Source organism: Dermacentor variabilis, chromosome 10, assembly GCF_050947875.1.
Source record: "Dermacentor variabilis isolate Ectoservices chromosome 10, ASM5094787v1, whole genome shotgun sequence".
Taxonomy (NCBI): domain Eukaryota; kingdom Metazoa; phylum Arthropoda; class Arachnida; order Ixodida; family Ixodidae; genus Dermacentor; species Dermacentor variabilis.
This window is the reverse complement of record NC_134577.1, coordinates 67,953,611-68,025,699: the sequence shown is the minus strand read 5'-3', so window position 1 is coordinate 68,025,699 and position 72,089 is coordinate 67,953,611. Positions and strand designations below refer to the sequence as shown.

At 47.2% G+C, this 72,089-nt stretch overlaps 2 long non-coding RNA genes across 2 annotated transcripts; both read left to right on the top strand.

Moving 5' to 3' along the window:
• The first annotated feature begins 18,984 nt into the window (after window positions 1-18,984).
• On the top strand, window positions 18,985-28,075 carry LOC142559605 (uncharacterized). The gene is made up of 3 exons (XR_012823172.1): window positions 18,985-19,071; window positions 25,470-25,580; window positions 27,816-28,075. It is a non-coding gene; the product is annotated as an uncharacterized LOC142559605 (long non-coding RNA).
• An 18,156-nt stretch (window positions 28,076-46,231) lies between these two features.
• Window positions 46,232-53,261, top strand: LOC142559604 (uncharacterized). Its single transcript, XR_012823171.1, has 5 exons — window positions 46,232-46,320; window positions 46,860-46,916; window positions 49,507-49,608; window positions 50,100-50,183; window positions 52,991-53,261. It is a non-coding gene; the product is annotated as an uncharacterized LOC142559604 (long non-coding RNA).
• Window positions 53,262-72,089: the final 18,828 nt, after the last annotated feature.

The window sequence follows — 72,089 nt, the reverse complement described above, 5'->3', positions numbered from 1 at the left end:
AGTATAGGGAAAGCTACTAGTATAAGAGGTCGAACAGGCGAGACATCGTTGCCTACCCTGCGCGGAAAAAGAAAAAAAAGGATACAAGATGAAGAAGGCCAGACGAAAAGTGAATAAGCCCGCGTACGCCAATAACACGCACGCACACACGCGTACAATCTAGCGTTCATTTCGTCTGTCAACTGCACTACAACTTCACTGCAAATCAAGATTTCTGGCCGTCAGCGTAGCTCGGTGCAAATGAAAACCTGTCAGACGTGAGCGTGATATGTAGGTAGCATCTTAACGGAACTACGGCCTGCGCGAGAAATTCTTTCCTTCTTGGTAAATACGATGAAGAATCCACGAAATGATAGGGAGGTTCCAGTATATATTCTGGCAGTAATTTCTGTTTTTTTTTTTTGCACTTTGAGTGAAAGCGTCCGCAGTTCTATACTTTCTTTCTCCATGAAGTACACCGATGCATGAAGACAAACACGCCTGAGACGATAGACACATTCTAAAACATGATTTCTTTCCTGTTTTGCTTTCTAAATCACACGAATCGAAACGCCGTGCACCAGCCTCGGTAGTACAATTGTGCACATGCTATACACGCGGAAATGCGGAAGACAGCATTCGGTGATGAACTATAACAGAAGACAACTCGAAGAAGCTGATTAAAGCGTAGCGGTGAGAATACGCCGATTCACGTGCAAGCCGTTCCTCGAGTTTATGGATTCATTTCAATTATAATGCAGAACTGTCACACTTTGTGCAATAGGAGCGGTCTGTCTTGCACTGATGGCTTGCACAAGCGTTCAGCGGATGCTGTAGGCAGCTTCGAAAGAGTGTCGCTGCGCCCTATAGATATATCTGCTCCCTGTGTCCGCGTCTTGCCACGGTCTTTCGTCCCTATTCGTGCTCTAAAAAACCTCAGTTATGAAATACCAACACGACCTAACCTACGCTCTTTCAAGATATATCGGCGTCACAATATTCTCAAGCTGCATGACAGACGTACGGCAATGAAGGGCGCCTCTGCAGCATTTATCTTTATTTGTATGTTATTAACATATATCGTAACTTTTTACAGGACACCGCGTGAGCAGTTAGATAATTAGAAAATTGTGTATACGTGGTGGCGAAAGTACAACAATAGCGTTGGCGACGAAGCCAGCGCTTAGACGGTAATTGCTGCGTGATCCACGTGCATTGTGAGACGTGCATTTTGTAATTACGGCTGGATTTCCTGCGGTAAGTTAAGAATCGTTTCTTAAAAGCATCTGCGTACTGGATTCTTTTCCCAAGGAAAGGATGTCAACTCCAATTTGGTCATTGCAAAGAATGCGGAGGACAGTGGGCAGCGCCGGCTTCTTGATCATCCGATGCAAGGGGCCGGGAGAAAAGGTAAGCATGACATATATGTGTGCCTACCAGAGGTGCACACATCCTGTCGCCCAACTTCCACCAGTTCATTTCTCTCCACTGATGAGCAAGTTCCAGCGATTTTACCCACGACAGGATTGAGTTTAGTGATTTGTTTTATTCCAAAAGTGGGTCTTCAACTCGACGCGAAGCACACAAAGTTGTACTTCAATTCGTTTAAACTACGGAAATAGAGTTTCATCTCCAGTTCTATGTGTAGGTCACGATGTCTTGTGGCTTTGTATTTCTGTTCAATGTCCTCGCCGTCCTTCTCCTCCTTTTACTTCCTCCTCCCATTGCCCCCACCGCACTTTTTTTTTCTTCTCTTCAAGCGGACGGACATGATTCGTCTTGAGCAAACTGTTCCTAACCTACCTCTGTTTCGGCTCAACTTGTGTTCATATATGTTTAAATGATATATGACATTCATAAACAATAGAAGCAACGTCTGCCTATATTGAGACAACTTCACCCTGTAATCTTGCCTTCTCTTCGATCGGTTCGGGATGCCATGCGATAGACAGCATCAATATAATACCTATGGAAGATCTTCACGAACAGGTACGCTTCAATGATGGTGTCACTGTAAAGTCAGGCTACGTCTTTGTGGCTTGAGTCGAATGCATAGGAGGCATGCAGCAATACGAGAATAGATAATATTGCGGTGGGAAATGCAGGTTCGTGATAATACTAGCAGGGTTATCAATACTGGCTAAGGCCGCAGTGAACGGCGATTCCGTGACTGCTGGAGTAAAATAAAGAGTATAAGGATGAATATGACTTCAATAGACGCGCGCATTAATTCATGACCGCAAAGTGGTGCAGGCATGTCCATGCAGATTCTTCATGCAACGCGCGGCCAGCAGCATGCATTAGGAATGCATCATGTAACTGCGCAACCAACAAAGGACAAAGAAGGAAACTTACAGGACAGGTGCGAACACACATAAGACACACTGAACACACTGAATAATAAAGAGTTCAAATATTTACATGCAAATTTATGCCACTCACGCCCGCATGCCAACGTCAAGTGATGGTGATCTCATGATTAGCAAGTGTCATTATGATACATGTATAAATGTGGGACTTCCCGGAGTAAATCTCAGTTGAAGTTCAGCGCCTGTCCTGTGTGTTCCCTTCTTTGTCCTTTCTTGGTTGCGTGGTTACATGATGCATCCTGATATCGACCATCAGCTAGCCCGCCTATCCCTGTTAAGCATGCATTTGCACCGTCATGCGATAATAGCCGCATGCCCAGATACCTACACCAGGCATAACGCCCTGTCGATGGTCAGTCTCGTTGCAACCAACCTTCTTCATCCATCGCACGCTTGAGAGCAACAGAATAAAAATGCGCAAGCGCCCCATCACGTGGTATTTTTTTTTTCATATTTCGCAGGCTTTCTTTGGAACGCGGAAAAAATGACCACGCGAGATATATCGTGTTGCAAAGAGTTTATTGAGAGGTTTCTCAAGGTGTTCTACAACTCTGCGTATCCCACTTTGGGTCTGCAGCCAATACATAAAAAGTTGATTTATTAACCTTAACTACTACTTTAGTTAATAGCAAAATAAAATATAGCCTGAGTAACTCTAGGTCACCGCCAGCATTATGCCGTTGCTTCGATTGGCGTCCGGAGTGCCTTCCATTTTTAAAACTTTGGCTCAAGTTATGTGGGACAACCTGTGTATATATGAGACAGTGATACAAGAGCGCTTGCGGGAAGATCGTTTATTTTTCCTTCTTCTTGTGTGTTTGCGGAATTGTTCAGGGGGAGTACGACCCTGCTGGACAGACTGTCAATAACCAATTTTACTTGGAATTATGAAGGCGATTAAGAAATAGTGTGCGAAATAACACGCAATATTGTGCAACGTGGCAAGCTGGTTTCTCCATTTCGACAGCGGTCCAACTCCAGCTGCTTTGGTCGCGCAGTGGTATTTAGCCTCTCAGGGATGGGCCGGTGCTTCCCGCGCACACTATTCATCAAACCGAGCTCCCGGTGGATTATAGTTTATTTTCAAAGCAAATTCAAAGAAATGAAGATAATTTATCACTGCTCGCGAGATGAGGACGACATCGCAAGGGGCCCTCAACAGCGTCAAGAGGAGCTCGAGAGTTTCTTCTAAAAGGGATGAAAGGAAATTTGAGGACACAAGTTGGAAACAGTTGACTCAGGCCAGAGGTAATTGGAGATCGCAGGGAGAGGCCTTCGTCCTGCAGTGGACCTAAAATAGGATAGTGATGATGATGGTGATGACATCACATGGAATAACTTGGACACCAAATAAGGACAGTTTCTAAACTTCCTCGAGCTTGTGAGTGGAAACCTTAATGTAGATATCATCTCGAACTGGGGGGAATGCGAAGTACCAGTGACTGCCTTACAATTATGCACTACAGCGTTAATTTCAGCTTCGGCGTTGACGGCACTTCCGCAGGAAGCGCGAGTTTGTGTGTCCTGCGAAAAACAATGTTCACCTGCGCTTGTTCCATTGACGTTTCTTTTTTGTTTTTTTTTCTTTGTCTTCGCAGTGCTACAATTCATTCGAGTGCTGTAAGGAGTCCTGTGAGAACCGCAAGTGCTCCGATTACTACAGGTGGGGCTAACCACTCGGAGCCTGCGTGGAGGGCAGATGACCACGTGACTTGAGAACGCTGAAACGAGGCCGGATCTCCACCGCACAAAGCAGGGTTGACTGACGACTCGCTTCATGCGAAACTACAATTTTCCTGGGGCTCAATGCGAATCGGCAACAGCATGCGCGTTCGAATAATCAAATTGATCTCTAGACTTCTTCGTCAGTCATGGCAAGAATTAACTGTTAACTTGTTGCCTTTCGCAACCGAGTGCTTACTTAACCTCCTCCATCCCACGCACCATGTACAGAATGTAACCACCCTTTTATCTCCGTCGCTGCTATCACCGTCAATACTAACTTTAGGTGTGTTAAAAGGATATGTAAAACCGCTCCTCTCTGTAATGTGTTATGGACTTGAGAGAGTTGACCATGACATCAACAAAAGGTGGGGCAGACGACGGGGCCACAGAAAAGAACCCTCATTCTTTCGTTTTCTCCGTGCTCGTCCTTTGCTCGCCTCGATTAATTTGTTACCATCCCCGTAAAGCAATCGCCAATAGTCGGCTGGATGCAGTGACCTCGATAGTACGGCTGTGTTGCTGCACGCTTTAGCCGTCAAGTAGGCGCTGTAGTTTGCGCCTGCTTGCTGCCTCTCGTTCCTTACTCTGTTGAGGTGGTAGCTCTGCTACGGTGTTAGCTGCAGCGCAACGTCCATTCTGTCTCCATGGGCATGGACCTATACGTGTTCTGGTTTTCATGACTAGCGGTGGTCGCGGGTTGGGCATCCCTGCTTCTTCGGTGGCCGCATTTCGCGAGGTTTAGTGCTCCGAAAACGGTAGGGTACCTACAGATTCAGGTGCAAGCCTTATAGTTCCCGCAACTCCAGTATCGACTGAAGTCATGCGACACAGGAACAGTGCTTAGCGAGCCAAACATGGTACTCGGAGAGCAAGCAGCTGCCGGCGTATCTCATTCTTTCTTTCTTCCTTTCTTTCTTTCTTTCTTTCTTTCTTTCTTTCTTTCTTTCTTTCTTTCTTTCTTTTTGCGGCGATTGGTGTATGAGGAAAGCGAGAGCATTCCCTCGCATACACCACTATGGATTCCACATGAACAAAGAAGTATGCGTATATCTTTCTTTATAATAGGGGCGTTAAGAACGCCTGGTGAACAATACTCGCACCCCTCCCCCCTCCCGTCCTTCCTTTAGTGCGTTTGTCATAGGCCCAGTATCCGTTTTAAAGCGACGGCTTTCTTTGACTCTTCGTCCCTTGCCTGTTCGCTTCGCGTGCGTAACAGTACTGTTTTAATGGTTTGCTGTTTGATATTGCACGATAGTGGTGCGCTTACTGGCATTATTTTGTAGGCGCACATGCAGGGCTATAATTAGGCAGTCCGGTGGAACCACGCTCACGTGCCCACGAGGCGAGAGACGAACGACTGACCAGCAACCAACGTCATTGTGGTAGGCAAATAAAGTTTTGTTTGGAGCATAATGCTAAACAAGAAATATTTCACTGAATTATAGGCGGGTTGTCTGATGCAAATATTTGCTTCAATTTATGAGCCTTTACTTATGCATGCACGCGACGGACATGAATGCGGATAAATCAGTCCCCTGACGACGTGCTGCGGATAACTTGGCAGTCAGTATCTAGACGGCAGCTGAGAAAAGCAGACAACAACGCGTGCAACCTAACCCTAATGTAACAGAAGTATACTGACAGCTGGGCAAGTTGGTACAGATTCATATGAGCTGCGGAGCAGTTTTTAGTCGCCGTATTCGTTGTGCAGTTAATATGAATGTAACCCTAACATAGCTTAACTAAATATATGGGCGACAGCATAAACACGTCCGAACACTGTACGCGCGTTATATCGAGGTCAGCGAGCTAACAGCGCGTCTGCTGCGCTCGCTGAAATTTATGGAACTTCGACTGGATTGAAAATGGTCGCTGCCAGACTTTTAACCATCAGTATACAACTCCCGCCGAAAATTGCTACGGTTGTTTGACTTTTTGTTGCCGCATCATGAATAGCTTCATCACATCATTTTCGACAGGAGAAACGAGTGGTGTTTGCGGTGACTCACGCGACGGCACATAAACTTTCTCGGGTAGCTGGCCTTCGTTTTGCTTCGACAGGAGCTGTGCGTAACTCATTCAATTGTTACTGCATAATAGCTCGCTGGATAACGTAATGCACCAAGTGTTACTGCGTGGAAACACATCGGAGACATAACAAAGAAACGATTCAATAGAAAGTGAAAGGAGCCGGGACCATATAGTGCGCAGAAGATGCAACCCACACACGTTCTGTTGTTCCCTGTCATGCATGTGTTCCACTACAATGGATGTTTTAGAGAATCTCTTCCGTAGTTAGAACTTGGCTTCAACTCTGCAACCATATTTACAGGTCTTGCCTCCGAAGGCCTCTTCTATGCCGTGTAGGAAATTAGATATACGAAAATGCAGTGTCATGAGCGTTCTATGTCAAAGTATGGTGATGTGCGTCACTTACCCGTTGGAACAAACAGGACGCAATCTTTGAAGCAGAGTTTGGCAAGAACGGCGATGGGCGGCGCCTTCTAGAGCAGCTATAGAAAACTACTGCTGTTCGCTGAGAGAGAGAGAGAGAGAGAGAGAGAGAGAGAGAGAGAGCAAATGATAAATGAAAGGCGGGGAGGTTAACCAGGACTGAGCCCGGTTGGCTACCCTACACTGGGGGAAAGGGGAGCATAGAGTCCACTGAAGTTGACACTATGCACAATAGCCTCTCGGAAGCACTAACTTTACTGCAAACATCGCTGAAATTTGTACACTCTAGTGGACAGCATGCGACGTAGGATTAAATCTCATTTTGTCGTAGCTAAGCAGCCACCACCAGAAATTGTTTCATAATACGGCCACAAAAAATTTTCTGTCAGTTATTACGTATCAAAACTAACAAAATTTTTTTTCATTTCGAAGCCTTCTTCAGCACCTCAATTATGAGGATAAGGCAGTTATTCAGTGAGTGGCCAGACTCAGAAAGATTAACACTGGGGAGAAACTAAGTCAGCGCTGTACGTCTCGTCGAAAAGTCCGACCATGTGATGTTAAAAGCATCGCGATATCATGGTGAGCTAACAGACTAATATATAAGTGCTTTCCTAGGCTATATGTACTGGCTTTCGATTCATACGGTGGGATTCCCTACGGTGGCAATCGCTTTCAGAAAAGAGCTTATATGAAAAACGCTTGCATACATTTACGTGAACGCATGAGAAGCCCAGGTGGTAAAACCTGCACTTATATATTATTACGGAGTAACAATAACCTTGGGCTGGCGCTGGCCCTCCTTGATAATGACATCGACTGTGGCGCAGTTAATGCACATCAACAGGTTGAATGCATCGCCCGCTATTCCTTCGAGCCCGTGGCTCCCCATACCCCACTCAGCCATGTCACCGTCACCTTTGCGGCACTGTGCCAGCAAATCTTGAATGTAAAATATGTACAATTCCATCGACTTATGCGCGGTGGGGGACGTCAACTGTTTAGCAGCTGGGATTTTTGTTTGGCCGAAGTGCATGGTGAGCAGGTCCCCCCGGGAGCTGCTGCTGCTTACACGTGTCCTAGCTGCAAAGTTCGTGGCTCCTGGTTGTCAGACCAACCATTCGTTCTTCCATTCAGATAGAAGATGACGTTCGCCAATATTGGTGACATATGTTCCCAATGATTATGACCAATCACCCATTCTTACAACGTAAGCCAGCCAATGTCATCGGTCCCACTGAACATTCCGAGGGTAACGGGTGGAACACCACCACCGCTGATGCTTCCGGAGCCACAGAAGGGGCTGGCTGGTCCGTCACGGTAGTCATGCCGCAGCAACGATAACTTCGTAGCTCCATCACTCTATTCCGGGGAGACAATTGGATCACTCTAGATGAACATATTATATATATATATATATATATCACGGCGATATACACGCCGAAGAAGCCAAATGCACGAAGCGCGACATGCCACCTTGAACTTATGGCACGTAGCCACGAGGGCGTCAGTGGCCGTGGTTCGCAATGTAAACGTAATATTAAGTCCTTGCTTCCTGCTAACTTATTAGTCAGTACCATTTATGTTTAAATAATAGTGATTATAAGTTTTGTTTTTCTTGAGAAGTGGTCATGCCAATTTTGACGAAGATTCTAGATTCTAGACGACAATGAAAAGTGTCCTCCGTTTACCGTACTCGCTAATGAGAAATTAGAGCACAGGTGCGTGTTCCCATGTTGCAATACATTTAGGCTAAGAATATGAGACCGAGATGACCGCGCCGACTGGCAGTGGGCCAGTGACGTCAGCACCGTCGCAGAGGGAGGGGAAGTGCGGGAACGCCGGCATATGAGCGGCACCGTAGCCAGCTGTGGAAGAAGACGACGAACGCACCAGCAGAGGCACGAGAGCGTTCGCGCGGTTACGCCGAGGGACACCGACGAGCCAGCTCAGCGTTGTGGAAAGGAGTCGACGATGCCGCAAAGCGAAATGGCCGCGATGAACGTGCAGATTCATGGCCGATCTCCCGTAGTTGGTTGAGCCATATCCGTGGGCACCAAACCAAACCAAACAAAACTATGCAGAACGGTGGCGCTGGAACAGCGTCAGCAACAAGCGGAAGTGGGCTGTCAATTTTCGTCTCCTCGTCGGCGAATGTGGGAAGCGGTGTCGGGTTCAGGGTTGAAGCCGTAGCAGGTAGCATATGGAATCGGGCTGGAAGGCGTTGGAAGAGCAGCTGACGTATACATGAGGGCGTTGTCGGTGGTGCGTGAGTGCGTGTGCCAAGAAGGTTGAGCATTCGGCCATAGCAAGTGGCTTCGAACGAAGGTTGCCCAGCTGCTCAGATGAGAGTGCAGCTGCTGCATCCTTGAGCGTTGCGACGCGGTTGTGCGTTCCAGAACGGCCGCCTCGATTTCGGCGCAAGGCGACACCTGGGTGGGTGTGCGCAAACAAGACTAGACAAGTTAAGCCATCTCGTTGACGACTGCCGCCGGAAGCGCGTCGACCGCTAAGAGGTATTATACATGCTTGCGGTTCAGCGATGTTATCCGCGAAAGTTCAAAGATGGCATCAACTTACAGAAACCAGACAGCGGAGTTCCAGACCCAGAAATATGGCTGGCAGATGTTGGAAGCAACTGCGGCGGTGGAACCGGACCAAGCTGCGTCCGAGGTCGGGGCTTGCTGGCGTTCGGTCTCGGTGTTCGGCTTCCACTTTTCGTCTTCGCCCTTCGCGTAGACGTCAAGCACGAGAGGAGGCTCGATCCAGGCGCCCTTGCGGTCGCCCAGCTGTGGAGCTCAGGCGGGACAGAGACGCGACAAGGCGTCCGTTCGGAACACGCAATAGATAAGTTTTAAAAAATTAGTTTACTTGTATTTTTCACTTCGTGGGCTTGTGCCGGCCCTCCAAGCTCGAGAGCTTCTCGCGCTCGCGGCTTTGCCCGGACGGCCCCGGTGGCCCGCAGACTAAAGAACACCATTTGTAGCTGATAAATTCTGTACTAAATGCCTAACGGCATTGTACCTACCAGTTGTAGCCGGTGAGTACAGGCATCCAGTTTGAATGAATTATAAGGACGGTGCCAGGTTCGAGATATTGACCGCCAAAGTGTGCGAGGAAATGCGCTGGCGTTCCAGTCATTTATTCTGCTGAAGTGCGTAAAACGTCATTGTTATTAGAAAGAAAGAAGAACAACCGCAAATATGACGGCGCATATCTCAAAACTGGCTTCGTCTTTGGAATTTGGTCCACTGAAATATGCCAGGCAAACTCACGTGCTGCATGGGGGGGGGGGGGGTGCGCTGCGAGCTGTCAAGTATATAGAGTGGACGCATTTCACGTCGGCTCCACCGAATCGATGTCCTGCCGCCAAAAAATTTGTTCTGCACCGCCCGAAACCAGCTGGACCACATCCGTGAAGTTGCCAGGAACCAGCGAACACCATTATTATCCAGGTGGGCCAACTTTTGACAGTTCTGCGGGACTATATTCTTCAACCACGCGAACGCCGTAGGCACGGTAGCTGCGGACGCGGCACCAGACGCGGCCTCCATGGCTCTCGTACTGGGCTATGACCCAGACAGCATGCGAGAAATGGAGCTTTCGACCGCGGAGACGCCAGTCTTTGATGAAACTACGGAGTATACCATCCAGAAAAAGTTGGGGCGAGCAACCTCGACGCGCGACCGTTCCGAACATCAAGGCAGCCACGGTGGCGGCAGTGACGGCCACGTCACCACTCTGGCTCTTGGCAAGCAAGCTCAAAGTAAACGCTGGAAGCCAAAAGTCATGCCCAAATTCGGAGCGGAAGACGCTGTGGTCATCATCAAGCCACAGGGAACTCTGGACCTCGCACAATTTTAGGGCAGCAACCTGATCGAGGAAGCAACGTACGCTGCCACCGGCATACCGCGGGCGTCGCAGGCGCTCACTATTTGACCGGCCTGGGACCAGATTATAATTATTATTGGCATCAAGAACGCCCAACTTATTCGTCAGGTCCTTGCGATCAGACAGCTCCAACTCGGAGGACGGGCCCGAGCGGTTCAAGCCTACCTCAAGTCATCGGACAACACAAGCCGTGGTGTTATTCAAGTGGATCCCCACTGAAGCGGATATTACTCAAGCCATTTATTCGCCAGAGGCTCCAGTAGTAGGAGTCCGAAAATTAGGAGAGACCAACGTAGCAGCGATCACGTTTGAGGGCCGGAAGGTGCCTTTCAACGTTTATTATTGGGAAGAAGCTATGCCGGTTCGCCTCTACCGCAAGACGACGCCTGCCTGTCCCCACTGCGGCACGATCGGACATCGCGCCGATGTTTGCCCTAATCCACAGGCCGGTCGATGCCAGGCTTGCGGTGAGACGGATCTAGAAGAGGGCCACGAGTGTCAACCCAGCTGCCTAATTTGCACTCATGCCACGGGATCAATTCAGTGCACGCAAAAGTACAGGAGAGGCGGTGCTGGAAATGGGGCCAGGCGGAAGCCCGTCAATAGAAAAGCCAGTCAGCAACATAACTCCAGGAACGCTGGAGGGAGCGAAGCCCCCGACCTGCAAGCTCGGACGCAGGGGGAGACCCCTTCGCCTCGACCTCATGCGGGAGCCTTCACAGGGGGCCCTAAAGGAGGCGGTCGTCCAGCAGACAAGCACGATGGGCCAGAGCCACAACACAGTCCCGGAAACAAAACGAGCAGCAACAAGGTGAGATGGGCGAGTGTGGTTGCCTCCCCTCCCCACACGTTGTCTAATGACATACTTAGCGCTGAGAACGAAAGGCTCAAACTAGAAATACAACAACTTAGAGAGAAGACGGCAGCGAACGATCCAGGAAACTCTAGAGCACTTCAGGTACCCTCAGCTCAGGCGATGGAGGAGGACAACCCTCCCCCGCTGCCGTCAGGTAGTGCAACTAAGTCACCCCCTCGTATGTCAGAATTCGGTCGAGGAGCATCGATCGGCAGCGTAGCGTTGGTGGCTGCACCCTCGACAGAGGGGCGTACGACACGCGCAGATGTGGACGCAATTACAAAGAAATTCAGAGCATGGATGGAAAGCATGGAAAAGCGCATGCGAGAGGAAATCGAGAAAATGGAATGTCGCATGCTACCAAGCCTACAGGCTAGCGTAGAAAAAATTGAAGAGACGCTAAGCAAAAGAATTGAGCAGATTTACAAGGAATGACAGAGCAGACAATTCATAAAACGTTAGAGCCGCATCTCTCAAAATTCCATGCTTACGAGATTAGGATTGACCGTAAGTTACAAGAATTCGCTGAATGCTCGCGCACTAAGACACCCAGATTGACAGGAAAAATGGGCACCAGGCCGACTGCGTCTGATAATGCGCTTGACCTGAGTAAAGAACAAGGACTGACCTCTTCCAGTTTGCAATATGGCTAGTCAAACTATGTTAACAATATTACAATCGAACTGCAGGGGTTTTAAACGTAAGCGGGAATCCCTGCAACAGTACGTGGACTGTCTAGATGAGAGGCCGGATGTAATCGCGTTACAGGACGTTAATGTGGCAGTTAAACTCAGGTGATACAGTACAAATCAAACTAACACTTCGACTTGCATACTTGTACATTAGGACAGTACGGCTTCAACTATAGACCTCGAACTTAATGCTGAAATAGAACATGTGTTTATTCGTACTCTCCCCAATACTCGTTCCAATAAAGGGGCGGACGTACTTAACACATACAGCCGCCCTGAACACAGGGCAGCAGTCTTCGACGAAATTTTTCGGAAAGCAGTCCAGGCTGCAAAAACTACGCCTCTCATTATAGTGGGGGATTTTAACGCGCACAGCTTTCTTTGGGGTTACAACAACGAGTACGTAAAAGGCGGGAAATTGGCAGCAGCAATATCGGATATGGCTCTTACTATTCTGACGAACCCGCAGCATGCTACAAGAATAGGCAATAGCGTTTAAAGGGACACATGCCCCGATTTAACGCTAGTCAAAAATGTTAAACATTGCGTGTGGCAAAATACGCACGAAACCTTAGGCAGTGATCATTATATACTCCGAATTCGCCTAGACCACAAGAAGCATCGTAAACACAGGGAGCAAGCCCAGCTTACGGATTGGTCGCTTTTTCGAGAGTCCAAGGGTCCTCAACTCGACTCGCCTATTGAAGATTATGAGCAATGGGCTGAGTCACTGCTAGCTTCTAGAGAGGAAGTCACGAGAACGCTGCACACCTCAGAGGATGTCCCGGCAGTCGACAACCACCTGCTCCACCTCTGCAAGGCCAGGAGAGGCCTCACCAGAAGGTGGAAAAAGCAAAAACACAATCGCAAGCTTAAAATCAAGATCGCTGAAATTACCCGACAAGCAGAGGAATACGCGTGGACCTTCACCAAGAACAACTGGCTAGTCAAGTGTGACTCATTGAGAGGCGGGCTTGGCGTCAAGTTGACTTGGAGCCTCCTGCGATGCCTCATCAAACCCAGCAAGACGAGCGGAGAGCAGCAGCGGAACCTCAAGAGAGCCCTCCACGGCTATGAGGGTACGGATGAGCAGCTGGTGGCAGCCCTGACGAGAAAAGTCCTCTGTACGACCAATGATGACGAGCCTGTGTTGCAGTATCAAGGCAAAGATAATCCAGAACTCGACAGAGACTTCGAAGTAGAAGAAATACAGGTGGCGCTACTTACCATGAGAAGAGGCACGACGCCAGGACATGACAAAATTACGGTCGGCTTGCTCGCCAACATAAAGAAGAAGGTGCTATGGGCCAGCTGACGGATTATATCAATGAGTGCTGGAGAGCTGGCAAGCTGCCCCTGGCGTGGAAATCGGCAGATGTCAGCTTTATCCCTAAGCTGGGCAAAGAGGTAAATATTAACAACCTCCGTCCGATTTCGCTCACTTCGTGTGCCGGCAAGCTGATGGAGAAAGCAGTGCATGCCAGACTTTCAGCGTATTTGGAGGAAAACGATTACATGCCCCACACCATGCTTGGCTTCAGGGAGCGCCTATCCGCGCAAGACGCACTGCTGCAGCTCAAGATGGAAGTGATTGACCCACCCAACAAACGCAGTAGCAGAGCCATCTTAGCTCTAGATCTCAAGGGCGCCTTCGATAATGTGAAGCACTCGAAGATCCTGGAGAACCTGCGGAAGACACAGTGTGGAAGAAGGACTTCTGAATACATCAGAGACTTCGTACTAGACAGACAGGCGCATGTAAAAGTTGAAGATTTTAGGTCCCAGCCAATACCTATGGGCACCAGGGGTACGCCACAAGGAGCCGTCCTCTCCCCTCTGCTCTTCAATATTGCCCTTATAAATTTGCCGGAACAACTCGATCGCATAGAAGGAATTCGGCACGCCCTCTATGCAGATGACATCACGGTCTGGGTGACGAAGGGCAGTCTGGGGCAGATGGAGGAGGCGCTCCAAGAGGCTGCTTCCACAGTCCAAAAATATGCCGAGGAGTGCGGACTGCGCTGCTCTCCGGAAAAATCGGCACTTCTAATCATGCGCAGACGAGTAGATGAAGCCCCGGTCAAAATTAGGGTGCACGACGCTGCGACCCCTGAAGTGTAGACAGTGCGCATCCTGGGACTACTGGTTAACAACAAGGGTGTCAACGCAGCAATGATTACTCAACTCCGTACATCATGCGAACAAGTAACGCGAATGATCACACCTATCACTAATAAAACCAGAGGGATGATGGAGAACGACACTCTTCGGTTGGTCAAAGCCCTTATACTCAGCAGAATTCTGTACGCGGCTCCGTACCTTCGGATGAGGAGGTCCGATTTAAAACATTTCGATGTCCTGCTCAGAACAGCAGATAAGAAGGCACTAGGACTGTCGGTCAAAAGATCTACAGAGCGCTTATTGCAGTTGGGGGTGCACAATACAACAGATGAGATAATTGAGGCCCAGCTGTTAAGTCAATATGCCAGATTGGCAGGAACGAAAACGGGACGCAAGGTACTACAGGACCTAAATATCAGCTGTCCTTACTATACGGCAACAAGACAAGACATTCCGAAAGACTGGAGGGGCAAATTCGAGACACTGCCCCTTCCTAAAAATATGCACCCAGAATATCATCAAGCAAGGAGGAGGGCAAGAGCCAAGAAGATGGACCAGATCTATTCTAAATTAGAGGGAGCCTTCTTTGCGGATGCTGCGGGTCCGGTGGGAGGAGTCTCCTCAATATCGGTGGTGCATCAAGGGCAGACGGTCAATGGACTTTCCGTTCGTCATGGGGAAATTGCAAAATTGGAAGAGGTGGCGATCGCCATGGCGGCTTCGCATCCTAGTTCCGAATACATCATTACAGACTAGCAAACTGCACATAGAAATTTCACGCGGGGCCGAATTGCACCGCTAGCTTGCAGGATTCTCAAACAATCTGGGGTCTTTGCTTCACGCAAAGAGCTGATTTGGGTGCCAGGTCAGGAGGGTGTAGAGGGAAATGAGTGTGCACACGCTGCCGCCCGAGCTTTTCTACCCCGGATTCCCTCCTCCTCCCTCCCAGAAGACTCGGACTTGCCAGTGTCATTATTAACTTATGCAGACGTATTACGACACTTGCGCTTATCGCGAGGAAAATACCCGGGCCCAACTAAGGGATTAGACAAATCAGAAGAATGTCATTTACGAAGATTACAAATGATGTCATTTAATAACCCAGTCAAGCTACATGCTATTGAGCCACAATCCTTTTCGGCCGAGTGTAAATTCTGCGGGCAGAAAGCAGATTTGTACCATATGGTATGGGCCTGCCAGGCTAATAGTGCCTTAGAAACTATAAAACAGCCGAATCAGAAGAATGTCATTTACGAAGATTACAAACGATGTCATTTAATAACCCAGTCAAGCTACAAGTTATTGAGCCACAATCCTTTTCGGCCGAGTGTAAATTCTGGGGGAAGAAATCAGATTTGTACCATATGGGATGGGCCTGCCACGCTAATAGTGCCTTAGAAACTATAAAACAGCCAACGTGGGAAAGATGGGAGGCAGCCCTGTCCAGCTCAACCCTCAAGGACCAGCGAGCCCTCGTGGAAAGAGCTAGGGCGGCGGCCTTAGCCAACGGAATTCCGGAATAAGAATCCAACCACCCTTCTCCTAACTCCCCTCCCTTTTCCCTTAAATAAAAAGTTTTCATCATCATCATCACGTGCTGCATTATTTACATCACATCACGTGCCGTAAAGTAATTAGAAACTTGATTAGTCATATGAGGTCAGTTAGTCGTTGGCACATTTTGATGTGTCGTCAAGGAATGTCCAAGAGAGAGAGAGAGAAAAACATTTATTCGGACCATCGAGGTGGTTGCTCTTGAGGTCGAGTGGGTGGTGTCCTCATTCCACGACTCCACTGGCCATGGCTGCTCGACGTACTTGCTGGACGAGAGCTTCTTGTCCCGCCAGGGTATCGCCGGTCAGCTGTACCTCCCACCGCTCAAATGACGTGCTAGGAGTCTTTAAGTGTTGAGGTTTGCCCTCGCACCCCCACGAGATGTGAAAGAGTGTAGGGCGTGTGTCGCCGCACCAGGGGCAGACTATCCGAGTAAGTTGGTTCAGGGGCTAGGTTTGCGCTGTGCGCCTCAGGCGATCGTTTAATATGTGTGGCAGCCTTCGAAAAAGAAAAAAAACTACAAACACGCGTGTTTTTCGCACAGATATACACAGAAATACAAGTTACCTTAAAAATAATATCGCCAAACAAAGAACGCGCGAGATTTTTTGAAGCGCTCGCTATCCACAAGCTGGTGATACCTGCGCCAGTGAACCCTTCAGTTTTTTACCCGGGAAAGATTTATCGACGCTTATAAACTGAGAAATGTAAACCTGTCGTGCTCTTGTTCACTTGCTCATTACCGCATGCATCGAGCTCTTTACCACACGAATAAGTTGTACGGTTTTCATCAATACCAACCGGGCCAATTTAGCACACTCATCCATCGGCACGCGGCAGGGCATTCTATTGTCAGCGCTATTTAAGCTATTGAAACACGTTTTTGTTCGCTTCCCTCCACTTGCAGACAATCATTTATTAGCAAAGAAAACGCGAACGACGCCACCAAACGCACAAATAATTGCGGCCCATAAACTCTTAACGCAGCTGCTTTCACGCTTCTTTTCGGCGCCAGCAGACCGCAGCTGCAGCGAATTTCTTCAGTCCTGCCTGCGAAGCTCGCTCTACGCAACAGCAGTGCGAAACTTCCTACAAGCTTGTTCTCAACGGTGATGTTCTTTCGTAAACATTCATATCTAGCATCATAGTTGCATTTTATGCCGGTTATATATATATATATATATATATATATATATATATATATATATATATATATATATATATATATATACAGTTCAGGGAGGTATTTTCAATCATGCTATGTTTTTCTAGTTGATTATTGAGAAACTGCGCAGTGTAATGTCCGGGCTACTCAAATAGTGCACCCCGCCTTAGTCCGAGCACACAGAATATTTACGATATCGCAACGAACTGCGAGCTCAATCGTCTTAAGTTGGGCCTGATAAGGGATCAATGAACAAGAGAGCGAAATATGGCGATATTTTATTGAATATTAGGAGCAAGAAGCGGTGGTGGGGTGGTCATGTCCGGCCGACAATATTTTACAGCTAACCTAGATAGCGAGAGCAACCTAACGTGCAGAGAGGCAAAGGAAACGCTGTCGAAGTCCCTGTGGGGAATGCATTTGAGATTAGACAATTTTTCACGCATTGAATTGACAGTAGTCCGATCGATGCAGCACCACCGGAGATCCCTGAAGGAGGCGTGTGCCTTATTGAGGACATGTAGAAGATTACCGCGGCGACAGTTAAAAAGGCAGGCAACCTAGCAGCTGCCACTACACTATAGTTTCCTCATTGAACGAAGTTCTTGGTTTTAAAGTTCAGAAACAGCAACGTGGGTTGTGAGGAAGGCCGTAGTGGATAAGTCCGGGTGAGTGTTCACCTCTTGAGGTTATTCAACGAGCACCCAAAGAAGGTCCTGTTAGCATTTCTTAGGTCGCGGTCGCAGAAGGCGGGGATGGAACTCGCTACCTTGTATTGCACAGCGCTACGCCAGAGCTGTCGTGTAACAACGGTGGGTCTCCACATTCTGCTGGCAAAGCTTCTTTCATATAGGCGACAGAGGCAGGAGCTGGAAAAAAAAAAGAGGCTGTGTGGCTGAGTTGTCAATAGATTGAAAAAATGAAGTTGCAGTTTCGCCCGAAAGGCGAAGCACACATTGCGATAGCAAATTAGTGGATAGCTATACGAAGAAAGGATAGTAGTTTTATCGGCCGTATAAACTTGTAAATATTCGCTTAGAAACTAAATTAACAAGCATGGTGTCATGCGCGCACAGGTAACCATGAACAAACGTCGCTCAATGACCCCTAGAACTCTCTCTCAAAACGCTTGAGTAAGGAATCGCGGCAGCAGCAGCGATCGAATCGACCTTCATGCTGCCTCTCGCTTAAACGCGAACCAAAAGTCGAAAGCGCCGCGCGTATACTAAGCTCCCGGCACAACGCGGACTCTGCAAACATCGCAGATTGCTATCGAGTTACAGCGCCCGCTAGGCCGCGCCGTAAGCAGCAGTCGCCGGAGAAGAACGGCTCCCCCCGTCCCTCGCCTCACCGCAGCGCGTCGCGCGCGACAGAAGAGGGCGCGCTTTCGCCCCGCGTTGCACGCTCGCTCGCGCGCGTAAGATTGAGCCGCGTTCACCGGCACACCGTCGGACGCTTTCACTCGCACGTGCGGCATACGGCGCGCGCCGACGGTTTTATAGCCTTTGGACTTTACGCGGAACCTCACGACGACGACGATGGCGACATCGAAAATGCGCCTAGAGTATCCACATAATTGCTATCGCAATAAAATCCACTGTAGGGAAGTGTATCAATACCGCAGGGGGCTCTACAGCAAATCAATCTCGCATTCGTTACTTATAATAATATTTGGGGTTTTACGTGCCAAAACCACTTTCTGATTATGAGGCACGCCGTAGTGGAGGACTCCGGAAATTTCGACCACCTGGGGTTCTTTAACGTGCACCTAAATCTAAGTACACGGGCGTTTACACATTTCGCCCCCATTGAAATGCGCCCGCCGTGGCCGGGATTCGATCCCGCGACCTCGTGCTCAGCAGCCCAGCACCATAGCCACTGAGCAACCACGGCGCGTCGCATTCGTTACTTGTTTACTAGTTTCGCTCAGTGAGCTTGGACTGTTGAAGCGCTAGCGTAATGCACATGTAATGCAAAATACACACACGCGCACGCACGAAAGCACGTACGCACGCTAATCAATTATTTATACGCGCATTATAGAATCATCTCTTTTTCCCTGCTGGGCTGCATTTAGGTAATCGCCTGGGTCTTTTCTGGAACACATGGGGTAATATTTAAATTTGAGAGACAGATAGCATTGATTCATGCTTCTTTTTCTTCCTTTTTTCAGAAAAGGAAAGTCCAATGAAACTGCCCAAATCCCAGTGCGTCCTTATGGGCTGCCTGCTTTTGGTGTGGATACCCTACGCAACGGGTGCATTGGTATACATACATGCGCTTTCTTTATGGCAGTCATTTTGCGTAGCCCTTCCTTAAACAGTGCCTGTCGAAAGAACAACATTGCGAACTTTATACTATCTCCGATTTATATATAGCACGCAGCGATGCTCGCCATCAAATAATTTTCAGGTATCTTAAATGAAGGAAGGAAGGTACAAGTGGAGAAGGAAAGGTAGCGAGGTTAACCAGTTTAGCTTAACAGGTTTGCTACGCTACACATGGGAGAGGGATGGGGGCGATGAGAGATGGGGAAGGGAGAGAGAGAGAGAGTGAGCACATAGCACAGTACACACACATCGTCCGTTAGAGTCCATCAATCTGGCCTGGTAGGTGAAATCACTATCACAGCCGCTTCTCCAATCCCGTCTCTTTCAGAAGCCGAAGTAGTCCCTTCGTCGCCTTCACCTGCGATGTCTTCTGTCGGCGGCATGTGAAATCGTGTCGAGGGACAATGGTCTAGTGTCAAGGTGCGCTAGAACGGATGCCAGGGACCGTCGCTGAACATTATATTCAGGACAGTAGCAAAGAATGTGTTCCAGCGTCTCCTCGTAAATACAGGCATTGCAGAGAGCGTTGTCGGCCATTCCAATGCGAAATGAGCAAGATTTCGTGAAAGCCACCCCTAGCCACAAGCGATAACGCAGAGTCGCCTCTCTTCGGCGGGGTCCAGTTGGCATATAGAGATGCATCAAAGAGGACAGGTGGTATTGACGGTTGCTCCGGTTGGTCTGGCTGTTTGGTGTGCACCATAAAGAGAGCGTGATCTCCTGTGCAAGCACTCGAAGTCTGCTAGCTGCGTCGGATCGTGAAAGCGGTATGGCGTCTTCTTGTGCGTCTTGAACAGCTGCCCGAGCGGCATTACGGCGTCTTCGTTTCCAGTGACGCCGCAGTGACTTGGCAGCCACTGAAACGTCACGTGGTGTCCTTTCTCCTGTGATGTATGGAGTAGGCATATAATATCGAATACGAGCTGTTCGAATGGCCCGCGACGCAGAGCTGATAGTACAGCTTGTAGGGCTTCCTTCGAGTCGCTGAAGATTGACCATTGTCGATGTGGTTCCCGATTGACGAAACAAAGTGCAGTGCGGAGAGCAGCTAGTTCAGCAGATGTCGATGTTGTTGGGTGGTCAGCACTAAAGCTGATGGTAACAGCTTTTGCTGCGACAACCACAGCACCAGACGAACACTGGATGTTTGTGGAACCATCAGTATAAATGTGTTCACTGTCCGCGTACCTCTCCTGCAGAAGAAGCAGAGACAGTTGTTTCAGCACAGGCGACGACAGTTCAGACTTTTTGCCCTTTCCTGGTACACTGAGATGGACTGTGCGGCTGATAAGATACCAAGGGGGTATCGATGGTTTAGATGCACCTGTGAAGCCCGAGGGAAGTTTGTCCTTGTACTTGATGAAAATTTTAGAGAATAATGCTTGGTGCCTGTCTGAAGGCAGTGCTGCAAGGTGGTGATAGGGGGCACGTGCAAAATGTCTGATGTGCGTTCTCAGGGCTTCTACCGTAATGTGAGTTTGCACTGGATGGTCCCGAGCAATCGCAAGAGTTGCCTCTGTCGACGTGCGTCTGGGCAATCCAAGGCAGACTCTGAGTGCTTGAGTATGCGCTGCCTGCAGAACACGAATATTTGTCTTGCAGGTGTTGTTCAGTACAGGTAGACTATGTCTTAAAAAAAACCGAGAAAGAGAGCCCTGTAGAGTTTAAGCATTTCGTCTACTGACATCCCCCACGTCTTTCCTGTCAAGTATATAAACAACTGAAAAGTTGCTGTCAGGCACCATTTCATGTAGGCCACGTGCGGGCTCCAAAAGAGGTCTCGATCAATAGTTACGCCAAGAAATCTGTGGGTTCCGACACAGGAAATGGTCCGCCCATTGATTGAGATGACATAAGGCGTCATCGGTTTGCGAGTAAATGCTACTAGTGCGCATTTTTCTGGTGATAGGCTGAGACCCTCTTTACACAAGTAGTTCGCTGTCAAAGTGGCCGCTCTTTGAAGCCGCGCACGTATCTGAGGACGTGTGACTGCCGAAGTCCAGACACAGATGTCGTCAGTGTATATTGAAATTTTGATGGTAGTTGGTAAGTATTCAGCAAGTCCAACAAGAGCGAGGTTGAATAGCGTCGGGCTGAGAGTACCGCCTTGAGGAACGCCACTGCTGGTATAGCGTCGCGTAGTTGGGCCATCGTCAGTTAACACATAGAATGATCTTGCAGATAGGTAACTTGCAATCCACAAAAGAACTCGACCACCTAGGCCAACCATCTCAAGAGCGTCGAGAATGGCCTCACGTAATACGTTATCGTATGCCCCTTGCACATCCAAGAATAAACCTGCAGATGAACACTTACGGGACCTTTCGTGCTGGACATATGAAAAGAGATCAACTACATTGTCGATGGAAGAGCGGTCATGTCGGAAACCAGCCATTGAAATCCGATAAATCTTGTAGTATTCAAGGTACCATTCCATGCGGCCAAGGATCATCCGTTCCATCATCTTTCCCACCCAGCTGGCCAGCGCTATTGGGCGGTAAGAAGTGAGTTCTAGTGCGGATTTGCCCTGCTTTAAGAGTGGCACCAGGCGGCTTGCTTTCCATTCGTCAGGAACATTTCCCTCCTGCCATGAGGAGTTGTAAAGGCTCAACAATTCTATCCGTGCGGGCTCTCCGAGATAGCACAAGGCCTGGTATGATATACCATCTGGACCCGGAGATGATGAGCGCCTGCAGAGAGCTAGTGCCGCTTCGAGCTCCTCCATTGTAAAACGAAGGTCCATGCGGCAATCACGGGAATGGGGGACGTCAGCTCGGGCTAGAGGATCTTGGCGAGTCGCTTGGTCTGCGATCTGCGCAAAAAAGTCTTCTGCGACATCGATGTCTTGCCGTCCTTGCAAAAGCGCTAGCTGCATGAATGGAAAACGCCGTTCCGGAAGGCAACGCAGACCTTGCACCGTTTTCCAAATGCGAGACAGTGGCTTGCGGGGGTCGAGTGTCTGGCGAAACGTTGCCCAACGTTCCGACGCTAATCTATCCATACGACGCTGAATCTTCTTCTGCATCCTCCTGGCTGCCCTAAGGTCATGGAGTGATTTTGTACGCCGATATCGACGTTCCGCCCGGCGAACAAGCTCTCGAAGTCGCTCTAATTCTATGTCCAAGTCATTTCGCGTGGAAGAGATCGTGATCATGCGAGTGGCGTTTTGCATCATAATTTTAATCGTTTGCTCTAACCCAGAGGGTAGGCCCTCGCGGCAGGCATCTTCCATCTCAGATTTGAAGTTGGCTCATTGAATCGTCCGAATGGTATTCCATGGGCCTCATCTAGACGACAAGCCTTTGATGTTCAGATAGGTGGGATAGTGATCACTCCCATGTGTCTCAATGTCTGGTAACCACTTCTTACATCTGGCGAGAGAATTGGAGACGAAAGCAAGGTCGAGGAAGCTGCCGTATGTCACGCCTCTAAGAAAGGTGGCGCTACCATCGTTCAGGAGAGTAAGACCATAGTTGTGGGCGATGCTTGCTAATCTTCGTCCTCTTGCATTTGTCCTTGTACTTCCCCATGCTGGATGGCGTGCATTGAAATCTCCTATGATGACCCATGCGGCAGGACAAACACTCAAGATATCCCCAAATCTTTTGGTATCGAAATTGCTGGAAGGCGATATATACACGCCTGTGAGAGTAAACAAGAGTTTGTTCTTTTAAATGTGATGCATATATATTGATTGTCGTCGTAGGGCGCAATTGGTTGCAAAACATAGGTGAGTTCACGACGAAGAAAAACGAAGATTTTGCTGCATGCACCATTTGTTGATGACATGATAAATTCGTACCCTGACAGTCTTATTGGTTTCGACAAGTTGGGCTCACAAATGACGATGAGTGCAAACACACTGGTGTACACAAACTGATGAAAATCTGAAATTCGTGATTTTAGCCCTCTGGCGTTCCAATGGATGACGGACGCTGCCTTGACTTCTTTCCGGAAGGATGGGGTATGGGTAGCCATCTTTCTAGTTGAGGGATGCAAGCACTGGGCTTAAGGTGTCCAGCACTTTAAGTGCGCTTCGAGCAGACGGTGTGCTCATGTCACTAATAGCGCTCGAATGGCCTCCATGAGAGAACGTAGTACCGAGATGACTTGACGGTCTGTTTTAGGTGAATCATCTATGGTCGGAGAAGGATCAGGTGGGGCCTCGACCTTCTGAGGTTCCTTAGCAAGGGAGCGGCTCGGTAGCTTAGCGAGGTAGCGTAGGCCATTTCTCTAAAGATTAGCAGCTTCTATGGACTTCACGCAGGCTCCCGACTCAATGATTACTTATAACCTTGGTCTGTAGTGCTCTTACGCGTCGATCTTTACAGCGGAGCCTCTTTCAAAAATTATGTTTCTGGGCTTTCACGTGCACGAACTGCACTATGGTTATGAGGCGCGCCATAATATGGGGGAAGTGGAAATACGTGTCAGCAAACTGGCGTTGCATATATTGCAGATAAACATAAGTATACGCGCAAGAGTTATTGCATTCCATATCCGTCAGAATGTGACACACCGCGGCTGGGATCGAACCCAGGACCTTAAGCTCAGCGGGGCAACTCCACAGCCGGTTGAGCTGCAGCGCTGCATAGTATGGCGTCTTTAGAAACTGTCATATCAATCCGAACGCGCCCCCTTTGCTTGGCCTACAAGATGAGCAAAATTATTTTTTATTGAATATACGGCCGTAATTTGTCACAAGAAATAAGAATAAATCGAGCTCGAGAGTGTGGCGCAGTCAGGCGCGCTACTTCGCAATGCATAAAACGTTGTAATAGTTTACAGACAAGAATGTTTAGGGCTAGCAGTGACATCATTCAGGCAGGCCTCTTGCGAGCAAACGGGAATATAGACAAGGCAATGATGATGATGATGATTTGGGATTTTTATGGCGCAGCAGGCTGCACGGAAGCTGCGACATAAAAGAACTTAGAAGAACTTAGAAGGGCAAGTGTTTCACATACAAGTGCTACCTTCTCACTATAGGACTGCCATATACATTGATGAATGTAAAGAAAGTCTGAAAGAGATATAGTAAATGTATAGGGAAAGCTACTAGTAAGAGGTCGAACAGGCGGGACATCGTTGCCTACCCTGCGCGGAAAAAGAAAAGAAGGATACAAGATGAAGAAGGCCAGACGAAAAGTGAATAAGCCCACCTACGCCAATAACACGCACGCACACACGTGCACAATCTAGCGTTCATTTCGCCTATCAACTGCACTACAACTTCACTGCAAATCAACATTTCTGACCATCAGCGTAGCTCGGTGCAAATGAAAACATGTCTGACGGTAGCGTGATATGACGGTAGCATCTTAACGGAACTACGGCCTGCGCGAGAAATTATTTCCTTCATGGTAAATACGGTGAAGAAACAACGACATGATAGGGACGTTCCAAGTTATATTCTGGCAGTAATATTTGTTTTTTTTTTTTTGCTGTTTGAGTGAAAGCATCCGCAGTTCTATACTTTCTTTCTCCATGAAGTACACCGATGCATAAAGACGAACACGCCTGAGACGATAGTCACATTCTAAAACGTGATTTCTTTCCTGTTTTGCTTTCTAAATCACACGAATCGAAACGTCGTGCACAAGCCTTGGTAGTAGTTTTGTGCACCTGCTATACACGCGGAAATGTGGAAGACAGCATTCGGTGATGAACTATAACAGAAGACAACTCGAAGAGGCTGATTAAAGCGTAGCGGTGAGAATACGCCGATTCACGCGCAAGCCGTTCCTCGAGTTTAACGATGTATTTGGCTTATAATGCACAACTGTCACACTTTGTGCAATAGGAGCGGTCTTTCTTGCACTCATAGCTTGCACAAGCGTTCAGCGAATGGTTTAGGCAGCTTCGAAAGCGTGTCGCTGCGCCCTATAGATATATCTGCTGCCTGTGTCCGCGTCTTGTCACGGTCTTCCGTCCCTTTTCGTGCTCTAAAAAACCCCAGTTATGGAATACCAACACGACCTAACCTACGCTCTTTCAAGATATATCGGCGTCACAATATTCTGAAGCTGCATGACAGCCTTACGGCAATGAAGGGCGCCTCTGCAGCATTAATTATGTTTATTTGTATGTTATTAACGCATATCGTTACTTTCTACAGGACACCGCATGAGCAGTTAGATAATTAGAAAATTGTGTATACGCGGTGGCGAAAGCACAACAATCGCGTTGGCGACGAAGCCAACGCTTAGGAAGTAATTGCTGCGTGAGCCACGTGCATTGTGAGATGTGCATTTTGTAATTGCGACTAGATTTCCTGCCGTGAGTTAAGAATAGTTTCTTAAAAGCATCTGCGTACTGGATTCTTTTCTCAAGGAAGGGACGTCAACTGCAATTAAGTTATTGCAAAGAATGCGGAGGACAAAGGGCAGCGCTCGCATCGAGATTCCGATTCCAGACAGCGAATGCATTTACGAAGGAAAACTGGTAAGCATGACGTATATGTACGCACACCTGAGGTGCACCCATCCTGCTGCCCAACTTCCACCAGTTTGTTTCTCTCCACTGGCGAGCAAGTTCCAGCGACTTGAGCCACTCCGGATTGAGCTTAGTGATTTATTTAGTTACAAAGTGGGCCTTCAACTCGACGCGAAGGCATACAAAGCTGTGCTTCAATTATTTTAAACTACAGAAATTGAGTTTCAACTGCAGTGCTTTTGTGTAGGTTACCATGTCTTGTGGCTTTACGTTTCTGTTCAATGTCCTGCTCGTCTTTCTCCTCCTTTTACTTCCTCCTCCCATTGCCGCCCCCTTTTTTTTTCTTCTCTTCAAGCGGGCGGACATGATGCTCCTTGAGGAAACCGTTCTTAACCTTCCTCTATTTCGGTTCAACTCGTCTTCATATATGTTTAAATGATAAATGACATTATTGAACAATAGAAGTAACATGTGCGTATACTGAGACAACTGCACCCTGTAATCTTGCCTTCTCTTCGATCGGTTCTCGATGTCACGTGATAGACAGCATCAATATAATACCTATGGAAGATCTGAACGAACAGGAACGCTTCAATGATGGTTTCACAATAAAGTGAAGCTACGTCGTTGTGGCTTGAGGCTATTGCATAGGAGGAAAGCAGCAATGCGAAAAAAGGTAATATTGAGGGGGAAATGCATGTTCGAGATAATAACGGCAGGATTACTAATGCTGCCTACGGCCGTAGTGAACGGCGATTCCATGACTGCTGGAGTAATATGAAGAGTATAAGGATGAATATGACTTCAATAGACGCGAGCATTAATTCATGACCGCAATGTGGTGCTGGCATGTCCATGCAAATTCTTCATGCAACGCACGGCCGGCAGCATGCATTTGCCCCGCCATGCGATAAGAGCCGCATGGCCAGATACCTACACCAGGCATAATGCTCTGTCGATGGCCAGTCTCGCTGCAACCGAGCTTGTTCATCTATCGCACGCTTGAGAACAGCACAATAACACTACGCAATCGCCCCGTCACGTGGTATTTTTTCTTCATATTTAGCGGGCTTGCTTTAGAATGCGAAAAAAATGACCACGCGAGATATATTGTGTTGCAAACATCTTATTGAGAGGTTTCCCAAGGTGCTCTACAACTATGCGTATCACGCTTGGGGTCTGCAGCCAATGCATAAAAAGTTGATTAATTAAACTTAAATAATCATTTAGTTAAGGGGAAAATGAAAAATAGCCTGAGTAACCTAGACCACTGCCAACATTATGCATATGGTTCAACTCGCGTCCGGAGTGCCTTTCATTTTTAAAACTTTGGCTCAAGTTATGTGGGACAACCTGTGCATGTACAAGAGAGTGACACTAGTGCGCTTGCGGGAAGATGATCATCGTTTATTTTTTATTCTTCTTGGGTGTTTGCGGAATTGTTCAGGGGGAGTACGACCCTGCTGGACAGACTGCCAATAACCAATTTTACTTGGAATTATGAAGGCGATTAAGAAATAGCGTGCGAAATAGCGCGCAAAATTGTGCAACGTGGAGGGGCTGGTTTCTCAATCTCGACAACGCTCCAGCTCCAGCTGCTTTGGTCGTGCCGTTGAATTTAGCCTCTCAGCGATGGGAAGGTGCTCTCCACGCACGATATTCATCAAACCGAGCTCCCCGTGGATCATAGTTTACTTTCAAAGCAAATTCAAACAAATGAAGATGATTTATAACTGCACGAGGTGAAGACGACATCGCAAGGGGCCCTCAACAGCGTCAATAGGACCTCCAGAGTTGTTTCCAAAGGGGATGAAAGGAAATTCACAGGCACAAGTTTGAATTAGTTGACGCAAGCCAGAGGTAATTGGAGGTCGCCGGGAGAGGCCTTCGTCCTGCAGTGGACCTAATATAGGCTAGTAATGATGATGATGATGATGATGATGATGATGATGATAATATTGCGATGCCATGGCATAACTTGCACGCCAAATAAGGACAGTTTCTAAACTTCCTTGAGCTCGTGAGTGGAAACCTTAATGTACATACGATCTCGAACTGAACGCGAAGTACCGGTGTCTGCCTTCCAATTATGCACTATAACGTCAATATCTGTATCCGCGTTGACGGAACTTCCGCGGCAAACTACCTGTAAACGTGATTTTGTGCGTCCTGCGAAAAACGATGTTCACCTGCGCTTGTTCCACTGACGTTTCTTTTTTGTTTTTATTGTCCTTGTCGTCGCAGTGCGCCGAAACATCCGACTGCTGTGGAGTAGGGACCTGTGAGAATTACACGTGCGTCTATCACCGCCGGTAGCGCTGACCACTAAGAGCCTGCGTGGAGAGCAGATTGACCACGTGACTTGAGAACGCTGAAACGAGGCCGGATCTCCACCACACAAATCAGGGAGGACGGACGGCTCACTTCATGCGAAACTACAATTGTCCTGGGGTCCAATGCAAATCGGCAACAGCACGCGAGTTCGAATAAACCAAATTATTCATCTCTCGACTAGTTGGTCAGTCATGGCAACAAGTTAACAGTTAACTCGTTGCCTTTCGCACCCGAGCGACCACGTGACCTCCTTCATACCGCGTAGAATGCACAGACTGGACCACCTCCATCTCCATCGCTGCTGTCACCGACAGCACTAACTTTAGGCGTGTCAAAACCATATGTCAAACCGCTCCTCTCTGTATTGTGTTATGGACCTTGAGAGCGTTGACAATAACATCAACAAAAAGTGCGAGCAGAAGACGGGGCCACAGAAAAGAACCCCTATTCTCTCGTTTTCTTTGTGCTCGTCCTTTGACTGGCACGGAAGGGGATCGGCAAGACGCACATTAAAGAAAGGCCTGGCATATCGTCATGTTTGTGTTATGAATTAATGCACTGGATTACGAAAAACAAGCAGAGGGAAATCGCACGCTGAGAAGACCGATAAACATACAGCGCGACGCAACTTAAGAAATAATATTGAAATAACCAAGAATTCAGAAGACAAAAAAAGATTGAATCGTCTTGACGGCACATCACAATCGCCGTAGCTAGGCGTCGAAATCTCTATAACGGAATCATTTTTGAACAGTTCTGATAGCGTCCACGCAACAATGGTTGTTAGTGTACTGTCAAGTGCTCATATGCTGCGGCCTAAAGGTCAAGGCATGGTGCGAAAACGCGCTCAACGCGAAAGGAACACATTGTGCACGAACATGCATGCAGACGCGAAGTCGGTCACTGCGAACCCGTGCGATCACTGGATTGAGGCTCCATTATGTTATGCCCCATTTGGTTATACAGACAGCCCATTATAAGAAACTATTTCACATAGTTTACTCTCAGCGCTTGCCTACCTTTCACGCAAGAAGCCGGTTCGGGAGGCTCCATCGCGGCGACCGCGAGCAGTGGCGTTCACGTGCTGTACGTATTCGGTAAAGAGATAGCGTCTGTAAACGATTCTGTGCTTTCATTTTGCCCAAGATTATTATATCGACAGTCAAAAACTGCCCTCGTTTTGAGAGTACTTGCATAAATGTCCAGGAGGGCTGCCGCGTGGTGTTTTTATCGAGCGCCGTAAGCGAAACCTACGAGGAGCGCGCCGCGTGATCCCTCATACTACGCAAGTGAGGCGCTTCCGACAGATGGCGACTCCGTAACTCCTCGCCGCCAATAGAGATGCCAAACCTCATTGCGAAACGTCTGCGCCTCTTAGTGGGAAGCATCATACAAGTTGGGAATTCAGGAAGGCAGAAAGTTCAGAGACGTGAAGAGAGCGGCATGGGTTCGATAGCGTGTGGGCATAGCTGCTTTTTCTCGTCGACGTATGGTCCGCCAACTGCACAAACGTATTCGCATAAGGTATATTTGAGCAAGTTGTTTTATTCGTAGCTCTGAAGAATGCAGCTGTAGAAACAAGAACAACAAGAAAGAACTGTTATGTTCAGCTGTAACATAGCTAGCAGTACAGCAATTATTTAACGTGTAATTTGTTTGCTGAATGATTCGCAACTCAAAATCCGCTCCAGTGTATGCGAAACGCTACTAAAGGCTAAGCATGCACATTTCCTTGCCAAAATCAGAATTTCGGGGTAAGAACCTGAATCCAGTGGCTCAAGGGCACAAGAATGATACTAATTTTGTGGGATATAATTCTAATCTAAGTGGTGTGCTGAGTCTGGTAGAGAGAGAAAAATAAAAGAAGAGAGAGAGTAAGAATGATTAGAACGTTTATTAAAGGGAAGCTGAAGAGTCTGTCGAATTCAATAGGACGCTAATATACGGATGCGGGAACCTTATAAAGCACTCAGGTAAAACTTTGGGGGGGATTTTTCACTTAGGAGCGCCGTAATCGTCGGTTAAAATTGTGCTGTAGCTCCGCCCCCCGTCAAGCGCCGCGCGCTGCTGCTGACGCTGACGATGCGAGCGGAGACCGGAAACCGCCGCCTAGTGACGTCAGCACTGGTGTTCCGTTCTTTCGCATTCTCCGCGACCGTGCCTGACCGTGCTTACTTCTGCGTGCGTGCCGTCCTAATCTGCTTCGCTCGACCCTACATTCCTTTGTTCGTGTGTATGTAGAGTGGTAGTTGACGTGCGCAGCATCAATTGAACTTGTAGGCCGATCATGCCGGCGTTATATACAGCCTGCGGTTGCACGAACACCAGCGGCCGCGACGATGTTCCATTAGTTTCCGCAAGACAAGAAGCTTTCTGCTAAGTGGGGGGCTGCTGTGAAGTGAAAGAACATGAAGCGCTCAAGAAGAACAGTGCTATGCTCTAACCTCTTCCGTGACGACGATTACTACCTAAGTTTAGCAATAATGCGTGCTTTTGGTTCTTCTTCTTGTTAGCACGCTGAACGGAAGGTGCGTGTTATCTCCCATCCTTGACGCAGGTTTCATCGCCAAGTGCAGCAAATTTTCTATTCGCATGTGTGTTGGGAAACAGCCTGCATGCAGATACCATAACGCAGTGCAATTGTAAAGTTTGCATGCCTTCGAAAGCCGGCTCACGCCAGGACGCTGCGCTCCCCCTTCTCTCGCACACACAGAGAAACCGACCATCTCACCTAGCGGACGCAATTCGCCGGTTACGAGTAGCTTACGAATGGCGCGCTCGTGAAGGTTCTATACTACACGTGCTACAACAGCCGGCAAACATTTAGCGCGTTTAAACAGTCTGTGTAGATTGCCGACAGCTTTGTGGCAGCGCACAAATGCCGAAGATCGCATCACCGCTTACGCTCGACGAGCAGGCATGCAGGAACATAACACTACAGTTGTTTGCCCGGAAACGTACTCACTGGATCGCTGAGTGCAGCTTAGCAAAAACATACTCGCCAAAGAACGTTTCCAACACGAGGAGATGCTAACACTTCGCCTGCGTTCGCGTGGACAGCACTGCTTGCACCAGCATTTTTTTTTGCTTCTTGGAGAGGCCGGCTCTTCGCAATCGGCTCGTACATATAAGGAGTGATGTATAAACTCCATAGAAGTGATCTTGCACGCGACAGCGACAGCGCGACATGCGAGGCGATGGCTGTCGCGTTCACTCGTCGCCTACAAGCCGAACTCCACGCGAGCGAGGGCTTTGAGCGACGACTTCCCGGTATGAGGGCAGTAATATACGCGCCGAAACTAGCGTGACGCGTGCTTTATCAATTTAAGTTGACGTATTTTACTGTAACAAGGAGCATAAAATATTTCTGATGGTCTTGCACTAGGTTCTTATTCTTGCACGTGTAAAATTCAATAGTTCGCTCATTCCGTGGGACAAACAGTAGTATTTGAGTTATGTACATCCAGTTCCGGCTTCGCACTATTGGCTGGTCGCTCATAGCACTTCCGGGCGACCAGCGACGAGTTCTAGATTCTAGAAACGAGAGATTGAGCCACAACACCGAGCGATCTGTTCAAGCGACGGCCCATTTTGTCGCTCGAGGCCGTTGCCGTCTCGCGTAACATCGCTCTCGTGGGTTTGGACTTAACGCCGAACTCCTCAGAGAAACGCAAGCTCTCGAAATTTTCCATGACCGTCTCAGCAAAACAGCACCAAACTGCCTTGCACCGTGCTTCATGTGTAGCGGCAGCAGTCGGTCCGGACGAACACCATTGTTGACGTCACGAGGCGCCCGACCAATCACAGGCGCAAACGAAGCGCGCGAGCTGCCCCGAGTCTGCTGCTGCACTTTTCGTCGAAACAAAATCTGTTTGCGCTTTCTTGCGCTCAATTTCGACGCGATATTCGAATTCAGAGGGTTGAACACCATGACGTACTGCTCTTAACTCATTTTTGCTAGAATAGCTTTCAGCTTCCCTTAAAAAGCATGGCAAATGAAAGGCGACCCCTGTGGTGCTTCTGGTGAAGTTCCTCTCTTTAAAGGTTCCGCAGCCAGAAATCCGACAGGGGGACGATGTTGGGAGCAGCTGCGGAGGTGGAAGTGGACAAAACGGCGTCCGAAGTCGAAGCTTTTGCTGGCCTTCGGGTCACGGTGTCAGGAATGGCTGCACTTCCCGTCTTCGCCCTTCGCGTAGACGTCAAGAACGAGAGGAGGCTCGATACAGGCTCCCTCGCGGTCGCCCAGCTGTGTGGAGCTCAGGCGGGACAGAGGCGTGACAAGGCGCCCGTTCGGAACACGCAATAGATAACTTTCTTATTAAAAAAATTTGTTTACTTTTATTTTTCATTTCGTGGGCTCGTGCCGGCGATGCAAGCTCGAGAGCTGCTCGCACTCGCGGCTTTGCCGGGACGGTCACGGGTGGCCCGCCGACTAAAGAACAACATTTATAAGTGATCGATTCTGGACTAAATACCTAACGGCAGTGTACCTAGGAATTGAAGCAGCTGAGTACACGTATCCACTTTGAATGAATTATAAGGATGACGCCAGGTTCGCGGTGTTTATTCCCAAAGTGTTCGACGAAATTCATTGGCGTTCCAGTCATTCGTCCTGGAGCAGTGCGTAAGACAAACGTCGTTCTTATTAGAAAGTAAAGAGAACGACAATGCGTTTTCTTACTGCTAATTTGACGCCGCATATCTCATAACTGGTTCGCTCTTCGGAACTCGGTCCACTGAAGTATGCCAGGCAAACACATGTGCTGCATTTACTAAATTGCATTACCTGCCGTAGGCTAATTAGAGGAGTGACTGGTCATATGTCGCCAGTTAGTCGATCGCGCATTTTGATGTGGCGTCAAGGAATGTCCAACTCTTCCAGTAAGTTGACTCTGGAAATAGGATTGCGCTATGCGCCTCAGGCAATCGTTTAGGATGGTAGCAAGTCTTCGAAAAAAAAAAGCCTGCGTGGACGAGTGTTTTTCACACAGATTTACACAGAAATACATCATCATCATCATCAGCCTGGTTACGCCCACTGCAGGGCAAAGGCCCCTCCGATACTTCTCTAACTACCCCAGTCATGTGCTATTTGTTACTAAATGTCACTAATTACTAATTGTCACTAATTGTTGTCATGCACTAATGTACTAATTGTTACAAATACAAGTTACCTTAAAGAATATCCCGAAACAAAGACCGCGCGAGATTTTTTGAAGCGCTCGCTATCCACAAGCTGGTGATACCTGCGCCAGTGAACGCTCCAGTTTTTTACCCGGGAAAGATTTATCGAGGCTAATAAACTCAGAAATGTAAACCTGACATGCTCTTCTGCACTTGGTGATTACCGCATGCATCTAGCTCTTTACCACACGAATAAATTGTACGGTTTTCATCAATACCAACCGGGCCAAGTTAGCACAGTGTTAACCATCGGCACGCGGCAGGGCATTCTATTGTCAGAGCTGTTTAAGCTATTGAAACACGTTTTTCTTCGCTTCCCTCCACTTGACGACAATTGTTAAATAGCAAAGAAAACGCGAACGACGCCACCAAACGCACAATTAATTAATTGCGGCCCATTAACTCTTAACGCAGCTGCTTTCACGCTTCTTTTCGGCGCCAGCAGACCGCAGCTGCAGCGAATTTCTTCAGTCCTGCCTGCGAAGCTCGCTCGACGCAACCGCAGTGCGAAACTTCCTACAAGCTTGTTTTCAACGGTGATGTTCTGTCGTAAACATTATTATCTATCATCATAGCTTCATTTGATGTCGGTTATATATATATATATATATATATATATATATATATATATATATATATATACATAGTTCAGGGAGGTATTTTCAATCATGCTATGCTCTTTCTAATTTATTATTTAGAAACTGCGCAGTGTAATGTCCGGGCTACTCAAATGGTGACGTCCGCCTTAGTCCGAGAACACAGAATATTTACGAAAGCGCAACGAACTGCGAGCTCATTCGTCTTAAGATGGGTCTGATAAGGGATCAATGAACAAGAGAGCGAAGTATGGGGATCTTTTATAGAATATTAGGAGCAAGAAGTGGAGGTGGGGAGGTCATGTCACACCGAGAAAATGCAACAGCTAACCTAGGTACCGAGAGTAACCGAACGTCCAAGGAGGCAAAAAACGCTGTCGAAGTCGCTATGGGGAATGCAGGCGTGATTACACAATTTTTCACGCATAAAATTGACGGTAATCCGATCGATGCAGGACAACCGGCGATCGCTGAAGGAGGCACTGGCCTTAGTGAGGACTTGTACTAGATTACCGCAGCGACAGTTAAAAAGGGGGGCAGCCTAGCAGCTGCCACTACACATAGTTTCCATACTGAACGAAGTTCTTGGTTATAAAGTTCAGAAACTGCAACGTGGGTTGCGAGGTAGGCCGTAGTGGATTTGTCCGGGTGAGTTTTCACCTCTTGAGGTTATTCAACGAGCACCCAAAAAAGGGTACGTTAGCGTTTCTTTCGACATGATCGCCGAAGGCGGGGATGGATCTCGCGACCTTGTATTACACAGCGCTACGCCAGAGCTGTTGTGTAACGACGGTGTGTCTCGACATCTTGCTCGCGAAGCTTCTTTTGTATACGCGACAGAGACAGGAGCTGCAAAAACAAAAAGAGGCTGTGCGTCTGAGCGTTGCCAGAAGATTGATGAAAAGAAGTTGAAGTTTCGCCCGAACGGCGAAGTACTAATTGCGATAGCAAATTAGCGGATAGCTATACGAAGTAATGATTGTAGTTTTATCGGCAGTATAAACTTGTACATATTCGCTTACTAACCTAAATTAACATGCATGGTGTCATGCGCGCACAGGTAAACATGAAGATATCTCGCTCGACGACCGCGGGATCTCGCTCTCAAAACGCTGGAGGGAGAAATCGCGGCAGCAGCAGCGAGCGAATCGACCTTCGTGATGCCTCTCGCTTCGGCGCGAACGAAATGTCGAAAGCACAGCGCGCGCACGAAGCTGCCGGCACTATATGCGCACTCTGCAAACATCGCAGATTGCTATCGAGTTACAGCGCCCGCTAGGCCGCGCTGTAAGCAGCAGTCGCCGCAGAAGAACGGCTCCCCCCGTCCCTCGCCTCACCCCACTGCATCGCGCGCGACAGAAGAGGGCGCGCTTTCGCCCCGCCTTCCTCGCTCGCTGGCGCGCGTAAGATTGAGCCGCGTTCACCGGCACACCGTCGGACGCTTTCACTGGCGCGTGCAGCATACGGCGCGCGCCGACGGTTTTATAGCCTTTGGACTTTACGTGGAACCTCACGACGACGACGATGGCGACATCAAAAATGCGCCTAGAGTATCCATATTATTGCTATCGCGAAAAAAAGCCCCTGTAGGGAAGTGTATCAATACCGCAGGGGGCTCTGCGGCAAATCAATCTCGCATTCGTTACTCGTTTACTAGTTTCGCTCAGTGAGCTTGGACTGTTTAAGCGCTAGGGTAATGCACATGTCATGCAAAATACACACACGCGCACGCACGAAAGCACGTACGCACGCTAATCAATTATTTATAGGCACATTATAGAATCATCTCTTTTTTCCTGCTGGGCTGCATTTAGGTAATCGTCTGGGTCTTTTCTGGAAGACATAGCGTAACATTTGCATTTGAGAGACAGATCGTATTGATTCATGTTTTTTTTTCTTCCTTTTTTCAGAAAAGGAAAGTACAATGAAACTGCCCAAATCCCAGTGCGTTCTTGTGGGCTGCCTGATTTTAGTGTGGATACCCTTTGCAACGGGTGCATTGGTATACATATATGCGCTTTCTTTATGGCAGCCATTTTGCATAGCCCTTTCTTAAACAGTGCTAATGGAAAGAAAAATATGGCCATCTGTATACAATCTCCGATTTATAGCACGCAGCGATGCTCACCAGCAATTAATATTTACGTCCTTTAAATGAAGTATGTACGTAAGTGGTATTCACACCGAAGATTCACAGTATCTATGCACTTCACGCAGGCTCCCGAGGCAATGATTACTTACAACCTTGGTCTGTAGCGCTCTAACGCCGTCGATCTTTACAGTGGAGCCTCTTCAAAAAAATTCTGAGGTTTTCGCGTGCAAGATCTGCACTATGAATACGAGGCGCGCCATAATGTGGGGGAAGCGGGAATCAATGTTACCACCCTGGCGTTGTTAATCTTGCAGATAAATAGAAGTATACATGCAAGCGTTATTGCATTCCACCCCCGCTAGAATGTGAGCAACCACGGCTGGGATCGAACCCCGGACCTAAAGCTCAGCGGAGCAACTCCACAACCGCCGGGCTGCCGCGGTGCATAGTACGGCTTCTTTAGAAACAGTCATATCAATCCGAACGCGCCCCCTATACTTTGCCTACAAGATGAGCTAAATAATTTTTTATTCGATATAAAGCCGTAATTTGACACAATGAATAAATATAAATCGAGCTGAAGAGTGTGGCGCAGGCGAGCGAGTCGCTTCGCAATGTAAAAAACGTTGTAATAGTTTACCAACAAGAATGTTTAGGGCTAGCAGTGATATCATTCAGGCAGGCCTCTTGCGAGCAAACGGGAATGTAGACAGGACAATGATGATGATGATGATTTGGGAATATTATGGCGCAGCAGCTTGCACAGCTGCTGCGCCATAAAAGAAGTTAGAAGAACTTAGAAGAGCAAGTGTTTATTATACAAGTGCTAACTTCTCATTATAGGACTGCCATACACATTGATGAATGTAAAGAAAGTCTGAAAGAGATATAAAAAAAGTATAGGAAAAGCTACTAGTAAGAGGTAGAACAGGCGGAACATCGTTGCCTACCCTGCGCGGAAAAAGAAAAAAATGGATACAAGATGAAGAAGGCAAGAAGAAAAGTGAATAAGCCCGCGTACGCCAATAACACGCACGCACACACGCGCACAATCTAGCGTTGGTTTCGTCTATCAACTGCACTACAACTTCACTGCAAACCACCATTTATGACAGTCAGCGTAGCTGCGTGCAAATGAAAACATGTCTGACGGCAGCGTGATATGGCGGTATCATCGTACGGAAGTAGGGCTAGCGCAACAAATTATTTCCTTCATGGTAAATACGATGAAGAAACCACGAAATGATACGGACGTTCCAGAATATATTCTGGCAGTAATTTCTGGTTTTTTACACTTTGAGTGAAAGCATACGCAGTTCTATACTCTCCACGAAGTACACCGATGCATGAAGACGAACACGCCTGGGACGATAGTCACATTCTAAAACATGATTTCTTTCGTGTTTTGCTATCTAAATCAGACGAAACGAAGCGTCGTGCACAAGCCTTGGTAGTAGATTTGTGCACCTGCAATACAGGCGGAAATGTGGAAGACAGCGTTTGGTGATGAACTATAATAGAAGACAACGCGAAGAGGCTGACTAAAGCGCAGCGGTGAGAATACGCCGATTGACGTGCAAGTCGTCCCTCGAGTTTATCGAGGTAATTGGCTTATAATGCAGAATTGTCACACTTTGTGCAGTAGGAGCGGTCTGTCTTGCACTGATAGCTTGCACAAGCGTTCAGCGGATGCTTTAGGCAGCTTCGAAAGCGTGTCGCTGCGCCATATAGATATATCTGCGTGACAATATTCTGAAGCAGCATGACGGCCTTACGGCAATGAAGGGCGCCTCTGCAACATTTACTATATTTATTTGTATGTTATTAAGACATATCGATACTTTTTACAGGACACTGCATGAGCAGTTAGATAATTAGAAAATTGTGTATACGCGGTGGCGAAAGCACAACAATAGCGTTGGCGACGAAGCCAACGCTTAGACGGTGATACTCCTGCTGTTTGCTGCGTGAGCAACGTGTATTGTGAGATGAGCATTTTGTAATTGCGACCAGATTTCCTGCGGTGACGATGATCGTTTCTTAAGAGCATCTGCGTACTGGATTCTTTTCCCAAGGAAAGGATGTCAACTCAAATTTCGTCATCGCAAAGAATGCGGAGGACAGAGGGCAGCACTGGCTTCGATTCTTGGCCATGCAAGCTGGTAGGACAAAACGTAAGCATGACGTATATGTACGCCTACCTGAGGTGCGCGCATCCTGTCGCCCAACTTCCACCAGTTCGTTTCTCTCCACTGACGAGCAAGTTCCAGCGACTTGACTCACTACAGGATTGAGCCTCGAGATTTGTTTAATTCCAAAACTGGGCCTTCAACTCGATGCAAGGCATACAAAGCTGTACTTCAATTGTTTCAAACTACGGAAATTGACTTTCATCTCCAGCGCTTTGTGTAGGATACGATGTCTTGTGGCTTTGCATTTCTGTTCAATCTGCTGCTCCTCCTTTTACTTCCTCCTCCCATTGCCCCCTTTTTTGCCTAACCTGCCTCTCTATCGGCTCAACTGGTCTTCATATATGTTTCAATGATATATGACATTAATCAACAGTAGAAGTAACATCTATGTATACTGAGACAACTGCACCCTGTAATCTTACTTTCTCTTCGATCGGTTCGGGATGTCATGCGATAGACAGTATCAATATAATACCTATGGAGGAGGAAGGCATGCATAGGAGGAAGGCAGCAATCCGAGAAAAGATAATATTGCGGTGGGAAATGCATGTTTGAGATAATAATGGCAGGATTACCAATGCTGCCTACGGCCGTAGTGAACGGCGATTTCATGACTGCTGGAGTGAAATCGAGAGTGTAAGGCTGAATATGACTTCAATAGACGCGAGCATTAATTCATGACCACAAAGTGGTGCAGGCATGTCCCTGCAGATTCTTCATGCAACGCACGGCCAGCAGCATGCATTTGCACCGTGATGCGATAAGAGCCGCATGCCCAGATACCAACACCAGGCATAACGCCCTGTCGAGGGCCAGTCTCGCTGCAACCGACATTGTTCATCCATCGCACGCTTGAGAGCCGCACAATAACAGTGCGCAATCGCCCCGTCACGTGGTATTTGATATTTCGCGGGCTTTCTTTGGAACGCGGAAAAAATGACCACGTGAGATATATCGTGTTGCAAACAGTTTATTTAGAGGTTTCTCAAGGTGCTCTACAACTTTGCGTATCACGCTTGGGGTCTGCAGCCAATACGCAAAAAGTTGATTTATTAAACCTAACTAATCCTTTAGTTAAGGGGAACATAAGAAATAGCCTGAGTAACTCTAGGCCAATGCCAGCATTATGGATTTGGTTCAACTCGCGTCCGGAGTACCTTTCATTTTTAAAACTTTGGCTCAAATTATGTGGGACAACCTGTTTATGTATAAGACAGTGACTCAAGTGCGCTTGCGGGAAAATGATCATCGTTTATTTTTTATTCTTCTTGGGTGTTTGCGGAATTGTGCCGCGGGAGAACGCTCCCGCTGAACAGACCCTTAGTAACCAATTTCACTTGGAATTATGAAGGCGATTAAGTAATAGCGTGCGAAATAACGCGCAAAATTGTGCAACATGGCGGGGGTGGATCTCGACAGCGCTCCAACTTCAGCTGCTTTGGTCGTGCCGTTGTATTTAGCCTCTCAGCGGTGGGAAGGTGCTCCCCACGCACGATATTCATCAAACCGAGCTCCCCGTGGAATATTGTTTTCTTTCAAAGCATATTCAAACAAATGAAGATGATTTATAACTGCACGAGGTGAAGACGACATCGCAAGGGGCCCTCAACAGCGTCATGAGGAGCTCCAGAGTTGTTTCGAAAGGGGATGAAAGGAAATTCCCAGGCACAAGTAGGAATCAGTCGACGCAGGCCAGAGGAAATTGGTGGTCGCAGGGAGAGGCCGTCGTTCTGTAGTGGACCTAAAATAGGGTAGTAATGATGATGACGATGATGATGATGAAGATGATGTTATTGCGATGCTATGGCATAACTTTCACACCAAATAAGGACAATTTCTAAACTTCCTCGAGCTTTTGAGTGGAAACCTTAATGTACATATGATCTCGAAGCCTAGGGAGCTATGCAAAGGGGGAAGGCAGCTGGCGAGGATCAGGTAACAGCAGATTTGCTGAAGGATGGTGGGCAGATTGTTTTAGAGAAACTGGCCACCCTGTATACGCTATGCTTCATGACTTCGAGCATACCGGAATCTTGGAAAAACGCTAACATAATTCTAATCCATAAGAAAGGGGACGCCAAAGACTTGAAAAATTATAGACCGATCAGCTTACTGTCCCTTGCCTACTAAGTATTTCCTAAGGTAATTGCAAATAGAATCAGGAACCCCTTAAACTTCCGTCAACCAAAGGACCAGGCAGGATTCCGTAAAGGCTACTCAACAATAGACCATATTCACACTATCAATCAGGTGATAGAAAAATGTGCGGAATATAACCAACCTTTATATATAGCTTTCATTGATTACGAGAAAGCGGATTCAGTCGAAACCTCAGCAGTCATGGAGGCACTGCGGAATCAGGGTATAGACGAGCCGTATGCAAAAATACTGGAAGATATCTATAGCGGCTCTACAGCCACCGTAGTCCTCCATAAAGAAAGTAACAAAATCCCAATAAAGAAAGGCGTCAGGCAGGGAGATACGATCTCTCCAATGCTATTCACAGCGTGTTTACAGGAGGTATTCAGAGACCTGGATTGGGAAGAATTAGGGATAAGAGTTAATGGAGAATACCTTAGTAACTTGCGATTCGCCGATGATATTGCCTTGCTTAGTAACTCAGGGGACCAGCTGCAATGCATGCGTACTGACCTGGAGAGGCAAAGCCGAAGGGTGGGTCTAAAAATTAATTTGCAGAAAACTAATGTTTAACAGTCTAGAACAGCAGTTCACGATAGGTAGTGAGGCACTAGAAGTGGTAAGGGTATACATCTACTTAGGACAGGTAGTGACTGCGGATCCGGATCATGAGACTTAAATAATCAGAAGAATTAGAATGGGCTGGGGCGCGTTTGGCAGGCATGCTCATATCATGAACAGCAGGTTGCCATTATCCCTTAAGAGGAAGCTTTAGCTCGGGCCCAACTCCGACGCGGCCTATTCAAATACATGTAAAACGCAAAAACGTTTTTATGAGATAACCTCTGGACCGATATTAATGAAATTTGTTGCATTTGAAAGAGAAAGTTGAATTCTAGTGACTGTTGGAAGCGGAATTTCTATTTAGGGCTTCAATTTTCTTAAAACGATTTTCAAATATTTGACCGTTTGAAAAAAATAGAAGCAGAACTTTTAAAAATTGATAGCTCTGTATCAAAAACAGATATCGCGGTTCTGTGAACGGCATCCATTAGATCATTGAAAGCGGACAAATTCGATATGTCATTTTACATCTTACGTGAATTTGTTACGTTGTTTAGAAGGGTTCTGCAAAATCTGTATTTCCATGTTACTAAATTTTTTGAGATTCATGTGTAATATATCAATTTTGTCCGCTTTGGATGTACTATTATATGCATTTCACAGAATTGTATTATCGTTTTTCCTTTAGGAGTTACGGAGTTGTAAACTTGGCAGTTTTGTTTTTTGGCAATTTTGGATTTTCGCCAGTTTTTAATAAAAGATTGACGCCCTAACTCAAAAATTCGAGACCAACAGTCACTAGACTTTACGTTTTTCTTTTAAATGCACCAAACCTCGTCAAAATTGGTGCAGTGGTTGCCGAGAAAAACGAATTCTCTTTACATGTATTTAGATAGGAGTACCCGAGCTAAAGCTTCCTCTTAAGAGAAAAGTTTATAACAGCTGTGTCTTACCAGTACTCACGTACGGGGTAGAAACCCGGAGGCTTACGAAAAGGGTTCTACTTAAATTGAGGACGACGCAACGAGCTATGGAAAGAAGAATGATGGGTGTAACGTTAAGGGATAAGAGCTGATTGGGTGAGGGAACAAACGCGAGTTAATGATATCTTAGTCGAAATCAAGAAAAAGAAATGGGCATGGGCAGGACACGTAATGAGAAGTGAAGATAACAGATGGTCATTAAGAGTTACAGAATGGATTCCAAGGGAAGGGAAGCGTAGCAGAGGGCGGAAGAAAGTTAGATGGGCGGATGAGATTAAGAAGTTTGCAGGGACAACGTGGCCACAATTAGTACATGACCGGGGTAGTTGAAGAAGTATGGGAGAGGCCTTTGTCCTGCAGTGGGCGTAACCAGGCTGCTGCTGCTGCTGCTGCTGCTGATGATGATGATCTCGAACTGTATGCGAAGTACCGGTGTCTGCCTTCCAATAATGCACCATAACGGTAATATCTGTCTCCGCGTTGACGGCACTTCCGCGGCAAACTACCTGTAAACCTGACTTTGCGTGTGCTGCGAAAAACGATGTTCACCTGCACTTGTTCCACTCACGTTTCTTTTTTGTTTTTACTTTCTTTCTCTTCGCAGTGTTCCAAAACATCCGAGTGCTGTGGCAAAATGTACTGTCACCACAAGTGCTTCTATAACTACAGGTGGCACTAGCCCCTAGAAGCCTGCGTCGAGGGCCGATTACCACGTGACTTGAGAACGTTGAAATGAGGCCGGACCTCCACCACAAAGCAAGGACGACTGACGGCCCGCTTCATGCGAAACTACATTTTTCCCGGGGTCCAATTCGAGTCGGCAACAGCATGCGCGTTCGAATAAATCAAATTGATCTCTGGACTTGTTGGCCACTCATGGCAACAAGTTAACAGTTAGCTCGTTGCCTTTCACACCCGAGCGCTCACGTCACCTCCTTCACCCCGCGCACAAGGTACAGAATGGACCACCTCTAGCCTCATCGCTGCTGTCACCGACAGTACTAACTTTAGGTGTGTCAAAAGCATATGTCAAACCGCTCCTCTCTGCTGTGTGTTATAGACTTTGAGAGTGTTGACAATAAAATGAACAAAAAGTTCGAGCAGACGATGGGGCCACAGAAAAGAACCCTTATTCTCTCGTTTTCTCTGTGCTCGTCCTTTGCTCGCCTCGATTAATTTGTTACCATCCCCGCAAAACAATCGCCAAGTGTCGGCAGCATGCAGTGACCTCGAAAGTACGGCTCTGTTGATGCACGCTTCAGCCGTCAAGTAGGCGCTTCAGTTCGCACCTGCTTGCTGCCTCTCGTTCCCTTATCTGTTGAGGCCGTTCGCTGGCTACGCTGGTAGCCAGCGCAACATCGGTTCTGTCCCCATGGACACTGATCCGTACGTGTTCTGGTTTTAATGACTAGCGGTGGTGAAGGGTTTGGCATCCCTGCTACTTGGGCGGCCGCATTGCGCAAGGTTTAGAGCACCGAAAACGGTACCGTACTTACAGGTTCAGGTGCAACCCTTGTAGTTCGAGCAACTCCGGTATCGACTGATGTCATCCGACTCTACAGGAACAGTGCTTAGCGAGCCAAACATGGTACTCGGAGAGCAAACGGCTGCCGGCGTTTCTTTCTTTCTTTCTTGCTTTCTTGCTTTCTTTCTTTATGGGGCGATTGGCGTATGATGAAAGCGAGAGCATTTCCTAGTATACACCACTATGGATTCAATATGAATGGTGAAGTATGGGCATATCTCTTTTTTTTATAATATGGGCGTTAAGAACAGCTGGTGAACAATACCCGCTCCCCCACCCCCTTCCCGTCCATCCTTTACTGCGTGTGTTATGTTATAGCCCCAGTATCCGTTTTAACGTGATGGCTTCCTTTGACTCTTCGGCCGTTGCCTGTTGGCTTCGCCTGTATAACAGTACTGTTTTAATCGTTTGTTGTTTGATAATGCACGGCAGTGGTGCGCTTACTGACATTACTTTGTAGGCGCACATCCAGGGCTGTAATTAGGCAGTCTGGTGGAATCAGCCTCACGTGCGCACGAGGAGAGAGACGAACGACTGACCAGCAACAAACGTCATTATGGTAGGCAAATAAAGTTTATTTTGAACATAATGCCAAACAAGAAATATTTCACTGAAGTATAGGCGGGTGGTGTGATGCAAATATTTGCTTCAATTGATGAGCCTTTACTTACGCATGCACGCGACGGACATGAATGCGGATAAATCAGTCCCCTGAAGACGTGCTCCGGATGACTTGGCAGTCAGTATCCAGACGACAGCTGAGAAAAGCAGACGCCTACGCGTGCAACCTAGCCCTAATGTGACAGAAGTATACTGACAGCTGGAGAAGTTTGCACTGACTCATATGAACTGCGTAGCAAACACGGGGACTAAAAAAAGAACAGACGGTTTTTGTCGTCTGTTCTAGCCGCCGTATTCGTTGTGCAGTTAATATGAATGTACCCGTAACGTATATAGCTTAACTAAATATATGGGTGCAGCCTAAACACGTCAGAACGTCACAACACTGTACGCGTGTTAAATCGTGGTCACCGAGCTGACAGCGCGTCTGTTGCACTCATTGAAATCTATAGAGCAACTTTGACTGGATTGAGAATGGTCGCTGCCAAATGGTTCACCATCAGGATAGAACTCTCGCCGAAAATTGCAACGGTTGCTTGACTTTTTGTTGTCGCATCGTGAATAGCTACGCGCGGACCCAGTGAGCGCAGCAGGAGCAGGTGGCAGATGACGTCGCAATATTCATTTCGCACTGTCGCATTATGATTTGCCCTGTTGTGTGAATACAACTTCTCTATTCTAAGCGGTCGGAGGCGACGACGAGAAGAGTGGTGGTTAACAGTTGAAGTCCTTGGCAACCTTGAAATTTCTAGTGTCACGGATGGCCGCGATGGAGGCGGAAAGTTGGCTCTGCAGTTCAGTCGTCGGCGGTCAGTGGTATGATTAAGTAAGAGACTTTGTCTTGCCTGATGGAACCACGCCCTTCATTTTGTGATGGATGCGAGATAAGATGTGAGATGGACAAAGAAGAACTCTTATTTAAACACAGGATTATTAGAGTAAATCTTATAAAATACGCGTAACCGATTAAACTGTAAACTTCCGCCGAAGGAGGCGATATCTGTCACAAACCCTGCCGACTTTGCAGACTGAACGTTAACAAAAGTTTGTTGCTGGGCTAGTTAGTTCATGCTTAACAACTGAATACAGGTAAGCGCAATTCCAAGACGGGACAGAAGATAGACAGTGAAGCACAGGACAAGAGCTACAAGTCGCGGTCAAGGGAAAGTAAAACAATATTACAAAGAACAGGGGAAACACACGATCCAATACAAATGCCCTTTCGCTGGATATACACATCGTTGTAAATAAAAAAAGTTGAGCATAGATAAAGCTCGAGCAAACTAGAAAATTGCCAACAGAAATTCCTGCAGAATTCAGAAAACCGCCGTTTTCTTCTATACAAGAACGTACCGCAGGCAACAAGACCGCATGTGGTACTGAATAAAACAGGTCTTCAATATTTATGGAAAACGCGAACCTACAATAATCAAGCGAACCCAATGAAGTAAACTTAACTTTTGTTTCTTTTGACAACGATGTGTGTATACTGTGGAAGGGCATTTGTACTGGATCGTGTGTTGTCCCTGTTGTTCGTAATATTGTTTTAGCTTCCATTGACCGCGACGAGTATTTAGTTAAATACAGAATGAACTCCGCATTTCTAAATATACACGCACACAAGAGGCACATAGAAACAAAAATAAGCGTTGAATGAGACGTGTCGGCTGGCCTTATATCAAAAGTGGGTTAAAAAAACTTTTAAATTCATACATTTACTCTTGAGGCCACTACGTTGAGGTCCAAAATTGTGCCCATAGGAACAGCCCTCAAGAAAATGTATAAACTTAAGTCTCCGTGCTTTGAAACTCGCTCTGACTGAAACCCGGTTCTCGGTCGAAACATCGAATTAAATGCCTGTTGGGGTAGGTACACTTGCGCTTCTTAGAACTTATCTACTCAAGGATCCTATGAAGAATTGCTTTATGTATATATACACGAGAATGAAGATTTTAGCCACTTAGCATTCCTAACTAGCTCGTAAATATATCCATATGGGCGGTTTTGCATTCGGCTTCCATCGCAATGCAGCAGACACGCCCAGAAATTCAACCAACGACCATGTTCTCAGAGTATGCTGGTTCGAAAGCACGTTAGCTTTACTACGAGTCGGTATATTTTCTGGATACCCATCGCCCCCACAGAGGAAACGCACCAATTGTTTTGTTTTCCAGATGCGAACGCAGCTGGTATGCATTTTGTTCAGTGCTGCCTGCGAAATTGCCAAGCAGAAAGGCGGGACGAAACAAACGGCCGAGCGATAATGAGGCGCCTACGATAGTTGCAGACCTTTCTTTACTGCGACGTTCTGCTCTTGCTTATGCATTTCAAGACTGTTTAATTTTACGTATTATACATATCGCATAATCGTCTAGGCTTTGTTCTGCCTTAAACATTTACGAAACGGCTGCTTAAGAGTGCCGTTCTGACTTAGATGACGATGAAGTCACGCGTAGTCTGTTTTATATCTTCTGGGATCGTGCTGCTCAGCGCACCGTTTTGCTAAAATATAATATCAGGTAGGCCAACGTACTGTCTCATGAACCAGTAATTTTGACGTCATTTCGAATTAAATGCCAACCACGGCTAACGATAAAATTTATCACGTGTTTTTCAGGCATCCACACTTTATTCATTCAGCGCAAACGCTGCATGTTCTTGACGTTAGGCTTCATGTGACGCACGAAGTAACCGCGTTCTTTTGTGAGCTCGACTAAGAACTACCGTCACCTGCAGAATCATTTTACACGCTCTTTTTATGTGTGCTTGGATGTGGCGTAAATGTGGCGTTTTTTCAATGATCAAAAGATGCACGTATGATTTCTTCGCATTGTTTTCTTTTATTATGTTGAACCACAGAGAAGTACCCAGTCTTTACCACACAGACACCATTGTTGAGTTGGAAGCCAGCGATCTTTCCTTCTGCCTGTTCTTTCGCTTGATGTGTATGTGCTGTGACCGCCATCGAAACCTACAGCATGTTACGAGTCGTTTTTTTCCTAATTCGAACAAACTAAAGAAATCGCTCCTGAAAGGTGGCGCTGTCTCTCCTTCACAGGTGGCGCAACCCACCGCCCCGTTTCATAAGGGACGCTCATAACATTCATCGATCCAGGTGAGACAGGACTGCAGCCTCCTTGAATCACTGGCCTGAAGCCCTTGGGTTCAGCAAGAGCAGGGGGAAAGTGAACATGTCCAAAATAGAGATTAGTAAGAGGCGACTGCAAAATTGGTGGCAGAGAAGTAGGGAAATGACAAACAACGGAGGCGTACAAAAACAAAGTTCGCAATAAGGGTTCAGAAACTTTGGTCATGGGAATTCATCGTTGGTTCTTTTCCTTTTCTTTTTTTCTGTTTTAACATAAGTAGGCCGCCGTGGCGGGGATTCGATCCCGCGAACTCGTGCTCAGCAGCCCAACACCATAGCCACTTAGCAACCACGGCGGGTGGCCACATTTTACACCAGTATGACTGAATTAGGAAGTCTGAAGAAAGACACGCTGTTTACAACACCTTGAGTTCTTGGCGGTTTCATGAGAGAGAAAGAGAGGGAAAAAAATTTGATTGTACAGAGTCGTACCCACCCCTTCTCCGCCGAGATGGCTCGGTCGTGGGGGAACCCCGAGAAGACGCTTGGATTCACTGCGAAAAAAAAAAAATCTAGCAGGATTATTTTCCTTTAGTTTGCCTTTCTGCTGTCGTTCCACTGTACGTAACAGAAAATTATCATTTGACTGGAAAAAGAAATTCGGACCATAAAAGATTAAGCAAGCTCTTACAACTTGAGCCCCAATGTATTTTAACAGATTTCCGAGAAGGATATGCCAAAAAAAAAATGGGCTTGTCTTGTGATTTCTGCTAAGAAGATGCAATTTCACTATGAGCGGGCTTCAAGTTGCCATTCGCAACTGTTTTCGTAAAGTTGAATAATTAAAAAGCAGTTACTAAGTGAATATCTTAACAGCTTGAACACTGCCATATCAGCCGCAGGTAATTGGCGCCTCTTTCAGAGAGCGATTTTAGCAGGCTAAATTGTTCTTATGCGCCATGCGAGTGAAAACGACGTGTTAGAACATGATTTAAAAATAAGAACGTGTTTATTACGACGTACGCTGAAGGAATGACGCTTCATACGGTATGTGCGGGCTGTACGACATTCCTTGTGCTATATGCTCGAAGCATAGAACAATTAAAAGTAATGTAATCTGGCAGGGATTCGAGGTGTGCAAAGGCCGGCGTCAGGGACGCTCGACAGGAGGTAGCGGGTTCGGTCTCGGCTATGGCAGAGACACATTGCGATGGGAGTTGAGTCCCCCCCCCAAAAAAAAAAAGAAGAAAGAAAAGGATCTCGTTCTGTGCATTTCATGCGATTTAGGAACACCAACAAATGGTCAAAATTATTTCGGAGTCCCCCACTAACGGTATGGCGCACAGCTAGATTGGGCTTTGGGCACGTAATAACACCAGAATTATATTTTCTGATAAAAAAAAAACACGCTTACGAGGAACACAACGACGCGTGCGTCTGAGTTGCGGTTCTACTGGTGTTAATGTTTTTTTTTTTTTTTTACTCAAAAGACTAGCGAAAATAACAGGGACACAGACAGAGGAGGCAACAGGACGAGCGGTAAACATCGAGTGAGGTTTTACTGCGAGAGAAGGTACATATATACATTTCGGTGGCGCATGCACACACAGGGTTAAAACAGTACAAGCACAATCTAATCAAAATGAGGCGTAATATTCTGCAAGTACATTTTTTTTTTCTTTTTTGGACAAGGCAAGTGATGTCGTACTGACACAGTTATCGATCACCTTGCCGGTCAATATGATATGCCTGACAAATCTCGCGGCCCTCACCTTGTGCCTCCCCTACCAAGTACACACGTGGTATCAAACGCAGGCACGCACCCGCACTGCTTACAATGCTTGGCCAAATGGCCGCCCCCCCGCCCCCCCGCCCCGCTAATGAATCTATCAGCGTTTTGTTTCTGACGCGAATCTACCAACGATGTTTTGTTTTTTTTTCCAGGCGTGGTGCTTTTCTGCAAAACGAATTCGAAGGCTTATCGATTTGATCGGTGGAGTGCAAGGCAGTGATATCGCCGATTGGCGAAATGATAAATAATCTGGTATATATATATAGCCTTCGGACGTCAATATGCGACTTTTGTGACACTTCGACGAGTTTCACAAATATCGCTGTAGTGGCTGTGTGGTTACTGTCAGATACGGCTCCTAGTGAAACGCTCCAGTGAAACAAAATCGTGCTTCAACGTGACACAATTGCAGATAACATCTCACGACTGGCAATATTTCGAGGGTAAGCGACGAGAATGGCCGGAATCGCTGCATAAAAAATGCTACATCCTAATGTTAGGCGTTGTTTAACTTCAAATTTGTTCAGCGCTTCATTGCGCCGAACAAATGAAGCGGGCTAAGATTAAATGCGAGTTCGATTTATTTGTAATTGGGATCTAAAAGATCAGCTAATTGCTGTGTCGTTGAGTTGAACGAGGGCGTAAGGAAACGATGTTGGCAACATCGTCTTGTTAACAACGCTTCTTTCTGCCCGTATCCCACTTACCGACACAACATGGTGCACCAACTGACCCATCAGTCAATGATTAGGTAATTATGCATGCAAATGAGGAATATATTTAAAATGCAGTTCCGTTTTTAATTGCCTTATGACGTGCCCACAGAATATCCTTATAAAGAAAAAGGGTCTGCAAATGACAGTGTTGCTGTGGATTGTTGTGGGAAGCCTCTCCCTCGTTTGGGCATCGAACACAACGACGGAAGTGGTATGAACCCGACTATTTCTTTTCTTCTTTCCACGCTGCGCGAGTTTGGAGCCGACTTTAATAACTTTTCGGAAAGTAATATTTCCTTTTTGAATATAGAACCTCCTTTTACGAAGAATTGTACGTCAGAGTCTTTTTGTGTGTACACATAACCCTGCCCCACCCCCCTTTCTTTTTTCTAAATGCTGTTGAATTCTGAGGATTTACTGCAAGGCATAATAGGAATATATATATATATATATATATATATATATATATATATATATATATATATATATATATATATATATTCCTATTCGCTCTGCAACATGCAGAAACTGTCAACTCTAATGACAATACTAGAGATCAGGAACAAGAGAGTGAACACTGGTATCTGAAATTTCTAAACTGCACAATGGTATTTGAAAAAATCACCCCTTAGATATATTTGTTTTCGTTTCTTGTTTTTTTTTTTTTTTTACGTGGTGCTCATACTGTGTTTTCTTCTAAAGCAAAGGATGACAGCAACTCGACTACGAACGGGGAGCAAAGCCAAGGAAGACGTTCGGAAACCATGCAGTAATTTCACACAGCCGGTAGGCATCGTATTACCTGCCATAGAACTTGATGGGCGTGGCTGAAGTATTTGTTGCAGGTGGCGTTCTCCGTGGCACACTGGGCCTGCAATTGCTATGCCTGAAGGAGTACTGAGAGGAAAATTAGCACCTTCCATTTTTCATTCTTGCGTTATTTTAACGACCTAGACCTCGAAACCCTGGTAACAAAAAGTTGGCTGCGGTTTAGCTCAGCTAACCCTGGATATGCAAAGCGAAAGCTTTGTTTAGCCTGGTTAAGTCTTGGTTTCACTTGGTTAACATTCGATGTAGCTGTAATTATAATATTTAAGTATACAAACATATATATACAGGGTGTCCCAGTTAACTTGGACCAAGATTTTAAAAATAACCAAGAGCTCTAGACAAATCGTACTGACTGCATAGTACCCGTAGTCGTATGTACGTATGGCGAGTATCTTTTTCATCACGAAGTATTACTTGATTAACTACTTTTAATTAGTGACCTTTTAATGATTGCTTGAGTCGCAAACATATCAATTACAAAGTTGTAGGGCGCCTCAAATAACCTCCGAATCAAGCATTTGTTTAGTGCTCAGCTTTGCTCGTTAGTTTTTCCGAGAAAAAACGAAAGCGCGCGAAACATCCAAAATACGAAATAGATACGCGCTCGCGCGCTGCTATACTCAAGCGCTCCCAAGCGAATAGCAACGGATGCACCCCTTTACCAGCGGCGGCAGCTCGATACAGGACTTCACGCTATGCGATGTTCGCGGCATCAAGAGAACACGCCGCTGACGCATTGATAAGCGTTGCGGAGCTTTGTACGATGCGGCGATAAGAGAATGCAGCTTATATTTTTCAATGGTGCTTGTAGGCGCTTGAGTAGCGGTGTGTGTGTGCGTGTGCGCGTGTGTGTTCGTGCGCGCGCGTGTGCGTGTGTACTGAGTAATATATCGGTGTAGATAAAAAAGAACACAAATCTTGCTTTCCCCATTCTTCAACAAACATTTGCGCTCAACTGGTGCGGCGCCCTAGTAATGCCCTGGCTATTGCGTTTTTTTTTAAAAAGTAACTATTCTTAGTTTCCGCTGTACTAATACCGATCATATAGGTTGTCGTCTGGCACACCTACCGAAAAGCAGCGACGCAGCGATAGTAGGACTGGCAGGACGCGTTAACGTCCGCGCCTTCCCTTCTTGCCGAAAGTTCACACCGGGGAGGGAGGGGAGGTGACGTCATAGGCGGGACATAATAAAGGGATCCTTATGAGAAAGCCGCAGAGGAGCCATTCGACGGTTCTGTCGTACGAGATTATGCGCATGTGCAAGGAGTCGAATAATATTTGACACGCGCGTTCGTGGTCCCATTTGTCTAGAGATCGCGAGCCGGTCTGAGTGCCTCTTTAATTCGGTGAGTTGCTCGTTTCGCAACGGCTGCCCCACCCTTTTGCATTCCATCCTTGGGGTGCCGTCCGCGAGTGCTGTTTGAAAGTGCCCGACTTCATTGCGAAACATCCACGCCTCTTAGGGGGAGCGTTATACAAGTCGGGAATTTAGAAAGGCGCAAAGTTAAGAGAGCGTACGCTCTAAAAAAAGAATTACACCCATAAGGGTGTTTTCTTGTCGCACTGTAACACCCTTACCGTTAGGGCCTTACAAAAATTTATAGAGGATGACAGCGGAGCTCTAACGAGACTTCCGATAACAAAAGACGTAGTTGATGACTATGTAATCATTCTGACAGCCTTGGGTGCATATAAATATCCGACAGGAGAGTTTCCTATCTCTCCCTGTGAAATTCTCTTGTCGGATATTTCTGTGCGCCCAAGGCTGTCAAAATCATTACATAGTTTTCAACTACGTCTTTTGTCATCTCATGTCTCGTCAGAGCTCCGCTGTCGTCCTCTATAAAATTTTTTAAGGCCCAAACGGTAAGGGTGTTACAATTTTTTAGAATGTACGGGCGTAGCTGTTTTTCGTAGTCGATGTATGAGACGCTAATGGCCCAAACGTATTCGCATCTGGTATATTAAAGCAAGTTGGTTTATTTCTAGCACTGAAGAACGCAGCTGTAAAAACAAACAAACAACGAACTGTTATGTTAAGCTGTAACATAGCTAGTAGCACAGTAATTATTTAGCTTGTAATTTGTTTGCTGAATCATTCGCAATTGAAAATCCACTCCAGCGTGTGCGAAACGCTACTAAACGCTAAACAGAGATTTGCGTGGCTTAATCGGCATTTTGCGATTAAAAACTTCATCCTATGGTGTAAGGGTACAAAAATAGTACTTACTTTTGTGGGGTATAATTTTACTCTACGTGTTGTGTTAAAGCTGGTAGAGACAGAGACAAAAGAGAGAGAGAGAGTGAGAAAGATTAGGACGTTTATTAAAGAATAGCAAGTGAAAGGCAACCTGTGTGGCGCTTCTGGTGAAGTTCCTCTATTTAAGTCTGTCGTTTTACTCCTCAGGAGGAACATAATCGCAAGCGGCGGTATTGAAAAGATGCAGGAATGGAATGCAGTAAGCCGTGGCTAGACAGTAGAGGAACTCGGTGTGGACCGGGCGCTCGGTCCGGCAGCGGAAATGAGATAGACTAATGATGACGGTGACAACAGAAGTTGACTACACCCATGGCGAATGGAATAATCAGTTCACAAATGTCAAGAAATTCTCTCTTTGTTTGAGAATTTCGTCGTTTCGAATGACCCGCGACGAATATTCGACGAGTCATGTTACAAACGCGCACTGCTGCCCATATGTGTCCACGAACACGCGCAGTGGTGGTGTCGTCACCGCCTTGCGTTTCTCGTTCCTCGCCGCAGTGCGTAAGCGACAAGGACTGCTGCGACGAGAGGACGTGCTATGAGTACAAGTGCTCCTTCCGGAGGCTGGGGTGGAAAAAAAAGGCGGGACAACCACCGCGGTCAACTCACAAGAGGGGGCCTCCCGCTGCTCCATAAACGATTGGGGAAAGCCTGCCCAACTCACCGGATGTGGCTTGCAATCTAATCGACGCCGCGCAACCACTGCTCTTTCTTCCTGCCCGACAGTTACAAGCTACAGCGTGTGTGTCTGAATAAAACGTTCCGAAGTACCGGCGATATGGTGGCTCCGTAGGGTCGTGGCACGTGCGTAGCTGCAACAACCCAGGCTCAGCGTTGATAATGATAATGATAATGATGCATAAGACACACTCTCTGAGTGGGCGTGGTTTCATAACTTGCGCTAGCAGCACCACTGTGTGACTTGATAGAGATGAGGACTTATTGACAACCCCTTCGAAGCGGGACGGTAATAAGTAGTCACCTACCATGCTTGAGTTAATCATCATAATCATCTATTTATATTAAAGAATATAACATAAATGGGGTATAGCATAAAGGGGCTGCAGGTTATTACATATACAGAATACAGTAAAATTGGCCAGTGATACAAAATACAATGTGGGGAAGAACGCGTGAGAAGTCATCCAATAAACAAAAGCAGCTGAAATGCATCGGGATGCATATGGTTAAACACGTATCACTATATACACACTTGAAAAAAAATATATCACTCAGCATACACATGGCGGAGCGATCGAGAAACAAATAAATACGCTTGGTGCAGAAAAGTAAAATTGAAAGACAAAGTATCATTGAACGAACAAGAAAGGTGAGCTGCAGTTAATGCAAAAATTACATAGGCTGTGCGAATAATAAACTACAAAATTTTACATCATCACGTTCGAGAACCACCAATTAGGTATAGTTTATTCCATTCCGCTATAGCAATACGTAAAAACGAGTTGTTAAAGGCGTTAGTACAGCCGCGAAGGCGCTGAACGCTCATTGAATTAAAGAAGCGACAACCCAGCAAAACCGGAGATAACCCAGGACGAAAGCAGTGTTTTGGATAAAAAAGATGAGCTGTGCGCGAGGTGTTGAGCTATGTGTGAACATACGTGCTCCAGAAGCTAGGCGGCTATGGTGAGTGAAATGGGGTGACAGTTAGAAAGGTCGCATTTATTTCATGTCTTGAATATTGGTACAACCTTCGGAGTTATAAATTCCTTTAGAACAGACCCCTCAGGGATAGACTGCGTAAATATTGCCAGAAGAATGCGACCAGAAACGGAGTTTCTAGCCTTTAGAATTTTGACATGAATATTGTCAGGTCGGAGCTGAGCGTTCCTCATGACGAACATGAGACCCATCACGATTGGTTAAAGACATAGTAGAAGCACGTTTCTCATTGCCAATATATTTCCTTCCCTACTTCATCTATTTTGAGCTTACGTACACCTATCTTTACCAACATCTCTACCTCTATGTATCTCTACCTCTATCTACCTCTACCTCTATCTACCTCTACCTCTATCTACCTCTACCTCTATCTACCTCTACCTCTATCTACCTCTACCTCTGTCTACCTCTACCTCTGTCTACCTCTACCTCTGTCTACCTCTACCTCTGTCTACCTCTACCTCTGTCTACCTCTACCTCTGTCTACCTCTACCTCTGTCTACCTCTACCTCTGTCTACCTCTACCTCTATCTACCTCTACCTCTATCTACGTCTACCTCTGTCTACGTCTACCTCTATCTTCGTCTACCTCTATGTCTACCTCTATATTCGTCTACCTCTACGTCTACCTCTATCTACGTCTACCTCTATCTACGTCTACCTCTATCTACGTCTACCTCTATCTACGTCTACCTCTATCTACGTCTACCACTATCTACGTCTACCTCTATCTACGTCTACCTCTATCTACGTCTACCTCTATCTACGTCTACCTCTATCTACGTCTACCTCTATCTACGTCTACCCCCATCTACGTCTCCCTCTATCTACGTCTACCTCTATCTACGTCTACCTCTATCTAGTTAGCTAGCTAGGCTCTTATGCCGACCCAGTGGACCAGTTGTCTACCTGCTTGGGTCGCTAGGTACGTGCTTCTGGTCTTGATGCCATCATGATCATGCCATCATTTTTACTCCATCTTCGTCGTACGACTCTCTTCATGCTGTCACCGTCACGCCGTTGTCATCGTGTCTTTGTCATGCCGTGGTCGCCACCGCATTGTCGTCATAAAGTCGTAGTCATGCATTCGTTGTCATATCGTCGTCGGCAGGCATTCGCGGTCGTTCCAAATACATCAGTGTAACTTCGAAGTCTGAACCGTCACACTGTCACCATTATATCGTTGAGGAAGTGCTATCGTCGTCACATTGTCACCTCCTCATCGTCATTACATCAGTATCGTCGTCCCATTGTCCTCATGCCGTCGTCTTCATACCGCCTTCATCGATCCATCGACATCATTCACTGTTAGTCATTAGTCAATCAATAGTAATCGTGCTGTGGTCATTCGATCGTCGTTACACCGCCGTTTTCATGCCATCGTCATCATTGTACCATCGTAACACAGACGCTATATGCATCTGTTGCCATATCATCGTCATCATGGCGTCTAGATCGTGCCATCGCCGCCATTCCCGCTTCTTCATTCCGTTGCCGTCCCATCGTCTTCCCCATATCAATGCCCTCATGTTGTCGGCGTCGTCCCGTTGTCGTCCTTATCCTCATTAGCGTATCTTTGTGTGCGCTGCAGGACGAAGGCCTCTTTCTGCGACCGCCAGTTATCCCCGTCTCGCGTTAACCGATTCCAACTTGCGCCTGCAGATTTTCTAATTTTATCCTCCACCTAGTCTTCTCGCGTCCTCGACTGCGCTTCCTTTCACTTGGCACCCATTTCGTTAACTAACGTTCCGCCGGTTATCTACCCACGCATTACATTTACTGCCATGCTGCATTTCCTTTTTCTGCTAGTGGGATCCACTAGAATATCGGCTACCCTCGTTTGCTCACTGATCCACTTGATCTTCTTGTATCTTAACGTTACGCCTAACAATTTCTGTTCTATCGCTCTTTGCGCGGTTCTTAACTTGTTCTCGTGTTTCTTTGTCGACCTCCAAGTTTCTGCCCCATATGTGGGCGCCGGTGGAATGCAATGATTGCACACTTTTATTTGTAACGACAGTGGTAAGCTCCAACTGAAGGATTTGGTAATGCCTGTCGTATGCACTCTAACCCATTTTTATTGCTCTCAATTTCTTTCTCACGATCAGGGTACGCTGGGATCAATCTACCTAGATAAACGTACTCCTTTACAGACTCTAGAGGCTGACTGGTGATCCTGAATTGTCGTTTGCTTGCGAAGTTATTGTATGTGGCAATATTTCTCAGCATTATGATTGCGAATTAGGAAGACTGAATGCACTGAGTTTTTCGCAGTTCATTAGAGAGAGAGAGAGAACATTTATTTGGACCATCGGGGTCGTTGCTCTTGGGGTCGAGTGGGTGATGTCCTCATTCCAGGACTCCACTGGCCATGGCTGCTCCACGTACTTGCTGTACGAGAACTTCTTGTCCCGCTAGGGTATCGCCGGTAAGCTGTACCTCCCACCCTAGGCGTCTTTAAGTGTTGAGGTTTGCCCCCGCACCCCCACGAGATGTGAAAGAGTATAGGGCGTGTGTCGCCGCACCAGGGGCAGACGGCGCGATATGTGTGTGGGTACATTTTGCTGTATCTGTGAAAGTTTGGGCATGTGTTGGTCTGAATAACTGAGAGCTACTGCCTCTTCTTCAGTGCTGAGCTTTCTGTGAGGAGGAGGATAAATCCTGCGGTTGAGTCGCTGGATCTCGAGTCGGTCGCAGTAATTTGATGGCAGGGGCACGAAGGTAAAGGTTGATGAGACGATTGGATTTGCCCCGTTCGGTTGATTAGCGCTCGAGCTTAGGCGTTCGCCCTTTCGTTCCCCTCCATTCCCGCGTGGCCCGGCGTCCACGTGATTTGAGGGGATTCTTGCAGCCTCGGGCCTAGAATCTGAGCCGCCAGCAGCGGTGTTCGTCCATTGGTAAAATTACGGCAGGCCTGTCGCAGTTCATGAGAAATGTCTTCGATAGATTGTGCAAAACTGAAGCCGGAATTTCGTTTATTTTACCTTGATAACTCGTGTTCAGACGTACATTACGTAATAATTTCTCTTCGTCGAAAAAAAAAGGAATTGGACTAGAAAGGGATAAAATGACCGGGCCTGCAGCACTCTCCTTTGAAACCGTGTCGTCTCATCAATCCTTGTTCAAAAGTTGAGTTCCGTGCATCGGTAGGGCCACACACCACCGAAATAAAGTCCTTCCGAATGGTCACAGGAGGCCACGCGCTATGAAACGCAGTCGTTATGTAAAGGCAACGGCAGAGACGTAGTTCTTCTGGTATCCCCTGAAGGTGAGGATCTTGGGGAGTGGTGCCACATTAGCCAGTGTGTCGCGGTCCTCTCCGACACAGAACGCACTCATATCACCCTGCACAGAAACAGCGAATGTAGCACCTCGTCCTGTTAAGTTTAGCTGTGAACGCGACAGCAGTCGTTATCTGCAGCACGTATTTGGTAACCACGGCGTGATGGAAGCACCAGAACCGCTCATACGGAGCAACGTATCGTTTAGTTACCTTCCTGCCTCACTACAATATGTGCAACGCATGCGTCATACTAAAAAAGCAACTGAGGTGTTTGTTTGACAGCGCAGTGCGTTCGGATATTTAGAGAATGATCTCATCGGAGCTTATATTTTGAAGCACTGACAGACAACACGCTCAAGCAGCATGTTGCCTGTCTATAACTTTCAAAATTGTAGTTCTTGATGCCTGGTGCAGTAGACGAGGAGGAAATACGTCAACAAGCAACATCGATTGACGGCGAACATGAGCAAAGATGACATGGTGGTTGTCAGTGAGGTGGCGTGACGAGTTAAGATTCGCAGTAATGTCGGAAACTCAAATGCAAGCGTTCACCGGGAAATTATGTGCTTTATAGCGCTGCAAACAACAGTCCCTCGGAGTATCATTCCTTCTTTGTTCGGTCTCTTTTGCTCTATTAACGCAGGCGCCTGCTATAGCCGCATTATTTCTTTTTCTACTTGCGGAAAAATAAGTCACGCTCGCGTTACTCTCATCGCGCGAGCGTCCAGTCTGACAGCCTCTAGATAAGCAGTAAATTGCACAGGGAAGAACTGCGTTTATACAACGGAAATCAATTGTCCATTTTCGTGTTTCCGGTCTTCTCCTATACAGCGCGTCTGCTGTCACGCTCTTCTGCGGTAGAACGCACCGTTCGTAAAAAGAAACAACGAAGATCGTCCACGAGTAGGTGCAGCCCAGAGAAAAAAAAATGACTAGTTGCGTTCGCCACCGGGCCGGCCCTATATCCTCCTGAGACCCCGCTATGGGGATTTGTCCGATATATTGGACATTCAGAAGTGAGACAGTACTCCTGTGACAAAGCTTTCATCCTCCTAAAACCGTGCTGTCCAACTTATTGGACGCCTGCTTGCGCCATCTATGCAGCATTTATGAAAATACATCGTACAAATTCCCACCGAAACAGTTCCACAATGGCGGCATTCAGCCGCGCGGCGTTTTACGGCAGCTGCCGGAGAAGTAAGCACTATTTCTCGTATTTCTACCAGCTTTCAAGGCATATCTTTGATTTTATATTAAAGTTAATACAACAGCGTACGCGCGGAATACGAAATTTAAACTGTTCGCGCGCTTACTTTTTTTTACGCTTCCTTTCATTTCGCGTGTCCATTACGTTGGACGCTAGGACTCAACCCGGTTATTCTGACCGCGCTTTTGCGATGGCCTTGTTATGAATAGCAGGCGAGTACTGTTGGCATTTAGCGGCTTGTCGACGAAATCGCGTCTATTTTTTTCTTTGGGGGACCGGCCTCGCGTGTCTGATGAATTAAGCCGATAGCTTTTCTTTTTTCAGTCTATGGCTAGGACCCGCAAGGCAGCTGTGGCAGGCGGTATCGTAAGAGAAAAAAAAAACGTATCGATATCCCTCAATCAGATGTTGTGCGCATGTACAACATCAAGATGGATGGTGTCGACAAGGCAGACCGAATGATAAGTTACTACAGGATAAAAGCAAGCCTTAACAAGTGGACAATCAGAGCCTTCTTTCACCTCTTCGACATTGCCGTCAGCAACTCCTGGGTGCAGTACACGCGGGACATACGCTCCCTAAAGAAATAGCGGAAAGAAATACTCAAATATATGCAGTTCTGCCAATCTGTTGCTGAGACACTCGTGGCTCAAGGGAAGCAGGATGAAACGGAGAGTGAGAACGAAGCCAAGCTGGCATCCGCCATCAAAGCAGGCTCGACTGTCTCCTCGAGAACCCCAAGAAAAGAGCACTACCCACTGCTCAATGCAGGCAGACACTGCAAACGCTGCCCGTTGCAGCCTACAGGGCTGCGACATGAAAACAAAGTTCTTTTGCACCAAATGTCGGCTCTTGTTCTGCATCACCAAGGAAAAAAAGGTGTTTTGAAAATGCCCACAGGAAGTGAACACAAGAGAAAAATTTTTGTTGAGCAGAGGAATGCTCTTTTTTATGTACTCCATTCACTACTTTCTCTTTCGAGTTATTAAAATATTTTTGCACGAGAGTTTGAGCGCAATATCTGCGGTACGTCATTACGTGCGCGCTGGGTGAAAAAAGACCGGGTAGCATCCCAGTGTCCAATATATTGGACATCGCGCTGTGCTGAAACTATCAGGGCTATTGAAAAAACATTTAACACTTTTCACCTTCATAACCCTACTGACCTATTCTGAAAGTTTGGGAAAAATCTGTGCACCCAAATACATCCCGGGTCTCAGGAGGATATGCGTCAGCGCTCGTGACTCGACAAAAGCGGCCGCAGCGGCGCCCGCAAGTTCACGCTTCTAAACACGTTTCACACAGTTTCGCACGTCGAAGCCGCCACAGCGCATATCCCAGAGGGCCGCCTCGCGGCTACGTTCGGATATCGCCGGGCGCGCAAGGAGGAAGCGCGGAAACATGCACGCTTGCAGTCTCGGAGGGACGCGCATGCGTGCAGGCGTCGGTCTCGACACCAGGGGTGCGTCCAGTGGCGCAGCAACAGGGGGGGCCGGGGGGCCGTGGGCCCCGGGTGCAAGGGGCCAGAGAGAAGGGGGGGGGGGTGTCATATGCGTCTGAAGACACCCCTCTTTCCGCCAGCTACACCCGGGGAGGGGGGTGACAGAAGACCTATGGGCCCCGGGTGCCAGACGACCGAGCTACGCCACTGGGTTCATCGCTAGAAGGGGAGGAGGGTCGCTTTGCTACGCGCTCGCGCATCGCGCAAAACTTTTGCTGTTGACTGTACCCACGTTTATGGAGCCGATAAAACTACTATCTTGATTTGTCTAATCATTCGCTAACGCAATGGATGCTTCGTATTTTTGGGGAAAGCGCCAATTTTTTTTATTGTTATTCACACATTTTTTTACATTGTTTTGACGGCAAGCAGTTCAGAGCTTTGATGCCGGTATAAGAGCGAACACATGCCGTCCTTGCTGCGCTTTAGAAGGATTGCATGACGGAATGACAGTGCAGATTTATCGCGTCATTTTCATCATGACATGCATCACGCTGCCACCGAAGGAAAGAAGTCAACGAAGGCGAACCGCAAGGCGACGAGATACAGTGCGGCAAGATTGAAGACGTAGGCGGGGTTTCTGACGAAGCACATTTCTCTACGTAGCGTAAAACGCGCCCGTCGCCGAAGCAGACAACGCGAAGAAGTCTGCCTGCAGTGCTTTTTGCGCTGTCGCAGTGCTCCTTCAATTGGTTTCCCCAACTTGCGAACCTCTAGGCGGCTTGCAATGCACAACCAAGCACAACATGCAAGCACAATGCTGTCTAACCTAACTCCTCTTCCGTACAGCAAGCATTTAAACATCGTCAGCAAGAAACGAACAGCAGTCGCCGAGATAAAGAGAAGCGCAATTTCCGTCAGCGGTCTGGCTCACTCACTCAACTCAAGAGGTGCTGTGGATAGGTAGCCTCAATGTATTTACACACCACAGATAAACTGATCGCTTACGGAAGACGTTGCTTTCGTCTTATAGTCGTCGCATAAGGTTAGCGGTTCTTCTCTACCTAACGACTACATGAAAAAAAAAAGGTACTTACCTTTCTGGAAGCGCAAGGAAGGGGCAATGCTGTCCCTCCCGGTGTTGGCCCGCAGTACAGCCGCGCAGAATGCCCTGTGGCCTTTCTTCGGTTTTTCCTACAACGATGAAACACTGGCCGATATAGAGACATCTTGCAGCGCACAGCAAACGGCAAAAGCGCGCAGTTGTGCAGAAAGCGTCAGGAGCAGACGAACGGAACGGCCGCCGAAGTGATGGCAGCGGAAGCGCCGCCTGCTGGCGCAACGAATGAAGCGACCAAATACAAAAAAGTAGGCCAAAACGAGAAATTAGCAGCAAACACATATTTTTCGACACATAATTCTATATCTTTTTCTTTACCTGCAGGTTCTGAAGAGCCAAATATGCGAAAAGTATTTATTTTCCGTTGGGAACCAGGTACATGGCCACGCTGTTGCAGAACCGAAACTAGCCCAGCTGGTCACCCTAGTGGCACTACTACCAGTACTACACTCACGTTTCTCTAGCGGTAAACTCGCATTGGAAAGTTTTTCGTAGTTTCTGCGATTCGTCGACAGCAAATGCGCGTTCGTCGTGCGTTATCCTTGTTCAATACCAAACCGGCACCTGCGCTGCGAAGTCTTCGTATCTATTACCGGCCGAGGAAGGAACCAAGGTTTACCCGCTTCCGCTGAACAGCTGGAACGGACACGCAAATCCCAGGACACGCCGCACAAGAACCGAGGAAGCTTCTTACAATCATGGAGGACAACGGAAGGTAAGATTTCCCAATTTTCAAGGTTTCCAGTAACTGGTGTTAGCAAGAGTCAACCAGTGGTGCCGTCAGCAGCATACTCGTGTGCTTCGGCCGAAAAGACGGTACTCGGGGCAAATACTTCCTGCCTTCTACAGTGGAATTGTTTTTCACGTGTAAATGCGTGGTAGCTTCAAAGACACTCCCTTGTATTGCCCAGCTGCTGCTATTGGTGTGTTTATTCACTTTCCCATTTTAGGCTCGCCAAAATAGTGACCGGAGTAAAGGTAAAAGAAAACAAGTGCCACAAACAGAAAAAGAAATAGTTTCGACTGTGCGTGGACAGTGATCACGCAAATAATCCGACTATGATGGAGCGATTTGCAGGCCCAAACAAGACGCGTGCGTAAGCCGCACCAAAGACGTGGCATCTGTCTGTATATGTCTAACATCTTTGCGAGCTAAACATTTTGGAAGTTTCCAGAGGCAAGCATTATCAGCGAAGCTCGCGTCACACCGAAGATTGATGAAAGGCGCGTTTACAGTCCGACGTTATCGGCGCGCGGACGAACGTCGTTCGACGCCGTGCGCGTCGCAGCGCGTTAGCCGCGTCCGGTTACGTTGGCTGCCCCACTGCGTCGAACCACCGGTCGAACTATAGACGCTGTTGTTCTCGCCAACGCGACGTAACGCGTGCGTGCGCTCACGCTACGTCAGACTATATTTAGCGCTCAACAGCTTTCGTGCTTTCATTGGGTCAGCATCGGTAAACAATGCGAAGTAGAAAACGCAGTAAAAAAAATTGCCGCGGTTGAACGCGGTTGAAACACATTTGTCGAGCGATAGCGCGGTTTCGCTCGCGATGGGAAAGGACGCAGACGCTGGCTCGGTGCCGTCAGCAACCATACCGCATCTACAATCGCACCACAAGGCAACACACACGACTCTGCTCGGCGCGGCAGCAGCAGCGAGCGAACTGACCTTCGTGCTGCGTCTCGCTTCAATACGAACTATGCGTCGAAAGCACAGCGCATACGAAGCTACCAGCACTCGGTGCACTTTGTCCGCATCGCAGATCGCTTTGAAGGTGAAGAACAGTCAAACTTCAAAGCGATTTGCGATGTGTACAGAAATGTACACATTAGAAAATGTTCCCTTCTTGCTGGACTTGTGAGTTCAGTCTCGTTCAGACCAAAGCCGAGCACTAATGTAACGCGTGTGGACCCACGAATAGCATAGCGCGGAGCCTTCAATACCGCTTCGCAACAGTCTTTCAAGCGAAGCCAACTGCAAGCGCGGATGTGTCCATGCGGAGGTTTATTAAAAGTCCAACTCGAATATAACAGTTCGACTAAGAACGTATGCGGCCATATTTCTTTTGGCCGCTCACAGAACGCTGAAATTCCGTTCGCGGAACCCGGTTTGGGAAACCCCTGCGTTATGCCTAAGGGACAAAACAGGTAGAAGGTATAGTACAAGGAGCAGAGAGGTGCTTTTACAAAGCGGCACTATCGTGCGTATTACGTTTATTTTGTACTGGCCAACAGAATGCGCTCCGCTCTCACTGCGACATCTATCCGTGTACTAATTCGCCGTTCTTCGCTCTACTCCTAGGGCAGCCGACAGAAGCACGGAAGGCCAAGCAAACCGGAACTACGTCTGCGACGTGTGCTCCCTGGCTTGCACCCGTTTGTCGAGCCTGGCAAGACATCGACGCACCCATGCGGCTCAAGTTGTCTATCAGTGCCCGGACTGCCACTCCAGTTTCGCCCAGAAATGCGACCGCGACGAGCACGTCCGGTTGCAGCATTGTCAGTGCGATATCTGCGGAATTACTTTTCCTAATAGTAGCGCACTGAACTCGCATCTCATAGCGCATTCACTGGGGTTAGTGGAATAGCAATGACGTAAACGATACGCCGAGCAGTCGGCTAGGAAACGGTTGACGCAGCACTTGACGGGAACGCGACCGGTGAACGTTATACGTTTTGTGTGCCTTTGAAGTTCCGCACGAGCGTGAGGATGATAGTTGGATGCTGACCTACCATTGGCGAAGTAATAAGCGATTGCCTTATGTGTTGTTCAGCTCTGCTAAACATCCCGATCAAATAATCAAGCGACGACCTCCGATTATTCGAAATTCCTATATTAAGTGACATACTCTGATGCTCTTTTTACGAGACTTCCTCTACATATGTACTATTGACGCCAAGAAAAAGAATTTTACGATAGTAGCTACCGGTGAAACGTAACCGGATTGTGCATTTATCATATTTGACTACAGAGCCAGAGTCGCTGCATTGAAAACGTTTATCATTGCGAAGTGAAAATATTTACGAATGCTTCTTTTCGTGGTTCTCATTTCGAAACATTTTAGCCGTTTGTTTCTTTTGCGCTAAAGTCACGAAATTCGAAACTACATTATCGGTCCTGTATATAAAAAAAGACAATAAATATATGGTAAACAACGAATTGTCTGCACTGTTTCTTTTTGTTCTTATCCTTTTTTTCACTTCGCCACTTCTATTCCTTATATAAACGATCGCAAATTCCGTTCCGATAGTTAAACGTATCTATAATTCCGTTGAAAGTAAGGTGAAAACACGCACATTTAGTTACTGCAAAGGTCAGTACAAGATACGTATTCACTGGTCGTGTTATTGCCACAATCACAGGATGAAAAGGTTACTAATTCCTCGAGCTTTTCTTTGTGAACCTCTAATCACAGCGAAACATGCGCGCCACTGGGTTCCTTGCACCACCTCCAGATGGCGCTCGCCTCCGCGCATCCGGTTTCAGCGCACCAGCTATAGGTTTAGGCTCCTCTGGCCTTGCTGAAGCCTTTGGATTCAGCTATATCAGGTGGAAAGTAAACGTATCCGCAAGAGAGATTAGTATGAGGCGACTGGAAGTTTGGTAGCCGAAAAGCAGGGAGACCACAAAAAAAAACGAAGGTGTACAAGGTTCCCAACAGTGGTTCAGAAAGTTTGATGCTGGGAATCCCTTGCGTGTGTGTGTTTTATTTTTCAAAGATAGGTAGGACACTAGGCAAAATAAGAGCTTGGTGGCGCGACCCACCACCCCATCTCAAAGGGGACGCTCATAGCATCCATGCATCCGCTCTCTCGAGTGACGCCGAAGGGAGCAGACGTGCCGATTGGAAGTGCCTTCTCAGCGCAGCAGGAGCAGCAGCGCCAAAGCGATGTTTTTTGCGACCTTTTTCGCTCATTTGATTGTTAGAAGTGTTAGGTTAATCTGTATATACTGTTTTTCATGCTTTTTAGTTTCTTGGTCATTTTTGGTTAGATATAACTTGGTGACGAATAATTCTTTTTATTTTCTTTCTACAAGCAAGGTTAGTGTTTCACTACGCCTTGTTAGTACAAGACGATGGTCGATGTTGGTGGGAATGAAAGCAGGGAAGAAATCGAGACGATGGTACACATAAATTTCCGTTGCCAAGGCTGGCGTGACGAAAGCGGTGACGTTAAAATCACCGCGGCTTACTCGGGAGCATACCCCTTAGATTCTATGGCAGTCGGGCCAGTAGCATGACGTCATGGATAGGAGTGAGCAGGCCTTGTGCTGTCTAGGTAGTGTTGGCTTGACCAAGGCATGCTTGCATTTTGACTCCGGTTATAGTAATGTTGTGCAAAGGGCTGTTCACTCCGCGCTCTTTGAGGCGGGGTAGTAACGACTTGACGTGATATAAGAACGTTCTAATGCTCATGGCAGAAGCCTATGTTTAACCGCTTATACGGAGCTGAAGGTTCAGTAGCTCCACGCTGCTAGTGTCATTGAGTTTCATAGAACTACTAGAAGGACCTGTGGCGCTAGTGTCTACGGGGACTGCCAGCGGGTCGGTTAGGTAAGCATGGAAATAATGGATAGTTTATGTATTTACCTAAACTTCGTCGTTCTGTCTTTAAATGACTTCGTGACTTTACAGAGTGATCACCTTTAAGAAAGCATTGCGTTATAAATAACGAAAAAGAAACGTTATTAAAATTGTCCGATGGCAGGATTCTAACACAGGACCTGAAGCAAGGAATCCCGATATTGAAACCATAACGCCTTGGACGCATGGACAAGCGGAACCTCTGCAATTAGCAGCGATTAAGCGTGCTTGCAGAGTCTTCTTACCTTCTGCATTAAAAAAAAGCGGTAATTGCTTTGAAATATAGTCGAATTTAGTCCCCAATTAAGCGTAATAAACGAAGCCCCAAGAACATCTGAAGGTCCAAGCAGAAAGATCTGACAAATTTATGTGCTATCCATCATTCTCATGGTGGCTGAACGACCTCAGCACCAGAGCTCCCTCTAGAAATTGTAGGAAACTCTATTGCTATTTCCAGCAACTGTAGCATTGTAAAAAGAAGAAGAAAGAAAGGAAGGAAAAGGTTACGCTGAAAGTCAAGCTCCTACTAAAGAAAAAAGAAGGCTGCAGGTCTTTCCCATTAAGGGCACAAAGTGACTCGAATCATGAAGAGCCTGGCTAACACTCGCACATTACAGCCCTGAGCACAAGTAGCAGATTCCTGCTAGAGCTTGCCAAGGTAGAGCCGCATGAGTGCGCATGCGCGAGGCCGTCTCTTCTTTTCTGCGCGTCGGGTTACCTTCAACTTGTATCCACTCCTCTTGAAGTATGGTCCGGTGGTGGCCAAGCGTGACGTCATTGCTGGTGCAGCGTTAGCTCTCGCGGCAGATGCGCAGCAATCGAAGTTGCAGCTCATAAGAAGACAGTGATGACACACCACACCGCCACCGATGACATACACTCGGCACAGAGCGGTGGTTCCCGGAGAGCATGCTCAAAGTTTAGTTGATGCGCCGGCACGAGCGAACTGCCATGCGCATGCCCACTGGCGCGGGTTTCAACGCCAGGCGAGCCCAAGCCCTGGGCGGAACGGCAGTGTAATCGGGCGAAATTCGCACGAGCGCACTGAACAAGCCAACTGTTGCACTCACTTGCAGGGGACCGTTAACTTGTGCTCACGACGGCACTTTTTGTTTTCTTGGACTCGTGGAAACTAACTGGCTTGCGCCCGCACACTGCAATACCGCAGAAGCTTTCCTGGTGTAAGAAAAAGCAGGTTAGGCGGCATCTTGCTACGCGATTGGAATGGGGAACAAACTACGAATTACCTCTCATTTGCGAAGGAACGCATTTCCACCAGGAAACGTACGTGAATATCTTGGCAAATATCTACATACTCCACAGCTGCTTCAATCGTCTACCAGAAAAGTAAAAGAAACCTACCTAGAAAGGGGTCAGGCAAGGAGACACAATCTCTGCTATGCCTGTTCACTTTTTTTTCTTCTCTATAACGCTGCGCGCCCGATATTTCCGGGTCAGGAACATCATGCGTGCATCTGAGTGACACTGCATTCTTGAGAGGAAAGTAGCTAGCGCAAGGTTTTCAAGCAAGCAAGGAAACGCAAGCAAGATTGTGACGATTATCATTGTGGGACAAGACAAGCCCTAAAGGGTGCGAACTTTTTTAAAGAGTGCATGGTGCCCCGATTGCACCTACAATCGTGCCTACAGCGTCCCGATCGTGGCCGTTGAAGTCAACTTCGCACTTAAGCTCTCCACACGTGATAGGCGGTTCCCGGCGACATCGCATGGCTGCGATGCAAGCAAGTCTTGGCTTTAAATCAAATCGACCATTAAAAAGAAACGTGTGATTTTGTTGACGCTATATTTATTCGAGCAGATCAAATTACAAGACATTCGTGTACACCGTTGTGCATGTCAGGCACACCGATAGATTATTCTGCCACTTTTATGGTTATCATCAAAATTGTGCAGATCCCACGCACTGCGGGAATCAATGTGTTGCGAAGCATTTCACAGGTACTGATTTCGGAATTATGCTAACTCCAGAATTACCCTCCGCAATTCAGCTGAGTATACTTCTTTGTCGGAGTTTCGTGCTTGTGGCTTTAAACATTCTTGCGGCTTTATTTATTGCGCTTTATATACCTGAATTAAATATCAATCCTGCATTTCTAAACGCAGGAGGCAGTAATACTCCGAGTACACGCAAAATTAATGCAAATTGTTGCTTCAACAACCAAAACTTTGTTGAAAGTGATGTATTTGCAAAGTCACCAAGCCATTTAATGGAACTAGGACAAAGTTTAGTCGACTATGTTCGCGCGCTGACCGAAGCACCATGCTTACATTTGCCATAAACACTACCGCGAAAATTCCCTCAAGTAATTGTTTTCTTGTGTACTTCATCATTTGCTTCGAACGTCACGCCATCGTCATTATCTGCCTGTTTCCGTGACAGGCAGCGAGGAGAAAACCAGATTACTATATGAAATACTGACTAAGGCCTAAGCAATCAAGTTCTGCGCAGCTTCACAACTTGAAGGCAGTAAATTGATTGTATTTAATTTATTTCCTCGTGTAAAAAATGTTGGCAACCTTGGTCGCCGCCTTTTCCGCAACATTTGATTGTCTAATGAACATGACGAAATCACATAAGGTGAAGAGCAAATAGCAACACACGTACACAGAGGCACACAACGACGAGCACTTTGCTTCAGCGTGGTTGAATCGATGCCGAATGTATTGACACGACATTATGTACGATGGCCACATAAGCGTTCCGGAAACGAAAACAATCAGTTGAAGAAAACAATGGAATACGCGAAGAAAGGATCAATCGCACATGCGGCGACACTTGCACAATCAATACAACATTCGCGCTGGCTTCAAGCCACTTCTCTCCGTTGCTAGACAATGCGACGCAGTGTTCCCACTCCGTGGCCTTGAAGCTAAGCCCGTTCAATTCCACCTGAGTTTCAGCCCGAGTTTGACCTTTCATTATGCAAAAAAAGAAGTGAGGCGTGCAGACAGGACACAAGAGTAGAGAAGTGGACAACACGAACGCCGAGTGTGTCTGTCTTGTGTCCTGTCTGTCTGTCTTGTGTCCTCTTGTGTCCTGTCTGCACGCCTCACTTCTTTTTTGCATAATGAATCCTTACCAACTAGCTCAGCTTTCTGTCGTTTTGACCTTTCGTCTGGAAACTTCAGTCAATCACGCCATCCGTCACGTGACCTGATAACTCAGTCTCATCCCTGGTCACGGTGCGACAGGTCTTCTGGGCACGAGGCTGCAGTCCCTCGCGCATTGTTCATGACTTTCTCGACTACCCAGGTTAGTTACGTTGACTATTCTTGTGAATATAGTAAGGAAACTGCTTCTTTACCACGATGCTAAGCCCTTACGACTCGGGATGGTGCGGCGCCGTTGACATCAACCGGAACGTGGTTGCTTATGAAACGATCTTTGGCTTGCTAGGTGCCACAGACATGCGCGTCTAAACCATCCGATGTTTGGCAAGACGCCTCGCCATGCGCGGACTGTAAGGCAAGGCGGCGTCCTGGACCTGCTGGACGGCCCAGAGTTGGGGAGCTAGTTCTTCGCTCCGGATTGCTTCCTCAAACTTGCGCTTCTCCTGTTCGCAGTTTATGTGAGCTTGCGAGCACGGCCAGAGCAAATGACAGACGTTAAGAGATGTATTGCAATTGGTGCAATAAGGCTTGTCGTAGAGCTCAGGCATGTAATGGTGTAGTCTGTTTTGCGTGGGGTATGTGTCTGTCTGTAGCATTCTCAGTGTAACCGCTCGAGCTCGACTGAGCGTGCGGTGTGTCGTGCTGTACTCTCTACGTTGTAGGTAGTAGTGTTTAGTGATTGCATTGTATGTAGTGGGGGCGTCCTTGTTCTCTGAGTGGTTGGGTGAAGCCGCGCGGTCTGTAAGCGCGCGCGCAGCCTCGTGTGCCACCTCGTTAAGGTTGGGGACGTCGCCGATCTTTGGTCCTAAGTGTGCCGGAAACAAGTATGTGACGTGTTTCTTAATCTCTTTCTTTGTAAAAATTCTGAGAGTCTGTGCGCAGACCGTGCCCTTTTGGAAGGCTCTGATACTTAGATGCCTGTGACGTCACGCTGACGCAACGGCGCCGCTGTTATCCGTGGGCTTTCCTCTTCCCTGTCAATCTATTTCCTTCTTTTCAGAAACCCCGACACTTGCAACTTTTCATTATCGTGTCTATCAACCCTGGTATTCTAGAGTTAAAAATTCACTAGTGGTGTGCGAACAGTGAACACTGCGAATTGAATCCGCATGCGTACTGAAGAACAACGACTTTCGACTATCGAGTCTAATTTAGAGTACTCGCTTATTGGTAAACGAAACGGTGAACTCAAAGGGTGTGCGGAGTCTGTTTGGTAAATAATTCTCATTTCTTCGCATTGTTCGATTCATCTAACGCTGTTCGCAACTGGACGACCGGTCAACTGAGGAAAGGAGCAAAAAAAAAAAACTTAAATGTGATCGTATCCTGCAGATGACAATTTTAGTAATTGAACAACGTGACAGCGTACCACCAGATACAAGTAGAGCATTGCGTCCGTTGAAGGAGCTTAGTGTATGCCGCTACAGCGTCGCACGCCGTTGTAAAGCGACACAAACGCGGTGACGCTGTCAAAACATTAGGCTGCTTTGATTAACTTGCGAAAATAAATTTGTAGCTTATCAACACCCGAGGCAGCCTTTTGCGTGATCATGAATTATTAAACAGACGTTATCAAATGAAATCAAACCCTGGGCAATCAAACCCCACCTCTCCTGCAGCTGAATGACCAGGGGAGGGGGAGGGTTAGACCACGTGCGCTTGCCTTGAGTTTCTGGCCTGCCCACTCCGGTATGTATGGTTGCCTCTCTGAATCGAAGAGAAACGGAATATTAGACGATATTTAGCAGGGAAATATGGAATTGATTGTGATGCAAATGGCATAGACTGCGCGAGTCGTATTCGACATCTGTGATATTGGCACGCACCGGTAATTTGCGCTGTATTTCTTTTTTAAAACATTTTCTGTTTCTGGTAGCTATCGTGATAAATTAGGAGACAATCGGAAACGTTCTTTCAGAAGTCAGTTAAATTCAACTCTTTCTTTCTTTCTTACTTTCTTTCTTTCTTTCTTTCTTTCTTTCTTTCTTTCTTTTTGTTTAAAGCACGAGCTTTACTTTCTTTTAACCGTTGCCCAGCCCCAAGGTCAACTTTACTCATTCCATCTCACCTTTCCCAGTTGAACGGCCATGTTGGCCGTTGTAATCAAAGTGATTTCTGTTCCCGCCTCATATTCTATAGGCTGGGTGTCTACCAACCCGGAAAACCGGGATTTCTCAGGGATATTTAATAGTCGGGAAATACTTAGGGAAAACTCAGGGGCTTTGTGCTTCTATCAGGGAAAATGAGCAGTAATGTTCTTTAAAGGGAACGAAAGTCGCGGTAATGCTGGCTCGAGTAACAGAGAGGAATCGTAACACAAATCCCCGTTGACGCCGTGTCGTCCGCTGGAGGAGTTGCCAGTGCACCGTCAAGGACCGACTTTGCAGACGTTCGATAATTCGGACGGCTTCGCGGAACCACCACTTGCCCCATAGAGTCAATGTATATGAACGTCTGAAATTTCGGACGCGAGAACTCTTCGCCGTCCGATGTTTCGTACTTTTTGCCGTGACCGCCGGTCCGAAACGGTATGAAATGCACTACCGTCGCCGCCATTTTGGTTACCTTGGCATCTCGAACCGGCGCTCTCGCACGCAGATCTGCTGGCAGCCGTAGCCACCACCGCGGTAACACTAGGCCTAGCTGCTTCGACGTTCGCTATTAAGCTCTTTACAATTATGTGCCGCGTTTTTATTGAAAGAATTCGCCACTGTCAGCAATGGCACTGACCCCGCCTTTGTGGTCCGCGCAACTGGCTTCGAAGCTCGGAAAGCACGACGCGTTGCATAATGCCGGTTCCCGGAAGCTAGCTTCTCCTCAGTACAGTAGTGTTACGTGGTTAATTACACACAAAAGTGTTGCGGTGAAGCATGAGCGTGGGAAGGGGCAATTGTCATGGGACACAGTATGTATTCCTTAATTATACACGCGTGCACCCGCGATCTCCTGTCATAGTACGAGCACCGATATGCCTAATAAGTGTAGTGGCAGGCCTTTAGAGATTTTTCGGATGTGCTTGTGGCAATTTGAGCCCTTAAAGTGCCCCTCACCAGGTCTGGCCATTTTGAGCTGACAGGCGTCGTGCATACTACGCGCGCTAGCGATCGTGTCTGCTAAGTATTACATCGCTACGCGCCCCGGAAAG